The sequence below is a fragment of the Chenopodium album genome, chromosome 22, assembly GCF_948465745.1.
Source record: "Chenopodium album chromosome 22, dcCheAlbu1.1, whole genome shotgun sequence".
Lineage (NCBI taxonomy): Eukaryota > Viridiplantae > Streptophyta > Magnoliopsida > Caryophyllales > Amaranthaceae > Chenopodium > Chenopodium album.
In genome coordinates, this window is record NC_137855.1 from 20,191,334 (window position 1) to 20,263,422 (window position 72,089).

A 72,089-nucleotide genomic window follows, 5' to 3' on the forward strand; every position below is an offset into this window, starting at 1 on the left:
AAGGAAAAGAAAAAGAAAACAAATCCCCCACCCAAAACCAAATCATCAGACCCCAAATAATTCCTTTTTTCTTTGATGTATTGGCTGCTTGATCTCCATTGAAGCGCATCACCATCATCACCGTCCATCAATCATCATCAACTTCAATCATCACCGCTCATCCTCATCATCTATCATTGGGCATTAATCAAGGCCGTTGGTCTTCATTAAAATCACGTGAGGAACTTGTGATACGGTTCAAATTAAACCCATAAAGCCGCGCCCGCGGTGGTCTAAGCCGCGCCTTCTCCATAGCCACAGCGTCCGCGGGAAGACCTCGGGACAACCGCGGCTACTTACTGCCTGATTTGTGACATCGAGCCCGCGTCCGCTCCTCTCACACCCGCGTCCTCGGGGAAGTCCAATTGAATTGGGGCTGATTTAGTGCGGTGAAAAAGGGTGGTTTTGCGACTGTGGTTGCTGCGGGATTTAGGTGGTTGTTTGCGGGTGTTTTACGGCTGGTGGCGTGTAATTGGAGGTGATTGGGTGCGGCTGGAGCAGGGGCAATTGGTGGTTGTTGCGGGAGCAGGGGAGCTGCGTGAGGATGGTTATTGCGAGATGATTGGTGGCGGATTTGGTGTTTGCTGGTGGTGGAGTGTGCGGTGGTTGCGGAGGTGAGGGAGGCGCATTTGGTGGTGACTGGTGTTGCTGCAATTGTTGTTGTGAGGTGGTTTGCGGGATTTGTTGTTGTGTGTTGCGTGTGTGGTGGCTGGCAGGTAGGGGAAAATGTGTGGGTGGCTGTGGTGTTTTGTTGGTTGCTGTGGTGGTTGAGTGGAGCAAAGGGAGAGCAGGGGAGATAAATGGTGTGGTGTAGGATAGGATATGGTGGGGTGTAGGATAAGATGGCAGCAAGGGGATAAGACATGTTGGCTTGTGATCATTGCAACACTTAATTGACTTTGAACATAAGACCTCGAAACATCAAGCTTGAATATCGGAATTCCGAATATGACAATGTAACTCGTGTCTTGTCCTGAGCAATCACCTACACAAACAACTGAACATGAGGGAGAAATAGAAGACAAATAAAATAAATAAAATGAAAATAAATAAAAGAAATACAACTAAAACTACGAATTAAGGGCTAAAATAAAGAAAAACACATAAAAACTAGACAAAACTCAAAATGAGTTATTAAAATGGAAAACCAAATAAAACTAAGAAAAATATAGGAAAATAATGAAAGAAAATAGAGAAAAAGAACCTAAATCTTATTCTTTTTAGCGCCATAAATGACGCTGATCAAATTCCCCCAAGCTAAACTTTTGCTCGTCCTCGAGCAAAATAAAATCCAACCCAAGGAAAAATTATGAAATTATTCAAACACGGAAAGAAACAAGAAAAACTAGAGAAGATGGGAATATACACTAACTCACTTTCGTAGGAATCACGGTCAATTTTAGCAACTAAAGACAAGCCATTTAAACCCCTAGATCGCCCTAGAGGACGAGTGATGCTCTCGTAAGGGTATCCTAAGAGTTTACCCATAACTCTCATAATAATACAAACAAGGCAAAGCATGAAAAAGAAAACAAAATACAAGAAAAGCAAACAAATGTTCATGAGAGGACTTTTGCAAATGTACAAGCACAAGTGGATGCAAATCTTTCTAAACAAGTAAGGGAGTGCGCGTTCCAAGATACCCAAGGTTGATTGAAACATAAATATGCTAAGCATAGGAACTAGCTTTCACAATCCACTTTCATCCCAAACGATCTTACCGCGTCCTTCCTAATAGCTTCAAATCGACCTCTAATGAGCACCCCAATGATTCCACGAAGGAACCGGAAAAAGAGAATTTTTAGGCTACTCGACATCTTGACTTTTGCATTCCCTCTCCCTATTTCTAAAACTCACATTCCTCTCCACCAATGAATGACTCAACCATTTAGGTCAAAAGGTCTTTCCCCAAGGTTGTAACGTAAGGCAATAAGGGTGAAGGTAGGCTAAAAATTTAAAATTTGGTGGTTTTCCTAAAAGTGAAGCAAAGAACGACCAATTCTTAGAATCACAATCAAGTAGACACCAATCCAAACAAAAATACTCACACCCCCAAGCTTATTCAAAGCTATAAATCACAAACATATACACAAAAAGCGTGAGAACGCTTCCCCCCAAGCTTAAATGGAGCATTGTCCTCAATGCTCAAAAAGGGAGAAAACTCACATCAAAATATTTTTTTGAATTTTTTCATTTTTCACTTTTTTTTTTCTCTCTTTTTTTAGTGCTTTGTCCTCGCCTCTTTCTACTTTGGACGGCTTTTTCAATTTTGCAGTTATTTGTCCATGCCTTTTATAATGTAGGACGGCTTTTACTCATACTCATTTGCCATTATTCACAAAGAAGATATAACACAATTTTGCTTTCATAAGAACCAAACATTTCAACTTCTCCACCACAAACTTCATCAAATATGATCAATTGCTTCACAAAAACCAAGAAAAGAAAGAAAATGAAACAAAAGGCCAAAGATCTAAAGATGTGGCTTGAAAAGAAGGGATAAGGCTCAAATGGTTGCAAGAAGGCAAATGTAAACCCAAAAATAAAGAATGAAACAAACTATCCTAAAAATAGAAAAATACCACCCCGAAAAAGGTGCCTTTGTCCTCCCTAAATGGTTCGGTCTCGGATTCAAGATCTATGAGTCAAGTTTCAAGATTAGATTTGCAAGAAGTCAAGGATCCATGCCACTCATACAAGTATAGGTAGAAGGCTTGAAAAACAAAGAACTCACACGGATGTAGCAAAAACTCACTATTGGCGTCAAATCGACTATAGGAAGCAACTACCAAACATGCCACAATCAAGTAGAATCCGGATTCATGTTCCCACTAGTTCTAACCAACTACCTTAGCATGCTTTATCCTAGAATCAACCAAGCGTACTCTCAAACCGTGCACACCATTACCATTTAGGAAGAACAACATTCAATTATACAAGTCCAAATGTTATTATGTCCAAAGCAAGAACAAAACAAAACACATTGCAAATTTGCCTTGATAAAAACAAAAATCTTTTTGGAGTTTTTCAAAATATAAGAAACATGGAAACGCATATACAAAGGTGCGTAACATATATGAATCAACATCCCAGCAAACATGATAGAATACCCTCCCCCAAGCTTGAATGAGACATTACACTCAAACATAAATCAAACAATCCAAGGGAGGGGAAAACAAGGAGATCAATCCAATCAAACCAACATATGTCGGACAAGTCATCATCCACTAGAGAAAGAGCAAGGAAGGATATTACCGGATATTAGGTGGGTGTAAATACCCGCAAATGACCCAATTTTACCCTTTCAAGGCTAACAACCTCTTGTATCAAATTTGCTTTCCTTATGCTAGCAAAAATAGGAGTCAACCTTACTTGAGTCTTGATCCATATTGAAGCACCAAAGTATATCAAGTCATGTACCTAGCAAAAGGCACACAAACATTTTCATGAGATAAAATCTATTCTAAAAAGAAAATAAAATGAAAGCAATAAAACACAGGTTACTTCCCGAGAAAGGCTTGCTTAAGGTCCAAGCTTGACCGCTCTAGAAAATAATAATTCAACGCACGCAAGAGCTTGTCAAATGCACTACTACACATTTCATATGATAAAAGGTAGGCAAATGACGGGATAAGAACGTGCAACAAGATCGTTGCACGCAAGTGAGAAGGGAGATGCCAAAAGAAAGAAGAAGAGGGATCAAAAGGAAAAACAAGAAAATAAGAAGAAGAAGGGGGAATAAAAGAATGGAAAGAAAAAGAAAAAGGCAAATCCTCCTCACTAGAATATTTTTGGGTGACAATATCACCCCTTTCCTCAATCGGGGACAAATAAATCACATAAAAACCGTCATAGACAAGAGGGTCCCCAATAGGCTCATTAACAAAGGAAGGGAGGGACATAGGAGTGTATGGGATATGGTTGAAATTCCTCGAAAAAGGGACATGTGAGGAGGGAATAGGAGCTATGGTCTCGCAAATGAACTCTTCCTCACCACCATGCCTCAAATCACCAATTAAAGCATGAAAATCAATCATAGAATCCTCAAAAGAAGAACACTCATGATCAACATCTCCCTCAAACATCCAACTTCCAAGAGGAACTACATAATCCCCTCCATCACAACCATGAACAACAACTCCCTCAACTTCCTTAAAGCCTAAAGTCCCAAAGCCATGCATGAATGGATGTAAATTCATTTCCAACTCATCTCTCTCACATGAAGCATTCTTAATAAACTCACTCAAAAGGCTATGGGTTTTCAGTTGACACTCAAAAAACATATTAGACATAACCTCAAGTGAATCCAAATACTCATGGATAGAAGAATCATAATCATGCACTAGAGACTCGTCAAGATGGGAAAGAGGGGTAGGATTTTCAAAATCAACACTCTCTTCATTCTCAACTCCTTCACCATCACTCAAATACTCACAAATGGGATCCTCACACTCTCTTGGTTGCTCAAAATCATCATCATCATCCTCAATACACACATTAAATTGGGATTTTTCACAAATAAGCATCAAGGATGACAATTGGCCTTCTAACTCTTCTTTTCTTCTCTTTCCCTCCTCAAGACGCTCCTCACTCTTTTTCATTATCTCTAATTGACCTCTCATAGAATTAAGAATCATCTCCTTACTAGGCCCAAACTCATTATCAAGCTCAATGTGCCTAATTTGAGATTCAAATATATCAACAAGAGATTCAAAAGATGTAGAAGGTTGAGGCTCAACAAGAGGAGAAGAAATACAATCAAGATTGGAAGAATCAACATTAAGATCATGAGCATATACATCACATTGGGGAGTGGGGGCACAATCAAACACATGAGATTCATCATCAAGGGAACGAAGCACATCACGAGAAGGCATGGTAAATAATGAAGAATATTGAAACACACCATTAGCATCAACTTGAGCATGCATTTCATCATTATGAACAAAAGAGGAAATAGAGTTGAAATCATGTGTTCTAGGTTCACTAATGGGATCATGTGACAAATCATGGGAAATCATGCTAATATTAGAATAATCAACACATTGCATATCAATATTAGGATCATGATTACCCCTATTATAAACATCCCTAGCAAACCAAACATAGAAATCCCAAGCATCATCAATTGACAATGCTCTAAATTCACCATTATACATGCATTCAACTTCTTCCCTAGTTTGCTCATTCAAACCAAAATAACAAATCTCACAAGCTTCCCAAAGACTACAAAAATTACAGTCAAGAAATCCCTCTAGTCTATTAAAATATTCACAAAAGGGCTCATTGTCAAATTGAGGAAATGAGAGACATGCCATTTTTAAAAAGCAAACAAAAAGAAATAAAAAAAAAAAGTATACACAAAGACCTAGACTCAAGCAATTAAAAACACTCAAACATAGACACCGTTCCCCGGCAACGGCGCCATTTTGACGTGGGGAAAACTATGTCGTTGAATTAATCCTCCCTACGGTCAAACAAATTTATAATCACTCAACTACCTAAATACAAGTATAGAGGTAAGTCAAGGGTCGAACCACTAGGAACGGTTATGTTCAAGTGTTTGTAATTAACGCCTAAGCTAGGTCGAAGTCCAAGGTGAAAGTTAACGCTATTCTAATTTCTAAATCAAGAACCAAACAAATGAAACACTAGGGAATGGGGATCAACATGCATTCATGATAACCAAGGTAATTAGGGAGTCAAGCAATCCAAGCTATGCAAAGATAAATAGTAGGAGCAATTAGGGGCATTCAACTAATCATCCTCACACTCTCTAACATAGATTTCTCTAGTGCTAAACAATATGAAGAAACATAATCAAATACTCAACTAATTATGATCAAATTGATATCAAGTGGTCATGTCAATCAATTCAATCATGCAATCAATGCTAGCAATCATGGTTAGCTACTCCAATCAAACTTATGCAACATGCAAACCTCTATGAATCAATTTAATCACAACACAAGAACTACTCAAATTCCCAAATCAATCTCAATCCATCAATCACACATGTTTACCCAAACCCTAGCAAGTAAACTACTCAAGAAACATCATCATCAAATCTACTTTCAACTATAGAGAACAAGAATCAACAAAATATCAAGGACAATTACTCTAATCAAACATCAAATATCAAAATCAAACCAAACAAACATCAAATTAAACAAAGCAATTAAATGAGATAAAGTTTAGAAATGCTCATTGATAATAGAGAAAATCTCAAACACAATTGTCACACTTGCATCTTCAATCTCAAAATCACCATTGAAATCTCTCACTTTCTCTCTCTAAAACTACTCCTAAAATAGCCTAATCTAGAGAGAGAAGCTCTCAACCTAAGAGAGAGAAAACTAAGCTAAGCTAAACCAAAATAGAATCATAGTTAGTTCTAATAATCCCCAAAAATGGGTATTTAAACTAAGCTAAGAAAAATAATAAAAGAAGGAAAATAAATAAATAAACTAAGAAAAGGAAAAATAGAAATAAGAAAAGAAAAATAAGAAAAGAAAAGAAATAACAAAAAGAGAAATAAAATAAAATGAAAGGAAATAAATAAATAAATAAATAAATAAAAGGAAAAGAAAAAGAAAACAAATCCCCCACCCAAAACCAAATCATCAGACCCCAAATAATTCCTTTTTTCTTTGATGTATTGGCTGCTTGATCTCCATTGAAGCGCATCACCATCATCACCGTCCATCAATCATCATCAACTTCAATCATCACCGCTCATCCTCATCATCTATCATTGGGCATTAATCAAGGCCGTTGGTCTTCATTAAAATCACGTGAGGAACTTGTGATACGGTTCAAATTGAACCCATACAGCCGCGCCCGCGGTGGTCTAAGCCGCGCCTTCTCCATAGCCACAGCGTCCGCGGGAAGACCTCGGGACAACCGCGGCTACTTACTGCCTGATTTGTGACATCGAGCCCGCGTCCGCTCCTCTCACACCCGCGTCCTCGGGGAAGTCCAATTGAATTGGGGCTGATTTAGTGCGGTGAAAAAGGGTGGTTTTGCGACTGTGGTTGCTGCGGGATATAGGTGGTTGTTTGCGGGTGTTTTACGGCTGGTGGCGTGTAATTGGAGGTGATTGGGTGCGGCTGGAGCAGGGGCAATTGGTGGTTGTTGCGGGAGCAGGGGAGCTGCGTGAGGATGGTTATTGCGAGATGATTGGTGGCGGATTTGGTGTTTGCTGGTGGTGGAGTGTGCGGTGGTTGCGGAGGTGAGGGAGGCGCATTTGGTGGTGACTGGTGTTGCTGCAATTGTTGTTGTGAGGTGGTTTGCGGGATTTGTTGTTGTGTGTTGCGTGTGTGGTGGCTGGCAGGTAGGGGAAAATGCGTGGGTGGCTGTGGTGTTTTGTTGGTTGCTGTGGTGGTTGAGTGGAGCAAAGGGAGAGCAGGGGAGATAAATGGTGTGGTGTAGGATAGGATATGGTGGGGTGTAGGATAAGATGGCAGCAAGGGGATAAGACATGTTGGCTTGTGATCGTTGCAACACTTAATTGACTTTGAACTTAAGACCTCGAAACATCAAGCTTGAATATCGGAATTCCGAATATGACAATGTAACTCGTGTCTTGTCCCGAGCAATCACCTACACAAACAACTGAACATGAGGGAGAAATAGAAGACAAATAAAATAAATAAAATGAAAATAAATAAAAGAAATAAAACTAAAACTACGAATTAAGGGCTAAAATAAAGAAAAACACATAAAAACTAGACAAAACTCAAAATGAGTTATTAAAATGGAAAACCAAATAAAACTAAGAAAAATATAGGAAAATAATGAAAGAAAATAGAGAAAAAGAACCTAAATCTTATTCTTTTGAGCGCCATAAATGACATGGGCACATAACAGGTAATTAAGAGACTAGTAATTGCAAATGAAGACGCGGTAGGACAAGTGAGGAGGGTAGTTGAGGTTGTTACCTTTGCAGCTTTGGACTTACTGTGATTGTAGCCTAATTCAGCTAGGGTCTTGTGTCTAGATCCCTTAGGACGCCCCCTAGGCCTTTTTGCAGTTACGGGATCATGTATTACACAAGCAGAATTGTCAGTTCCGGTGTCTGGCATAACTAATTGCTGCGGTGACTCGGTCACATGCCTAGTGATTGGTGTGCTGCCTAATTCAACCAGGGTCTTATTTTTTGAGCCCTTGGGCCGCCCGCGACGCCTTTCTTGGCCCACACGATCCTGAATTACAAATGCACAGTTCTCGTTTCCTTCACCATGGGTGTGGCTTTGATGAGTTCCGGTGCCTGGGTTTGGTGGTTGATCTGGCTGGTCAACAGGCGTGGGCGTGCTCCATAATTCAGCTGGGATCTTATTTTTAGAGCCCTTCGGACGGCCACGACGACGTTTTGGACATAAAGGATCATTAATCACAGATGCTGCTGATGTGTGTCATAAATGGCACACATTTGACGAGCATTTAGGTCCTTTCTATTCTCTTTTCATAGCTTTCATGCTTAATAAGTGCTTAGTTTTATGCTTTGTTGCTTAGTTTTACCTTTCTTCTCTTATTTTGTAGCTTTTGTGCATTTCGTTGGTTTTCTATCCTTTTCTTCTTTATTTTCTCTATTTTCGTGGTTGTAGGTATTGGACGAGGTTCGGGTCTTGATTTTGGTGATCCACTATGGTGGAAGAAGCTTTTGGATCAAGTTCATGGAATTTAGGAAGCTCAAGATGCAAAGAAGTGGAAGTTCCAAGTCTTAGCTCTTCTCTTGTGCTCCCTTCAAAGGAAGTGTGTGCCCTCAATATTAAGCCTTAGCTACTGCCACTCCTAGTGTCCATCACCATCATAAATCATGTGTGCACCCCTTGAGCTTGAAGAGTTGAAGATTCGAAGAAACCCAATTGAGTGCGGCCGCACGCGCAGAAGGTGCGGCCGCACACCATGGTGGTGCGGGCGCACATCATGGTGGTGTGGGCGCACATCCCCTGTTGTGTGGCCGCACCAATGTGGGTCTTTTCCGATCGGATTTCAACGATTTTCTCTCTCTTCTTATACCTATTTGAACCCAATTTTTGTAAGAAGTTTTCATAAGAGAATTAGATAATATTCTTAGCTTAGTTGAGAGCTTCTCTCTCTAGATTTAGGGGTTAGTTTTAGGAGTAGATTTTAGAGAGAGAAAGTGAAGAATTTCAAAGGTGATTGAGAGATTGAAGATCCAATGGTGACAATTGTATTGGAGATCTACTATATTATCAATGAGCATTTCTAAACTCTATCTCATTTATTGTTTTGATTAGTATTCATGTTTAGATTGTTGATTTTGATTGTGTTTTGATGATTTGATGATTAATGTTTGATTAGAGTAATTGTTCTTCTTTGATTGTTGATTACTTTAGTTGTTTGTTGAATTGATGATGTTGCTAGAGTAGTTGTTTGGTTAGGGATTTGGTGAAGCTTATATTATGTAATGGATTGATGTAGATTGGGGATTTTGATGGAGTTGATGATGTGATTAAATTGGTTAATTGATTATGTGCATGTGTGTGTTTGATTTAGGCTTGATCACCCTTGTTATTCACACTAGATTGCATTGTAAGTTCACATTGATACGGACCATTGATTTATGGCTTGCATTTACACGATTGAGGTGTCTTGTGATGTTTCCTAGCTAGAGTTTATCGTAGTTGACGCTAGTTAGACCTCTAGGAGAATAACTTGATATGCTCTTTTGGTTGCATAATTGATCTTCCCTCGCATTGCTTGACTTAGTCAACTTTCTATACCAATTTGCATTGTTCATTGCTATTATAAGTGAATCCTAATCCCTAGCATTTTATTTGTTTGATTTCTTTGTCTTAGTAGTTGTTAGTGTCCTCTTTTACCTTTCACCTTCGACCTAGCTTAGGCACATAATTGGAAGCACTTAGACATTACCGTTCCTTTGGGTTCGACCCTTGACTTACCTCTATACTTGTATTTAGGTTTGTTGAGTGTTTATAAATTTTGTTTGGCTTAGGAGGATTAGTCCAACGACCTAATTTTCCCACGTCAGCTGCAGGTTTGTGAGTAGTCCCACTTTCAGGTATCGCTCCCTTGGACACTGACTTTGGTGTACTGCTTGGCCCTAGCTGGGGATTAGAGGATCCAATTTCAGAACAAGGGAATGCTGAACACTCAGTTGGAGCATTGGCTGCCAAGTGTTTAGCACGGCGTACCCTTATTTCCGATCGTATCTTTGACACTGCTGTGCGAACTGCCTCAACCGTATCATCATCCACCGCTGATGCCTCGTCACACAAAGCCTCAAGATCGTGAATCAGGCTGTTCCAGCGCTTACATTCTTTGGTTTCACTAGGGTCGTGATAAGCCACCTTAACTCTTGTGTGCCTCCTGGGAATGTCCTTACGCCAACGATCGAGTACATACTTTGAGGGAATATCTTTGACCTTGTTATCATCCCAAACTCTAATGATGTGCTTACAAAGAATGCCATCCTTCTCAAACTTGCGACAGTCACAGGTAGTGTCTTTCGTAATAGGATTGAAAACAAGAGAGTAAAATCTCCGTCGTTCAGTAATGATTTCTTCACTTGCTCCTTCAAGAACGATCCAAACTCTGTCTTCTTGAATATAGTGTATTTTTGTTTCGCTAACAACCCTCTCACCCTTAGGAACAACATAGAGCATCCTTGAACATTCCTTTTGCACTTCTTGAAACTTGGAATCTGTGTAGATTTTTTGAAAAAACTTCTCTGCTCTGAATCCACTGACAAGCCTCCTTATGTACTTAGAATCCCTTGCGTCAGCATCTATCTCGTCCGTGGTTCTCTTCTTCATGGCTTTGCAGTACTTTTCAGGAAACTCACAAAGCTTAGTTTTGCGCGTAACAAATCCGTCAAAAAACCTGTTAATACTCTCTACTCTCTGTGTTGTCTTCATACCGGCCCAAAAGTACTCTTTCATGTAAGCCGGTATCCACATGTGCCTCTCAATGAACAACTCTTGTAGCCATTCATTATCCTCAAGCTTCTACAGCTTCATTGCAGCACACCAACGAGTGACAAATTCTTCAACAGTGAAGCTTTCATATATTACTTCCTTCAAAGGGTTCTTGAACTTCTTATACCTATGATACAAAACAAATATAAAAATTAGGTGTATGGAATAGCAGGTTTTAAATGGGTATAAAACGAAGCATACGGTAGGCTACTTACAAGGCACAGCTTCCAAGTCTCTCAGGGAATTTCCTAAGTATATGCCATATACACCAACGATGACGTGTATTGGGCATAATTTCAGCTAAAGGCTTCCTCATTGCAACTGCATGGTCAGTTAGAATAGCACCGGGCGCTCTGTTCCCCATGCAGGCTAACCACTGATGGAATATCCAACGAAAGGTGTCAGAGTCTTCATGTGAAATTAGAGCACAACCTAGTGAAATGGACTGGCCATGGTGATTTACTCCCACAAAATTGGCAAATGGTAGCTCGTATTTGTTTGTTAGATAGGTGGAATCAAAACACACCACGTCTCCAAACTCCTCATAAGCCACCCGACTCCTTGCATCAACCCACAAGACATCCTTCAGACGACCCTTCTTATCCAACCTATAGACATGGTAAAAGTTTTGATTATCAGCCTGCATATAATCAAAGTAATCCATCATTGCCTGTGCATCTCCACCGGCCATCTTCAAGCGCCTATGCTTGTAAACCTCGTGCTGCATATCCTCGGCAAATTCTTGTTCTCCGTCCCTAAACACCCACGAATCTGCGAAACACTAACACCCTCCCCATAAAAATTAACTAACCTCTTTCGTGCAGTTGGGGTCAGTTTCTTCATACGATACTCTTTCACCAAATTAGCCATGCTTGGAGACAGAATATGAGTATGTTCTAGGTGGACGATTTTCAAAACCCATAGGCCATCACTCGAAAGACTGGCGTATATCCTAGCTAAGCAGATTCATTTCTTGGATTTCCTTTTACCACGTGCAAGCTCATATATATATATAATATACATATACATATATATATATATATATATATATATATATATATATATATATATATATATATATATATATATATATATAAATAATTTTCATATTTATGTGATTACATTTGTTATTTTATTAGTTGTACGTAACATATCATTTTCTCCGTATTTATATAAAAATATTAGATTAAATTCCTAATCTCAAAAGATAATATTTCGTATTTAATTGATGTAACCATTAAAATCTCATTGGTCAATTATGCTTATGTGGCACTTAAATTATTTATTGGATAAACTATAATTTATAATCCTACATGGTGCGTTAACTAATTTTATATTAGGTGGCATAATCCTATTGTAGCATTTTAAAAATATTAATCCTATGTGGCGCTCTAATAATTTTTTAAAAATAAAAACTCCGCTTTATATATAATCCTACGTGGCGCTCTAAAATCTCGAGAAAAAACTCCCCTTTATATATATATTAGATTGACTTTAAAAAAAAAAAAAACTTCTTTATATTTGATAAAAAAGTATGATGCTATTGCCGTTTAAAATAAAAATAAAAATAAAGTATAATCTAATATATTGATGTGTGTCATAAATGGCACACATTTGATGAGCATTTAGGTCCTTTTTGTCCTCTTTTAATTGCTTTCTTGCTCAATAAATGCTCGGTTTTATGCTTTCTCTCTCTTTTCTACCTTTCTATGGTTTTCTAGTATTTTCTCCTTTATTTCTTTTATTTTCGTTATTTTAGTTGTTTTCTCTTTATTTTAGATTTTATAAATTTAGTTTTATTTTATTTTATTTTATTTTATTTTATTTTCATTTCTTTTTCTTTACTTTATTTTATTTCCATTTTATTTTATTTCCTTTCTTCTATTATTTTCATTTTCATTTTATTTCTTTTACTTTTATTTGTCGGTTTTCATTTTATTTCACTTTGTTTTATTCCTCGGTTTTATGTGTATTTGTAGGTGTTGGTTCCAAGTCCGATTTGGTTCTAGCTACTGCATTGTTGAACCTTCATCACCATCATGGTGATGATGGTGATGGTGTTGAAGGCTGCCAGGAACTCTTCCTAGCTTCCCCTGTTCCCGCACTATTCCCGCACTATTCCCGCACTCCCTGCTTTCCCCTGCTCCTCACTTCAAGCAATTGCAGCAGCTCCGCAGCTACCTCTCGCAACAACAACAACCACCAGCAGCGCGGCCTTGCTTCTCCCAGACCACCGCCTCCAATTACTCACCACTACTCAACCACCAACAACCGCAACACAAACACCAGCCACACACGCAAATTCCACCAGCTGCTGCTCCTTTATTTCCGCCATCAAGTCAGCCAGCATCCACCACGCAAACACCAACAACAACCCCAATAATCACTCTAATTCCACCACCAATCGCAGCCACCAATCAATTCCCGCAAACCACCTCACAACAACAATCGCAGCAACACTAGTCAGCCACCAATTGGCCCCGCAACGCTCGCAGCCTCCCACGTAGTGCGCAACCAAGGCAGCAGTTCCCCTATTCCGGCCACCGCAGCTCCACCTTCACTCGTACCTCAGTAGGTGCGGGCGCACGTTCATTAAATGCGGCCGCACCCAGCTGGGTTCGAAGTGAAGCGTTGATGATGAAGTGTGATGATGATGTGCGGCTTTGATTGTTTGTGCTTTGGGTGATAGCCGTGAGAATCATGGGATTATTTCCCATTTGGAGGAGCAGCAACTTTCGTGCTCTCCGTTTTCTTTTTCATTTCTTTTTATTTTATTTTCTTTTTAATTTTAGTTTTCTTTTATTTTTCCTTTTCTTTCTTTTGTTTTATTTTATTTTTCTTTTCTTTTCTTTTCTTTTCCTTTTATTTTCTTTTCCATTTTATTTTCTTTTATATTTTATTTTCTTTTATCCTTGTATTTTATAAATACCCATTTTTGGGTAGAGAGAGAAAAAGCTTAGATTTTTAGATCATTTTTCCTAGCTTAGTTGAGAGATTCTCTCTCTAGTTTAGGGTTAATTTTAGGAGTAGATTTTACAGAGAGAAAGTGAGGAATTTCAATGGTGATTGAGAGATTGAAGATTCAAATGTGACAATTGTATTGGAGATCTACTCTATCATCAAAGAGCATTTCTAAACTCTATCTCATTTATTGCTTTGTTTAATATTCATTGTTTTGATTGATTGATTTGATTGGAATTTTATGATTTGATGATTGATTTTGGATATTCATGTTTGTATTGGTAGAATTGATGATAATGTTTGAGTAGTTGTTTGGTTAGGGATTTGGTGAAGCTTATGATGTAATGAATTGATGTAAATTGGGGATAATTGATGGAGTTGATGATGTGATTAAACTTGGTTGATTGATCATGTGCATGTGTGTGATTAATTAGAGAGTAGCTAACTTTGATTATTGCACTGGATTGCATTGTAAGTTCACATTGATACGGACCATTGATTTGTGGCTTGCATTTACACGATTGAGGTGTCTTGTGATATTTCCTAACTAGAGTTTATCGTAGTTGACGCTAGTTAGACTTCTAGGAGAATAGCTTGACATGCTCTTTTGGTTGCATGATTGATTTTCCCACACATTGCTTGACTTAGTCGACTTTCCATTCCAATTTGCTATGTTCATTGCTATTATTTGCGGATCCCAATCCCTAGCTCTTATATTTGTTTGGTTTCCTCGTTTTAGTAGTTGTTAGAGTCACCTTTTATCTCTTGTCTTCGACCTAGCTTAGGCATATAATTGGAAGCACTTAGACATTACCGTTCCTTTGGGTTCGACCCTTGACTTACCTCTATACTTGTATTTAGGTTTGTTGAGTGTTTATAAATTTTGTTTGGCTTAGGGAAGATTAGCCCAACGACCTAGTTTTCCCCACGTCATATATATAAATAAAGTAGGCATTTTTGGAGAGCGTTGGGAGCGCCACATAAGAAAAGGTATATTTTCGACCAATTAAAAATTAGAAATCTATTTTATTTTAGAATTAAAAAAAATCACTTGCCACCTAAACAAAAGTGATGAATGAAATTTTAAATTTTTGCCACGTAGGTAAAAACGACAAATAGTAATTTATTAGGATTTTAATTATTTAAGAACACTAAATTTTATCATTTTTATTTGTTACAAAACTAAAAATTATCTTTAGATATTAGGATTTATATTATTTAAAAAACTAAAAATTATATTTTGATATTTAAAAAATTGAAATTATCATTTGATGTTAATGGTTTTATGTAAATATCTGATGATATGATATTTTCGTACAAAATTTTTAAAACTTATAATGCAAGAAAACAATTAAGATATCACCAAAAAAATATTTATATACAAAATGTATATGAAAATTCGTGCATTGCATGCCACATAAGCAAAAGTAATATTTAGACCAATGAAAAATTAGATTTATATATTAATTTAGAATTTATATTTTCAGCCGCCATTTAAGGAAAAATTAACAAATGAAATTTGAGAAATGAAAACAAAAAATAGTAATTTAAGATTTAAATAATGAAAAAAAAAAACAATAATTATCTATTATATTATCTTTTACATTAGGATTTATATTATTTTAACAAATATTTAGAAATTAAAAAATATATTTTGATTTAATGATTTTATCTAACTATCCGATGAATGAAATAATATTTATTTCAATTTATAAATTCGAGTTCTATATACGTGAAAAATGAATAAGAATACTTTAAAACTTAACAAAATATTTTATCTTAAATTAATGTTAAAATAATAGAATAGCAAAAAAAAAAAAACAAAAAATATTAAGAAATTACAAAAAAAAAAAAAAAATATTTAAAAATGAAATATTTAAAAACCGTGCATCGCACGGGCTTACATCTAGTGCTATTGAAAATAGATATTTTCAATGTGTGATCATTAGACAAGTAAAAAAAATCAAATTATAAATAGTCCATTATATCTAATTGAACCTTGATAAAGTTAGAAGTAAAATACTTAATTGGAGATGTTATCTGTTTTTGTGATTTTAAACATATGTAGAGATTATTTGAAATAAAAAAAAAAAAAAAAAGGGTTACTAACAGTAGTTCTGGTGCAGGTAACGAACAGGGCAACAAGCGCCCAAGTAACGGTGAGAATAGTTGATCAATGCAGCAATGGAGGGTTAGACCTTGATGTTAATGTCTTTAAACAAATTGACACCAACGGTCAAGGCATTGCTCAAGGCCACCTTCAAGTCAATTACCAATTTGTTGGTTGCTAATTCCACTACCTAATGACTTATGTAGTCATCTAGCCTATGTATCTTTGAATTGCCTCTGTTATGTTTTATGTATCTTTGAATAAAGGACATCTCATTATATACATTGACTAATCTTCTCGTGACAAAATGGTATCTCAAATTCCCCTTAAAATATTAAGCATATTTCAGTTAAGATTTACTTAAATAAAGTAATATGGATTACGCGGCTATGGTAACAGGATATATATAATTCGTATAATGTAATTGCAAAGGAAAACGATGTTGGAAGTTAAAAAAGCTACAAGTATATGAAATTGTCTTATTTATTTTTAAGAAAGGGAATTGTGTGAAATCATCCCTTTTATATATTTTAAAAGAATAGGGGGATAGATGTACATATATTGAATATTAAAATAATTTGGATGTCCGTGTAGAAAGTTGGTAGAAGGACATTTTTATTATTACTTCGTATTATTTTGTATATCATTAAATATTGTTAACATTAATTTTTCTTTGTGTATTTTTGTTTTTTTGGTGTATTTTTGTATTTTTACGTTGTTCCTTGACTCATGATTTAATTGTGATAGCGACTTTAACAATTTTCAAAGATATATATCCTTGAGATATACTTGTTGTATTAGCTTTTGTGCATAAAATTTGTTTGTAGCAGGGACAGATACAACCTCTAGCACATTAGAATGGGCAATGTCAGAATTATTGCGCAATCCATAAAGCCTCAAAAGGCTCAAATTGAGATATAAAAAGTACATTGTAAAGATGAACCTATAAAAGAATTAGATATTCCAAAATTACCATATATTCAAGCAATTTTGAAAGAAACGTTTAGGTTGCATGCATCAATTTGCTCCATTTTTGGTCCTTCACAAGGCTCAGAAAAGATATACAATTAAGCAACTTTATGGTGCCTAGAAACTCAACTATTTGTATTGGCGGTATTCTAGTTATACTAGGATACACTAGTAGAAAAAAGCAAAAAAGCACCGCTCAATGGCCACCGTTTTTGAAAACCGGTGGCAAAAAGTAGGGGGAAAATGGGCGGGGTTTTAAGGGATTAGTATTGCCACCGGTTCAAACCAAACCGGTGGGGAAAATATTAATCCCACCGGTTCAAACCGGTGGCTTTTTAAAAAAAAAAAAAAAAAACGCCCCCCCTCTTTATAAACCCCTAACCCTAATGATGGGAAGGAGAACGGTAGGTCGTTGGACTACCACCCAACCCTATCAAACAATATTTGTAACTTAACAAACCCCTTTTTAGTGTAGCGGTAAGTCAAGGTCGAACCCAAGGGAATGGAGATTAAATGCACGATGCCAAAATTAAGCTATTCCGAAATCTAGAAGGGGTATATGGTAGAAACTAAGGCTAAGCTAGACGATGCAAAAGACTTGTACTAAATGAATGCTAAGGCACTAGGGGAATGGATCCACATGCATCAACGATGTAGTTCAATAAACTTGGGGAATTTACCAATCAAGTCAAGCAATGTGAGGGAAAACCGAAATTGCAACCAAGAGAGTACATCAAGCTATTCTCCTAGAGGTCTAATTAGCGTCAACTACATCAAACACTAGCTAGGAAACATCGCAAGATATCTCAATCGAGTAAATGTAAGCCACAAATCAATGGTCCGTATCAATGTGAACTCACAATGCAATCTAGTGTGAATAACAAGGGTGATCAAGCCTAATCAAGCACACACATGCACAAAATCAATCAACCAATTTAATCACATTATCAACTCAATCAATTTCCCCCAAATTAATCTCAATTCATCATCAATACATGCTTCACCACTACCCTAGCAAATAAACTACTCACAATCCATAAAGAACATCAAAATCAAAGCTAAACTAATCATCATTCCCAAATTCATCAATTGAAATCAAATTGAAACCAACAAATTCAATCAAATCAATCAAACTATCAATTAACCAAATCAAACAACAATACTAATGAAATCAAACATTGAATTGCATTAAAGAGTAAAGAATCCTTACAAACTTGATAGAAATCAAATCAAATGAAGCAATCTTCAATCATCAATCATCAAACCCACACTTTCTCTCTCTAAAAATGCTAAGAACTAATGTTTTCTCTCTCTAAAATCTAATCTAATCTAATTCTTCCTCCTGAAGATCTAATCTTCTCTCTATATAAGGAAAGAAATAACTAACAATCCCAAGAGGAAGTTGGGAAAGACGTCCAAAAATAGACCCACGTCGGTGCGGGCGCTCGAAGGAGAGAGAATGGTGCGCACGGGAGCACACCCAGGCATGTGCGCCCGCACACACCTGATGTGCGGCCGCACACGACAGATGTGCGGCCGCACACTCCTCTGTGCGCCCGCACAGCCCTAGGTCTTTCCCCCTTCTTCTCTTCGTCCTAGCTCAAGCAGTGCACACATCCTAGGTGATGATGATGGAGGACAAAGTAGGCAGAAACTTTCTTGAATTTCTTAAAAGGTATAAGCCATGAGGAAGGCATATACAAAGCCTTGAAGCTTGCCCCTTGGATCCACCTTTGACTTGAAGCTTCTTGCACCATCTCTAGGTATGAAAACAATGAAAGCTCATAGAGAGGAAACTCGGGAATTCTTGGACAATCAATTACCACCTACAAACAAAAGATAAAAAGCAAGTAAAAGGGAAAAATAGCAAGTAAACTAGAAAAAGCATGAAAAAGAGAAACTAACTACAAAAAGCACAAAATGAAGAAAACAAGAATAAAACTAAGGAAAACTAAAGAAAAGAGAGATAAAATGAAATAAAAATCATCCAAAAAGGAACCAAATGAGTGCCAAAAATGTCACTCATCACCTAACAGCTCCTTCTCTCTCCCCTCTCCTCCTTCTCTCTCCTGTCTCTTTCTCTCTCCTCTCTGCGATTTTCCTCCTCCTCTCCTCTCCTCGTTCTCTATCTCTCTTCCCACTCTATTTCTCTATCTCTCCTCTCTGCGATCCTCCTCTTCTCTCTCCTGTCTTGTTCTCTTTCTCTCTCCTCTCTGCGAATTGAACACCACTGCCACTGAACACCGCAGCCACCACCGCCACTGAACACGCAGCCACCGCAGCCACCAAGCCGATCATCAACAACAAGTCTTACTGGTCATATTCTCGCACTTTATCTCTCCTTTATCTCTCCTCGTGATGAAACCATAGGTTTTCCGGTCAAATTCGACCATGAAAACTCTAGATCTAGAGTTTTTATGGTCGAATTTGGCCTCGTAAACCTTATTCAAGGTATAGAGAGTCGTCAAATGAAGATTTGTGTGTTTTTTTCAATTTTTTTTTTCATTTTTTATGTTTTTGGGTGGTGGGTGATTTGATGGTTTATTGTGGGTGGTTTTTGGTGGGTGATTGGGTGGTTTTCGTGGGTGTTTGGTGGGGCGTTGGGTAGAGTTTTGGTTAGGTTATGGGTTCGGTCAGGGTTTGGGTGGGTTTGGGTGATGAATTTACGGTGGGTGGATCTGGGTTCTGGTGGCGTGAGGTGAGGGCTGGGGTTGGAGATGGTGGTGTGGGGTGACGGTTGGTGGTGGTAGGAGGTGGTGGGTCGTGTGGGGTGACGGTTGGTGGTGGTAGGAGGTGGTGGGTCGTGTCGGCTGACGGTTGGTGGTTGTAGGAGGTGGTGGGTCGTGTAGGGTGACGGTTGGTGGTGGTAGGAGGTGGTGGGTTGGAGATTTTTGTATACTTATGTAATTTTGTAGATTTATAATTTTATATATATATTTTTTTTTTGAAGCAGATTTATAATTTTATATAGATTTATGTAATTTAAGTATGTAATTTTGTAGATTTATGTATGTAATTTTCCAAATTTATGTATGTAATTTTTGCAGATTTGGTTTTTGTATGTAATTTTGCAGATTTGATTTATGTATATTACGTAATTTATGTTTATTATTATTAAATTTTAATGTATCCTGATTTCAAAGTTAAAAAAAAAAGGGAGCAATAATATTTAATATCCAAATAAAAAAAACCGGGAAATAATATTGCCACCGGTTAACCGGTGGCAAATACTTGTTTTTGCCACCGGTTTTGAACCGGTGGCCTTTCTTGTGGGGTATTGCCACCCCCCAAATGACCACCGGTTCAAAACCGGTGGCATAGGGGGTTTTGAACTGGTGGTCAACTTGTTTTTTCGCCTAGTGATATTGATATATTTTAGGAAACATATCTTGTGTAAAGATATGATAGAATATTGTGGAATACTAGGGGTGTTACCCTAGTGATAAATGTATATATACTCTTGTATTGAGCCGTGGAGTTGAATAGGAATTGAGGTAAATATTTCATAAATTGTCTCTAATTTAATTATTTGGGTTAATGTATGGTCAATTGGCCGCAATTCAAAAGTATGGCCAAATACTGAATTGTTTTCTCTTGAATGATTTTTGGATACAGATATTGATTGTAAAGGACGAGAGTTTGAGCTCATACCCTTTGGTACAGGAAGATGAATATGCCCCGGAATGCCACATGCTTATAGAATGACACATCTAATGTTGGCTACCCTTCTTCATCCCTTCAATTGGAAGTATTGTCATGGAACAAATCCATACGATGTGGACTTGGAATGAAGAAAAGTTTTGAATTACTTTGCAAAAAGTTGTGCCACTTGAGGCCATTCCACTCTCAAGATGACTGATCTCTTTTTTTTTTTTTTTTTTTGGTGGAATAAGAACTGCATTAAAAGGTTAAAACATTAACAAGTTTACAGTTTTCTGGCCATTGTATTGGCCTCATTACAACTAACACCGCCATAATTCAAGGTGGGTTCAAAAGTGGTGTAATAGCACCCAAATAGAAGTCTAAGTTGTGATTAGTTAAAAGCTTACTGCCAAAAGAGACACTACTGCTATTACATAAATCCACTCCAACAGCAGGAGGGTTAATAATTACACAGATCCTTAGCAGAGTGCTGAAGCTCCATTCCTGCCTACTTGAAGTTATTAGACTGAGCATAGCTTGCCTGGCCACCACATCTGCTTCCCTGACTTGATCCCTAGGGCCCTTGAACAGCTTTCCCCTTGACATCCTGTTTATTAGGTCCCTACAAAATGAATAATGATTCCCCATTCATCAAATGCAATGTCAGATTTATTGGTTCCATTGACTGCTCTATGAGAATCAGAAATGATGGTTACATCTGTAGGAGATTATAGGTACTAAATGCGGAAATAACATGAATCATATTCACATAGCACCGAACCAAGGATCTCATGTATAACACATAAAGAAGTAAGAATTATACCTTTGAAGCGTGATTCCACGATGATCGAGCAAGAACAATGGGGAGATAAAGAACCTCAAACGTGATTCCTCTACTTGGTCCACGGGCACAGATTAAGACCTCCACTAATGCTAGTTAGTCGTGAAAGATCCCTTCTATCGACCTTCTACGGAGATGAACGAATGATCAACTAGTCAAGAACCACCGCGCAACACCACGCGGGCCACTAGGGGTGGCCGGCCGTGGGTGAGAGGGGAGAGTGAGAGAGGCGTGCGTGAGAGAGGGGGTTGAGGGCTTTTGGATGGTGGTTGCTTAGATTCACAATTCATTGTATGTTAATTGTGACTTGACTAATCAACCCTAGGCATGACTATTATTTATAGATCATATCTCTAATTAATAGTCCAAGTCCAAATCCAAGCCCAATTCCTAATCCCACTCAAACTACACTTAGCCTAATCATACTTATGACTAATTAATTGCTCATGAGGCCCATCACTACTACAAAACCCGCATATTTTAGACGCTTTTTCTTCGACGCTTTGGATGCGAGTCAGCGTACAATTTTTGGTTCCGCTTTTTCTCGACGCTTTTTAGTGTCGATGGTTTTTTTCGACACAGAAAGGCGTCGAAAAAATCACGAGTCTTACACGTGACTTTCTCACACCCTAGCTACTGCCTGCAATTTTAAAATTTAGTAAAAAAAAAAAGCGGGCTTCAAGACTCACCCCTAATTATTTACTAAAAAAAAAGAGAAAAAGAAAAAAAAGAAATACTCTCAAACCCATCCAATTAAACCAACCAGTAAATACATCGACTGAGCAATTTTTCGCCAAAAAACAAATACTGAGCAATTTCACCAAAGCTACTGTTGTCTCTGCTCATAATCAAAGATACAAAATTCATCATTTTTTGTGTTAAATTCTTGGTTTTCTTGCTAATTTTCAACGAATTTAGGAGATTTCAGGTAATTGATTCACAATTTGCTTCACAATTTTTGAAACCTAATTGTTCATAATTCGGTAAATTTTGTTAATTTGGGAATTATTCTTTGCATGTGTTCGATTTACAATTGGAGTAGAACAAGAATCGATCTCTTATTGCAAGGTAATTTTTTTGCCCTTAATTTGATAATGTAAATTCTTTTTTTGTTTTTTTTTTTCGTGAATTTTGTTTTCAAATTTCAGATTTGCTTGTTCTTGTTGTCGTATTTTTTTTTAAAAAAAGTTTTTTTTATGCGTTTTCTAAGGTTTTAGTTTGGGATTTTTCGAATATTTTTTGATATAATCACTTTCTTATTTTAAAGATTGAGTTGAATTGTTTGGAAAATTTGAAAGTGTGCTGGCTTGAAGAGGGTTCGTATGGGGGTGGTTTTTTGTAATTTCTCTTTCAATTCTGTATAAGTTGAAGGTGTCACTGATATAGGTGGTGTGGTAGTAATTGCACTGGTGATGCTATATGAACCTAAGTAGGCAAATCATATATAGGCAAGCCTAGCAGTAGTATATATGAACCTGTTAGTTGAATTATACTAAACTGTTAGTATAACTAAACCTGTATATAAGATGATCTATTCAAAATCTAAGTTATGTAACCGACCCAAATTTATGTTATTATATATTATTTTGTACAAGTTGCTTCTGCTTAGGAATACCACTTAGGTTATGTAGTCTATACGTTACATTTTACTTTGCATACTCTTCAAGATTACCTTCAAAATAAATAAATAAATAAAACATAAACAATGCGAGTTTATAAGTGCTTCTTTGGACTATAATGCATTTACACTTGCTTCTTTACATCCTTCAAAATGTAAAATCTTACCAACACTACCTTTTCTTTTTTTTACAGCTTTGTTCAACATTTAGATTCGCACGCTCTTATTGTACTTTTGCGGCAAGAGAAGGTACACTCTACCTTACACATTAGCTCAAAGTAGAATACATTTTTAAAGATGTTGGCTTGATTAGTGTATGTCATATACTTATTTCAATTTTGTAGGCTTATTGATTAGATTTGCCTTATTGGATGTTTCATGTACACTATCTTCTAATTGCTTGAAAAACTTGTATAACTTTTTTTTTTTTGTTGCATGTTTCTTTCTAATTTTCTTCATTCACCCCTCAACAAATTTTTAGGCTTGAATTACTTACATTATTTATTAGTGGATAAACTTGTTGGTATTATAAGTTTTGATGGATGTCTATTTACTCGGTGAAAGTGATGTCCTTATTATATATTGGTTTTAGGATACTCTTATTTTTGTATTGTTTTCAATTAGCAATTAATTATATACTTCTTTGTAGACATGGATACTAGTTGGATTGATTTACCAAGAGGTGATCCTAGTTATTTTAAAGGTTGCATGAAATTCTTGGAACTTGCTAAAGAGACTCTTTTACCAAATACATGGGAAACTAAATGCCCATGTAATAAGTGCAAGTTAAATAAAACAAATTCTGTAGAAGAAGTTGGAGGGCATATTTTATTTTATGGTTTTTATAAAAACTATAGAAATTGGATATTTCATCGTAAAGATGAAGGGAGTAAGACCTATGATCTAAGTGATGATCAAGTAAATGCAGTAGGTCGAGATGATATGGACGGGTTACTAAGAGCAGCTTTTAGATTTAATACACAACAAACCGACAAAACTCAAGATCCATCATTTAATGAACAAAGTATTGAGGATGACAATTCATATGACATGGATGAGGTAGATGATGAGTATCAATCAACTTTCTCAAATGAAGAACAAGCAACTTTCTCAAATGAAGAACAAGCAAAGTATAAAAATCTCATGAAAGCTTCTCAAAAAGGCCTATACGAGGGGTGTACTACTTTTTCAAAACTTTCATTTCTATTGCATTTGTTTCACCTAAAGTGTATGTTCCATTGGTCTGCAGAGTCATTTAATAAATTACTTGAACTTCTAATTGACGCATTTCCCATTATTAAGGAGTTTCCATCGTCCTATTATGAAGGCATGAAGATAATAAATGATTTAGGGTTAGGATATGAGAAAATCCATGCATGTCCAAATGATTGCATGTTATATTGGGGCGAATTCGCAAATAAAAGTGAGTGTCATATATGCAAGACATCAAGGTGGAAAAATGTGAAAGGAAAGGAGGGTGATGTAAATGAAAAAGGAAAAGAAGCATTTAAGAAAGGCGAGGCAGCTAAAGTTATGCGGTACTTTCCCCTTATCCCTAGATTAAAGAGGCTTTACATGTCATCTAAAACTGCAGAGGATATGAGATGGCACTTTAATCGTAAGGATGATAAGATTCTACGACACCCTGCTGATGGCGAGGCCTGGAAAAAATTTGATGAAAAATATACAGAGTTTGCCGCTGATCCTCGCAGTGTTAGATTAGGCCTAGCGAGTGATGGTTTTAATCCATAACGTCTTATGAACACAAATTATAGTACATGGCAGGTGGTCCTCATTCCTTATAATTTACCACCATGGCTTTGTATGAAACCATCATCCTTTATTCTTTCTATAATTATTCCTGGTAAATTTGGTCCCGGTATGGATATTGATGTGTACTTGCAACCACTAATCCATGAATTAAAATTATTATGGGAAGGTGTTGGTGCTTTTGATTCTTATAATGGAAGCAACTTCAAACTGCGAGCAGCCCTACACTCTACTATTAATGACTTTCCGGCTTATGCTATGCTGTCAGGTTGGAGTACGAAAGGCTACAAAGCTTGTCCTTCTTGCACTCATTCTACTCATTCTGATAGATTTGGTGGCAAAATTATCTACACTGGGTATCGAAAATGGTTGCCTATTGATCACCCATATCGCTCACAAGCTAATTTGTTTGATGGGAAAGAAGAATATGGTATTGCTCCGATTCGTACTAGCGGGACCGAAGTTTTGAAGCAACAAGAAGGGGTAAAGTATGTATATGGGAAGACAAAAAAAGTTCCTAAAAAAAGAGGGAAAAAAGCTGCCAATGAACTTGATGATGATTGCGATCCCGATGGTGATCATATTTTTTGGAAAAAGAAAAGTACATTTTTTGAATTAGAGTATTGGGAGCATAATCCTCTTAGACATAATTTAGATGTTATGCACATTGAAAAGAATGTGTCCGATATTTTATTAGGAACTCTTTTAGATATGGATAATAGTAGGGATGATCAGAGTGGCAGAGAAGCCCTAAAGAATTTGAATATAAAACCTCATCTATGGATCGACCCTCAAGGTTACATCCCGCCGGCTGCATACACCATGTCTAACGAGGAGAAAGAACGATTTTTGAAAGTCTTGAAAAAGATGAAAGTTCCTGATGGATATGGATCTAATTTGCAAAGATGTGTGAATCTAAAGCAACGGAAACTTATTAATATGAAAAGTCACGATCATCACATTCTCATGCAAGACATCCTCCCGGTTGCTTTAAGGGCGTCGAATGCCACAAGAGTTATTGACTTGCTTGAAGAGTTGTCTGACTTTTTTAAAAAGATATGTTCAACTGCTATAGATACAAGAGAATTAGATACCATTCAATCAAAGCTCGTGTTGACTCTTTGCAAGTTTGAAAAGGAATTTTTACCAACATTTTTTACAATCATGGTTCATCTACTAATTCATTTAGTAGAAGAGGTTAGACTAGGCGGACCGGTTCATTATAGATGGATGTATCCTGTTGAAAGGTACTTATTATTATTATTATTATTATTATTATTATTATTATTATTATTATTATTATTATTTTTATTTGTATTATTTATTTTTATATAATAATTTTTCCTATTCTTTCACATTCACATGCAAAATCGTTACTATAATTCAAGGTACTTGGCCTTTTTGAAATCTCATGTAAGCAATAAAGCGCAACCGGAAGGATCTATAGCTGAAGGTTACCTTATGTGGGAGACAATTATATTTTGTTCGAGATATCTAGAAAGTGTTGAGACTGTTCAATAGACCTAGAAGGAATGAGAATGGTGTATCAAACATTGACAACTATTTGTATAACTCTGGTAGTCGTGTTGTTGGAAAAAAAGAAAATGTCCGTTTGGATGATAGAAGTTTAAAGCAAGCTCATCGCTATGTTTTACTTCATTCTGATGAACTAACCCCGGCGCTCAAGTAAGTAGCATAATGTGTTTAGTTAAAGCGTCCAATATATACTTGTTACTAACATAAAATTTACAATCTCGGTAGTGAGTTCCTAAAACTAAAGAGGCAAGAGAATGACGTTGGAGGAAGTCAAGCTGATGAATCTATTGAAAATCAGTGGATAATTGATGAATTTGCAGATTGGTTGCAAAGCCAGGTCATATGCTTTTACATTTAGGGTCTTTTTATTTACATATTATACAACTTTCTAATTCTAACTTTATTATTCTCGAATTATAGGTCCATAATTTAGATGATAGCACGGTAGATGGAAAGTTAAGAAAAGCCTTAGCCGGTGGCTTGAGTAACCGCGGGAAAAGGATGAAAAGTGTTATTATCAATGGTTACAAATTTGATATTGTGGATCGTGAGCGATTTCGAGTAACTCAGAATTCAGGAATCATGGTGGAAGCAGAGGGTCATGAATATTATGGAAAACTCAAAGAAATTTTGGAATTAGATTATAATGGATCATATAAGGTTGTATTGTTTCGTTGTGATTGGGTCGATATCCGTAGGGGTATCAAAACAAATCCGAATGGAAGTGTTCGTATCAATTTCTCAAAGTTGACGCACACTGGTCGATTTTTGCGTGATGATCCATTTGTTTTCTCATCTCAAGCAAAACAAGTTTTTTATATTGAGGATGAGATACAAAAAGCGGGGTGTCATGTTGTGAAAACTAAGCCTAGGGACTTGTTTGATATACCTGAATAATTTGTTTACAACTTTTATAATTTATTATAGATTTGAGTTCATAAATTTGGATGGGTGTGTATTTTTATATTTCAGTTAGTTATTATAATTCATCAAAGTTTGTACTTTGTCAACTGATTTTCAATTTCTTTTAACTAAATTCTAGAACTGAAACAGAACTGAAATTCAAATCTCATTTCAGTTCTGGAATTCAGTTTTGATTTCAGCTCTGAACAACATAAATGAATTCTAGAACTGAAATCAGAACTGAAAATCAAATCTAATCTCAGTTCTGGATTTTAGTTTTGATTTATGCTTTGAACATCAGAACTGCATTACAGCTTGTACTTTATGGATTCCTAAGATTAAATGTTGTTGTTCTTGTTTCTTAATTAAAGAGGCTTTTATGCATTTAACTCACTTTTGGCCTTCTTAACTAATGCTTACTATATTCATTACTTGGCTTCTTATTGTCACGCTTATGATAATTTTTTATTTCTGTTCTTTTTAATAACTTATTTTGCGAATTTATCAGGTAAAGTATGCTTTACCGAAGCAAGAGAGCAAGGGACATACTTGCTGCCACAGCCAAGTCACATGATCTAGTATCATCACATTCACCAACTATCTCTAATGCACATACTTCTTCTGCTGCTGAAGCTTCACAACCCACCAAAAAACAAGCTAGAAAGTCACCACAAACTGAGGTTCTTAGGGATGACAAATGGGGACCTTTTTCTCCACCCATTTCCACTACAAATTCTGACCACCCACCACCTAATAATTTAGGATCCATTTGGAAAAACCCTCCTGGTTCAACATTAAATTCAGTTAAGGAAGCAGTTACGCAAGGTCAGCAAAAAAAATACCCACCAGAAGTTTCATCTTTAGTCCCACCTAATATCCCACCTAATGTTCCACATTCAATTGCACCAAACTCATTGAACTCCCCTTCTACTTCTCAGAAACCTCCTGAGCGCCCAAAACCTGCTACATGAGGAATCCGGAACCGTGAAACAGGTGCTGTGAAAACCACAGCTACAGCTCCACAGGATAGTCATAAAAGACAAAAAAGTGGAAATGAATCAGAAGAGATCCCGAAACAATCTAAGTCCTTGCGACCAAAAGCACTCCCGGATTGGCGAGATGACATTGATTTTGACGACAAGGAGGAGGTTCTAACCATAGGTAAATGTTTTCCACCTAAAGTTGTCTGCTGATGCTTGATGTTGTTGTGGTGTGATCCTGCCCTAATGCTGCTGCTTGTTATTGTGGGGGGAGGGGGAGGGGGGCTAGCTTGTGTTATACGTGTTATATATGCATATGTATTTTAAATATCATTGTCAAACTTGTTCTAAATTTGGATATATGGAATTGTTTATATCTTGAAATTTGTATTGAGCTGCATAATTAATTGTGTTATACGTGTTATGTGCTAATGTCATGTTTGTTTGGTTTTTATTTTTATTTTTATTTTATTTTTCCTTACTTCATCATGAGATCAGATTTTGAGACACACATATGATATGTGTAGCATGCTTTCTTTTTTGATTCAGTACATGTTAATTGTGTTATACGTGATTCAGTACATTTGATTTCAGTTCTGGATTTCAGTTTTGATTTCATCTCGAACATCAGAAATGAATTCTAGAACAGAAATTAGAATTGAAAATCAAATCTGATTTCAGTTCTGGAGTTCAGTTTTGATTTCAGCTCTAAACATCAGAAATGAATTCTAGAACTGAAATCAGAACTGAAATTCAAATGTGAATTCAGTTTTAAATTTAGCTCTGAACATCAGAATTGAATGACATAACTGAAATCAGACTTGAAATTCAAATCTGAATTCAGTTTTGGAATTCAGTTTTAAATTTAGCTCTAAACATCAGAACTGAATGACAGAACTGAAATTCAAATCTGAATTTAGTTTTGGAATTCAGTTTTAAATTCAGCTCTGAACATCAGAACTGCATTACAGCTTGTGTGTGTGTATTTGCAAAATACATTGACTACGGTAAGTGGTATTTCTTTATTCAATTTTAACTTAATTTTGTTATTTTATTTAGATGCCAAGGGTAATACTACCTTAGTAAGTGGTATTATTCTGCCAATTGACGTATGGAGTAATAACTGCGTCCAGTACTTTGTCGAATTCAATGATTTATGCCAGCCAATTAGGAAGGGTGGACATATTTTGGTTAAATTCATTAGTATGCTTGCGAAGATGGAGTCACATTGTCCAGTTGGGGAAAAAGATTGGAAAGCAATCGACAAGCATTTTAAAGGGAAAATAATTAAAGACATAAGAGTAAGTATATTCATCCCTAAGACACATACTTAGACGGTCTCTTACTTCTAATAGATTACTTACTGATTTATATTTTTAACTAATTATTTTTATTGAAGGACCGTTTTGTGATTCCTCCTGGTGTGGAATATGACAACCAAGCTTTGAAGCGTGCCAATAAATGTTGGAGGCAGTTCAAATATTCTCTGAAACTGATTCATTACAAGCCACTGGAGAAGACATTGGATGATATTTGTAATAATGTGCCACATGGAATTACCAGTAGTAACTGGGTTAAGTTGGTAAAATATTGGGATTCAGATTACGGGAAAGTAAGGACAATATTTACCTTATTGTTTACTCTATTAAACGCTATTTAATCTCTAACTAAAAAATCTGAAAATGTGATTGCAGACTATGTCAGCATGCGGTAAAAAGGCACGAGCTTGTCAAAATCAGATTCATACATCTGGCTCTAAACGTTTTGCAAACCAACAAGCTGATTATGTATGGAATATATATTTCATTTTATATTTACTTAGGATATTAGTAAGAGAAAAGCCAAGTTATATGCGTTATATACTATTTATTTATAGGAAGATGAACATGGATAAAAAATGAGCTTGTTAGCGCTGTGGATCAAAACCCATGCGAGTAAAGACGGAAAATTTCTTCCTCACACAGTCACTCAAGATTTTGTGGTATGGTTTTGTAACAGATTTCTGGAATCATTTTGTGTAGATTTTGTGGTGTGATTTTTTGTTATTTGTGGTCTTACATTACTTGTAAATGTTGGTATAGGATGATGTTAAAGCTAAGGTTGAAGAGTTGAGGATGGTGCACCCTAAGATGTCTGAACAAGAGCTCGAAGATGAAGCATTTCAGCAAACTATGTATGGCGATGAGATTCCCGATCGTCCGGTGGGTTACGGACTAGGGGTTAAAAAGGGGGACATTTTCGGAGTACGTGGTGTGTTAAGGAAGGAAGGCTATGGAAAAGTTCAAAAGAGGACTATTGTGATGGATAGTGTTAAAGAAGAAGTGAATGCTTTGCACAAGAAAAATGATACACTATCTCAAGAAAATGAAAAGCTGAAAGACGAGGTCGAACACAACAATCTTCTTCTTAAAGCGCTTGTTGGACAATTTTCTCAGATTGTAGGTGCAGTTAGTCAAGGGAAAGCATCTCCAGGTCTTCTAGACAAAGCATCTGAATTCTTAGGAAAGACACAACATCAGGTAACAAAGTCACATTTCCCTTCATGACTGATATCAGGTCTTCAATCCTAAAATGCTTGTGTGTGTGTGTGTGTGTGAAATTCAAAGCTTGTGTGTGTGTGTGTGTGTGCCCTGCTCCCCTGCTACTGCTTGTCATGATCCCTGCTGCTTTTATACTGCTTGTCTGCCCTGCTCCCCTGCTACTTGCTGTAAAGCTCTCCTGCTGCTTGTTGTCCTGCTGCTTCACTAGTGGAAAAATCCTCATCCGTAACGGGCAAAAAAGGGCCATCCGTAACGGGCAGCGTCCGTTACGTATGCGGCCGTTACGGATGGCCATTGTTATTCGTAACGGGCACTTTCCGTTACGAATAATGGGTTATTCGTAACGGGCATCTGAAATGTCCGTTACGAATAACCCATTATTCGTAACTGACATTTAGATGTCCGTTACGAATAACCCATTATTCGTAACTGACATTTCAGATGTCCGTTACGAATAACCCATTATTCGTAACTGACATTTCAGATGTCCGTTACGAATAACCCATTATTCGTAACTGACATTTTAAATGTCCGTTACGAATAGAGTTTTATTGTATATAATTTAACACTTATTTGTAACGGGCAACAAAAGTGCCCGTTACGAATAACTGGTTATTTGTAACTGACAATTTTGCTGCCCGTTACAAATAATTATTAAATTAAATTTTCATTTTATTTAATTTCAACAGCATGTATTTATATATAATTAATATATATTAATTAAAACCTGTTATAATATACCTGTTCCTGTAAAAAGCAATTATACCGAACAATCTTTCATAAAAATTAATACGACGTAATATAAAAACTGAAGTAGTAACACATTACAAATAAAAACTTGTATAAATTTATCCAACATATACAACAACACTAAAAATATTACGTTGTTCTACCTAAGCTAATAGTTAAGCATTCAATAAATATTTACTTCTAAAGTATTGCGCCCATTGTTCTCGAACCAAATTCAACTCGCCAACATCATACGGGGCGGTCCTTGGACTAAAATCCTATTGAAAAAAAAAACCATATGAAAGTGGTTACAAAATAAAAACAATCCATAATAAAAACAATCATTAGAATAAATGTGATGAACCAAATTATAGAAATAAAACTCATAATATAGAAACAAAACACATAACATCCTTAATTGACTTATATTTTGATTTCTATGAGTTGAAATCAATAAAAAGTTAACATTTACTCACTTTTGGGAGCGTATAGAGCCAAAAAGGCTTCAAAATTGTGCTAAAGGACTTCTATCTTTCCCATCTTTCAAATATTGGTTCAAATTAACACAATGTAACACATAACATCCTTAATTATATTTTTTTTTGGTTTCTATGAATTGAAATCAATGATAATTGACCACTATCTCACTCTTGGGAGCGTATAGAGCCCAAAACACTTCAAAATTACCTAAGGGCCTTCTACCTTTCCCATCTTGAAATGAGGACGAAGCTTCTTTAATGGAGTTGAGGGAGCTAAGGATCGAGCTGTGCTATCTTATGGAAGCTGTACTATCTCAGTAGGAAAGGGCAGGAATGCACAAAGTGCTATATAAGACATAACAGTTAGTCGGCAAGAAGCAAACACAGATATTTCAGCAACTTAACACCATTTTAATTTGAGGATAAAACACGAGGGAAAAATTGGTAGTGAAATTATTATATCTTGGGAAGTGGGAATTGGAATTAGGGAAGGGATGAAAGAATATTATATCTTGCCATTGAAAAGGAAAAGAGTATTAGTAAAGGGTATGCAGTAATTTATTCCCAATATGTTCCCATCCAAGCCAAATAAGATAATGATACAGTGATAATTTAAAGAATGATGAAAAGAATGTCAGAGTACTTTCACTCACCACATAATATAGAGCAAAGTTGTCCTTGTCCTCAATATATGTTGACCTCAAGTTAAATCGAATCATATAGATGACCCACAATGTGAAAACCAAGGTAGCTGAATCAAGCAGTGTGTGGATATCATATTCCATGACAAAACTGCAATACAACCTAACTGCTAAAAATATAGCTGTAAGCTCCTGTGACTTAAGTGAGAGTCCTGCAAATCATCCAAAGTGGAAAAAAATTTATTCAAACATCAGAAAAGATAACTTCACCGCACAAGATTGTAGCTACAGCTATAGAATACAAAGACAGCAGTGTCATTTGGTATTTTAAAATAAGGGAATTCTATTAGTTGGAGAAGTTATACATAGTTCAAATTGAAATAAATAATTCAATAAGCAGATATTTAGCTTCAGCCATGACTCCTCAAAGAGAACTTTTAGGAAACGAATGTTGGCCTATTGCCAAGATCAATCAAGCCTACTTTGACAATAAAGAGATAGACAGAGGTACTAAAGTAATACTACGGACATCATAAATGTAATAAATATAATCTAAAATAATGGCACAAGTGCACAACACATTGTACAAACACGCCAATATGGTATGGTCTTAATTCAAGCAAAATTTAAAAGTTTCAGCTAATTTGTGAGTTTTCAGTACTATGCAACCAAAATCCAATCTCACTCCTCTTCTTACTGGTTCTATCATGTTGGCCCAAAATCCACACACTATTTATATAGTTGAAGAAAAAGTGTTGCCATCTATTACCTTCATCATCCACCATCTTCATTTTTGAGAAAATTTAACTCCAGATCTAAAATACATAATTAAGCAAACTAAATGAAATACAAAGTTCTACATACTATATCATCAGATATCATCTTAAAGACTTAAAGGGACAATTGAGAATAATTAATTCTTTCATCATCAACCACCTCCATTCTCATGAAAATTCACTCCCAATCATACACAAAGTCAAGCACCCTAATTGCAATTAGCAACACAACTACTCCACACAGATAATTACATTTCTTTTCGTTATAGCCACAGACAACAAGAAAGACACATTGCCTTCATCATAAATCACCTTCATTCTCTTGAAATAATTAGTTCAAACACATAAGTTCCTTCTTGTAAAAACACACACATACTCATAAGCACTACAAAGGCTGGCATTATTCCCCAATATTTTTTATATATCTAATAATCCACACATCCTCATTACAGTTACAGAGAAATATGATCTAATAAGCACACCATTGAAGGAAATATCTTTTATTATTATTTATTTTTTTTCAAAACTTCCTTTTCACTTGTGCACCTCAATAATTGTTGAATCAATATAGTAGGCATCCTCATCCTTGACTTGGTTGCAATTTCCACTATATAATTTTTCATATAAACTGAATTTATCATAGAAAATGTAGCATTACAACATATATTCTCAGATAGCAGGTAACTTTCTCCAAAAAAAGTCAGACAAAAACATAATTCATATTAGCTCAAAATTCAAAGGCTTTTAAACTAAAACATAATAAAACCCAAAACAAATGGAAAATAGTAAAATCAATCAATTAATTTGGGGAAAAAAAAAACCTATAATTCAGTAATTGCAATTAAGCAAACTGAAATAAGGGTTACGAAATTGGGGGAGGACAGAGAAAGAGTACGCTTTAATGGAGAACTATGAGCGCTTCAATGGAGAACTCAGACAGCGCTTCAATGGAGAACTCATACAGCGCTTCAATGGAGAACTCGGAGTGCGCTTCGTTAATGGAGAACTCGGAGTGCGCTTCATTCAATGGAGAACTCGGAGTGCGCTTCATTCAATGGAGAACTCGGACTGCGCTTCAATGGAGAACTCAGAGTGCGCTTCAATGGAGAACTCGGAGTGCCCTTCAATAATGGAGAACTCGGAGTGCGCTTCAATGGAGAACTCGGAGTGCGCTTCAATAATGGAGAACTCGGAGTGCGCTTCAATAATGGAGAACTCGGAGTGCGCTTCAATGGAGGAGAAGAGTGAGAATGAGAGGAGCTGGAGAGAGAAAGAGGAATTTTTTTGACAGAGGGAGTGAGAAAGGGGAAAGTGAAAATTTAGGGCTTACTTTATTCGTAACGGACACCCTATGTTAGTTACAAATAACAAGGTCAAAATTCTGTTGACTTTTCTATTTGTAACGGGCAATATTTGTTGGTTACGATTAGTTACTTAATCGTAACGGGCAGAATAATGCCTGTTACAAATAACAACTTATTCGTAACGGGCACCAATATGTCCGTTACGAATAACAACTTTTTCGTAACGGGCACCAATTTGTCCGTTACGAATAACCCTTTTCCTGCCCATTTCATAACTTTTTTGTAACGGACATTGAATTTGCCCGTTACGAATGACTTAATTGTAACGGAAAATCATATGTCCGTTACGAATAGCTTGTTACAAATAAGATTTTTTCCACTAGTGCTTGCTGTCCTACTCCCCTGCCCTAGAACACAAGTCTGATGTTCAGGCATAGTCTCATTAACCACACAACCTTCCAATGCAATGTATTATTTGAAAACTCTCAAATCTGCCCCAGGAGAATGCAAACCCTGGCTTTTCCAATTTCCTTTTTTATTTTAATAAATCGTTTCAGATCTAAGGTATATATGATTTAAACTTCACAGCTAATGATTTTAGATAACTTTAATAAGTTCATAGCTAATGAGTTTAAACAACTATAATTCAAGATTTATTGTTTCCTTGAAAGGTATAAACAAAAAAGTTCAGTCTAGGGCTAACAAGTTTAGGTATGTTCAAATAAGTTTTGTAAGTTCAGTTGAAATAGTTTAAAAAAATTCACACATTAATTGATTTCTTTCAAAGTCAAAATCTTCTAAATGTTCTGATCTGCAGATTGATTTCATTTCACACAGATGCTAATAGCTAAAACGTACATTACAGTGCTTCAATGCATCGGTTTTACTTTATTTTATTTTATGTTAATTTTATTTATTTATTTATTTTTCCGTCAAGTGTAAATTTTGGTTTAGTAGCTCAACTTATTAAGAGAAAATTCAACAAAGCAGGGGGGAAAAGTCCACCATGGATCTAGGCAATATGAAATAAAAACTCGAATTTCAATATACAATTTCTCCCATAAAATAAGCCAGCATACACCAAGACACCAACATAATGGCAAAAAAAGCAACCTGCCACAAATGTTTATGCCCCTTTCTCTTAATGAACTTCATAGATTATATCAGTAAAGATGACCTCGAAGAGTAAAAGGGGCAGTCTTTGAGCTTGCAGATCATCACAAGTTTTGAGAATTCCATGTCTCCTAATTAGCAAGATATAACATACACACAAGAGGGGATAAATCGCTTCTGTCGTCTCTGAGCTTGCAGATCATCACAAGTTTTGAGAATTCCCAGACAAGCAAGCCCACATGTCCTGCTCCCCTGTTTCAGAGCTTGTATTCTGGTATTGCTGTTATGAATTGCAGCTCTGAACATCAGAACTTGTGTGTGTGTGTGACTGAATTGCAGCAAGCTTGTGTGTGTGCGTGTTAATAGCATTTTGTCTTTTTGATAGGAATCTGTTGTTATGGCTAATTATTCAGTGATTTAAAGGGGGAAGGGTGTTTCATAATGGGAGTGTTATTAGTTGATTAATGCTTCAATTTTTGTATAATGAAATCTGTTGATGAAGCTCTTGACAAGCTGAATGACCCTGACACTGAGGTCAGTACTTGAATTTGTTATTGTATTTTCTACTGTTGAACGGTTTGCTAAAAGAAAGTTCTGAATCTCCCAAACCTTCCCCTTCCGCTTCCCCTCCCAGGTTTGACAAAGATATATGTTTTTTATTGTTTTCAAATAGGAGCTTGAAGTTCTTGCTATAAAGTCACTTTTTATGGAAAAAACAAATAAATAAATATAAAAAAGAAAATGTAGAACGACTAATCTAAGAAGATACCTTGGCTTTTACAGTTTCATCCTCCCTCGATCCCAGCTCAAGGTTAATATTGGTATGGGGCACAGAAATTAAAGTGAAGGAAACAATAAAAAAATTACAATTGTACTTGAAAACAATTTTATAAAAAATCAGAGAGTATAAACATTTTGGGGTGTTTAGAGGGGGAGAAGGGTAAGGGGTTGGGGACATTGCTCACTTGCTCAGAGATTGGTTCCGATGATATATGGTAAATGCAATGTGCTCTACCGTATGAGTATAACCTATACATTTCTGGTTTCGTACGTCATTTTTTTTGTTGTGATATCTTATGTGTTCTGTTCTGGTTATTGTGATCTGTTTTTGGCCATTGTACATATATCTATATGAAGTATGAACTGATTGTGATCAATTTATTCATATGTGTAATGGTTGTTGCTCTGGTAAATAATGATTTAGACTAATTTATACTTTGCATTTTTTTTTTTTTGAAGATTGGAAAAGGCAATGTAGGTGCAACAAAAGAATAGGCCGGGACACTTGAGCATCAACAAGCGACTATATCGATCAATGTGGCCATCATCTATCTATTTTGGTTTTTAGTCTTATATTAGTGATGTATTTATTTAGGGACAAGCTACATACTATAAAAAGCAACCATTTTTTTTTATTGATTGTACTGTGTTGATGTTTTCTTTTCTAAATTTGGTAATTAACTACGTACTCTTTTTATTGTTCGTTGATTAATTATGATTTTTTTTTTAATCTAGTGTTATATAGAATTTTTGTTTATTTTTATTTTAATGTTATTAATTAATTTATGATAAATTTAAAAAATTATAATGTATTTATGATGATAAATTGATAAAAGAAAAAAAAAAGCTTAAAAAATAAATCTAGACGCTTTTTAATGTCTACATAATTGTACATTTTCAAATTTCAAATACTTTCCCGCCATACCTTAGGCTGACACGAATAAACGCAAGACAACAAAAAGCGTCGCTAAATTTGATTATGTGGACAGTAAAAAGCGTCGCTAAAATACTACATACATTTGGGATAATGCGCGAAATACGTAATTTTCGACGCTTTGTATATTATTTTGGACAATAAAAAGCGTCAAGAATCCCGACGCTTTTTTGTGTCCCTGAAAAATTTTCGACTCATGGATTTTCGACGCTTTTATGCAGCGTCGAGAATTTATTTTTCGACGTTTTTTAGCGTCGAAAAATGGGCTAAAAAGCGTCCAGAAAACGCGCGTTTTGTAGTAGTGCATTAATGGGCCTCTAACTTGATTAACCCATTACCCTTGTGTGTGACCAATATAGGATCCATTCTAAAGGGCTTTGGGCTATTTGACTAGCCCAAAGATCATCTCTCATAGTCTAGCAACAGAGGATGACGCCCCAATAGAATGAACTTATTATCTCCATAATAGTGATCCTTGATATATCTAGTAATTGCACTTATCGAAGACACAATTCCTTCAACATCTTCCCAGCCTTCTCTCAAGATCCATTGAGTAGCAGTAGTAATGGCCATAGTTTCAGCCATGAGGGCAGAGGAAGCCCATGTATTAGCTGCAATACCTTTCCCCCAATTCTGATGCTGGTCTCTACAAATGCAAGCAAAGCTTGCAGAATTTCCCTGCCTTTTAAAAGAAGCATTCACTGTTATACAAAGGCTAGTGTCCTCCAGGGTATAAGATGGGGGGCTATTATTGGCAACCTGGGTCTGGTTGGAAGAATTAGGTCCTAGCCAGGCTACCTCAAGAGCCCAAGATTTAGCAGCATGGATATGATTGGAGACATGGATTGATTTTTTGTTGAAAATCTAGTCATTTCTCCTAAGCCAAAGTCTCCAAGTTATCAAGGCAAAAGTTTAGTTCCAAGGGAGCTGAAACAGGTCATGGGGGGTGGTGATGTCCAAATTGTTACAAAGCCACTCATAACCATTAGTGTGCTGGTTTGTGTCGGGGGGGGGGGGGGGGGGGGAGATAGCATTCCACATTTCTTGAGCTCTATTGCAATCTCTGAGGACATGAATAAGGGTCTCAGGGGTACCAGGGCAGAATATGCAAGATCCTGAGGTTTTGATGTGCCTAGTATGGAGGTGGTCTGTAGTGGGTAACCTATTCCATAAGCCTAACCAGAGGAAGAATTTAACAGGAGGGGGGATGGCCAATTGCCATATCTTAGAAAAATAGGCCTTATCAAGATGGGGATGAGTATTCTGCTGAAGCCATAGGTGGAGGTAAGCAGTTTTTGCATCAAAGAAAACCCCCTTACCCAAGGTTGAGAAGATCTGGTCCTCGCCAAAACAGGGAAGAACCATACTATGGATGTGAGAAATGATATAAGGAGGGAGGAAATGCAACAAGGGGGAAGGATTGAACACTCCCTCAGATAAGACAGAATCTACAGTGAGAGTGTCATCATTCTCCCTTAGGGGCCTTGAACTAAATCCCTGAGTTTCCTAAGGCCAGTCCAATTGTCATTCCAGAGAAAGCATGTATTGCCTTTACCTATAGCCCATTGAGAGAAGGAGGTTAGAAGATCCCAACCCTTTCCTATGTCTTGCCAAATGTGAGAGTGATTTCTAAATTTGGCTGGGTTAAGCCTATGAAAGTACTTCTCTTTGATTAGAGTGGCAGCTAGGTTACTAGAGTTCTAAATCTTCCAGCAAAACTTGGCCATGAGCACAATATTTTGAATGGGGGTCAACCTAAATCTAAACCCTCCCAAGTCCTTAGGGTAACAGATTTTTGACCATGCTAGAAGAGGGGTTTTCCTCTTTTCAGAGGTAGTGCCCCATAAGAATCTATTGCAGATTTGATCAATGGTAGAAGCAATTTTCTTTGGTAGCATGATGGCCTACATACTGTAAGTAGGGATTGCAACCAAGGAAGACTTGATTAGAACAGCTCTACCTACTTTGGAGAGATTCTTAGCTTTCCAAGCATTGAGTTTGGAATTCAACTTCTTAGTGATATGACTAAGCTGGGAAGAGGTTGGCCTTTATTTATCACTGAGGGGAAAGCCTAGGTATATACCAAGGTCATCACTTTCAGGAATGGAAAGAGTGGAGGTGAACAGATCTTTGATGAAGGGGGAGGCATTTTTTGAGAAGTACAGTTTACTCTTTGCATTATTCATGCACTGGCCAGACACATCCCAAAAGTTTGAAAGAGTGGTTTGCATGCTAGCAAGGGTACCAAAGGATGCCTCACCAAAAAGCAAAAGATCATCAGCAAACATGAGATAAGAGACAGGGGTATTGCTCTTTCTGAATCTAAAGGGATTCCAGGTTCCCTCATGGCAAGATGACTCAATAAGGAAGGATAGATAATTCATGCAGATTATGAAATGTAGAGGGGAAGAGGGTCCCCCTGCCTAATACCTCTAGAAGCAGAGAAATTAGAGGAGTTCACTCCATTAACCTTAACTTGGAAGACAGGATTTGAAATGCAATGCATGATCAGTTGAATAAGGAAGGATTGATCTCTACATATGATGAATCACTCTTTGTTTTGTTTTATTAAAAATGAACACTTGAATGTATCATGTTTTTATACTCCGTATATCACTATATTTTTTGTCATGTCCCTGTAATTTGTTTTATATGATTACATAGTGAAAAACAAAAGTTAGAGATTTCCTAATTTTTTGGTCGATGTGATAATACACTAACCAAATATTTGAGAATATCTTTCATATAAATTTCATGGCTTTTAGATTGTAACTTTTGAAGGAGTGCAATTTATCGAACACAACACAATGTTTTCATGGATTACTTGAGTCCAATTGTCCAAATACTGATTTCTAATCAAGACTAGAGGGGTCAAACCCGAACCGACCCGAAAAAAATTATCCGTTTTGAACTTTAACCGATCCGATTTGATCCGAGAAATTCAAGACCAAACCCGATCTGTAACCGAACTGAACTCAATCCGAATCCGAACTTGACCCGATCTGAACTTAACCCGGCACCGATTTTATCCGACCTGAACTCAACCCGAATCCGATTTGACCCGACCTAAACTCAAACCGAACCAATTTGACCCGACCTGAGCTCAACCTGATCCGAAATTGACCTGAAAAATAACCGATCATATCCGATCTGTTTTGACCCAAACTGATATTAACCCGACCTAATTTTAACTCGATTTGATTTTTACCCGATTCGAATTTAACCCGACCATAATTGATTATTGACCTTTTTATTCAAGTTCTTATGCTATATATTTGCTAATTATTAATAAGTTTACTTTTTTACTACTCCCTCCGTGTTTTTTTAAGTGATACACATTGACCGGCACATAGTTTTAGGCAATTTAATTGACTTAAATAAAATAAGAGGTAAGTCGGGTAGTGGAGTATTAAAAAATTGTTAAAGAAAGATAGTGGGGTTAATAGTTTATTGAAAAGTAATGAATGTGAGAGGAAAGATATAATAAAAAAGTAGTAGTGGGTTTGGGTGGGGACCATGAGAGGAGAGAGATATAATATTTTAATGTATTTTTTTGACAAAAAAGGAAGTGCATCACTAAATAAAATATGGCCGGAATGGAAAGTGTATCACTTAAAATAACATGGAGGGAGTACAAAGAAATAGTCTGGTGTCTTAAGTTTACTAAAAACCCATCACGTGAGACAATCTGACCAAAAAGTAGGTGGCATAAAAAGCTCTCTCTTTCTATTGCTCTCCTTTTTTCTCCCTTTACCATGTGTTTTTAGAATATTTTAATTATTGTTATGTATTTACAAATACATAACATTCCTTCATTACAACTTCTACAACTGTGCATTATCCTAGAATTATAGGCGTTATACATCGTATGGTTATATACACACTACATACATATGCAATAATTTATGCTCAAATAAAAAGAATGTACATAGTAACAATTAACTATTAATATGTATAGTCAAGTTTTTAATATAAAAATTGAATTAGTAATAAAGTAATTCTAACAACTCTAACTAATATCTTATACAAATTGAATTAGTAATAAACTAAACTAATTATAGTACAGATCTCATAACCTTGTAAGATTGTACAATTTGTTTGGGGTATTTTTACCCACGACAAGTGGACCAATGAGGAGGTGCCACGTATCAGAGGCTGGCAGGTCATCCTTGACCAATCCCCAGCTGACACGTGGCCTCTCCAGATACTCCCTTAGAATTGCGGCCTTCAAGGGCCCAATTTCCCAAAAATTCGCTATTTGGCGGCGCAGCCCATCAGTCCTAGGTTAAAATAACCTAGGAAGGGGCACTTTTCCCAATGACCCTATAAATAGGGAGATATTCCCCCAAAATGGGGGACATTCAGAAATTTACTATCATTTATTACATCCTACTTTCTCTCTCATCAGAGAACATCTGAGCTTGGAATCCAAGCAGATCCCCACCTAAATTTTTGCACTTTTTATTCTCCTTCAAGTTACTAACCTGAGCGTTGGAGGCGGAGCACCATCCACCCGGTGTCTCCGTTGTTTTTGCAGGTATAGAGTCAGCAGGACCAGTCTTCGAGTTGTAACTCTCCCAAGGGACAAAAGCACCCAAAACATTTGGCGCCGTTTGTGGGGAGAGTACCTCAACATGGTTCAAAATTCTTACCAATTATCAATTCTACCTCTCTACGTCCGGGTACTCAGACGGGTAACCCGGAGGACTTGCAACCGGTTATTCAGCCGGAAGGGTTTGAAATCCCTCAGCCTCCACCTAAGCCTCAGCTAGAGGTATTCACTGAGGAGGAGGAAGAAGAAGAAGACAATGATGTGGAGATCTACATAACCAAAGACGGTTCTCTCATCTCTAAATCCATTCGTTCCAGAGATCAGCTGAAGCGAAATCTAGATCAGGCGGGCCCAAGCAGCCGGCCCACAGGGAGGTCAGACGGGGAAACCCGGAAGACCAGAGGAGAAGCTCCAGTCACCCGGAATGAGCTCATGAAATTCATTAACTCCTTCAAGGGTGAAATCAAGGAGATGGTCAATAACAAGGCAGGCTCTTCCAAGAGTCAGCCGGCTAAAAAGATCCCCAATGATGGGAAGAAGAAGAAGCCGGTCAAGGACAGGCAGCCATTTCCTCATCCCAAGGAGAAGGCAGCCGCAAAACTTGACTGGTCAAAAATTCTGATGCCCCGGCGACCCCAGCCGGAGGCCAAAAAAGACGTCTACCTTCGATGCTAGAGAAGTCATCAATCGAAGGAGGCAGCAGCAGTCTGAGTCAGCTTCTACCTCAAGCTTTCCAGACAGCTTCAAGGAAGCTTCTGCAAGGAACTCTATGTCCTTGCATGAGAGCCGGACAGGCGGTAAATCCGTTAACACCGAACCTCAGCTGATGATAGGGTCTATGCCATACGCACCCCAGGCGCAGTATGGACAATATGGCCTCCAATTCATGCAGCCACCCCCATTCGGAGGTCAGGCGGCATATTCTAATGTCCAGCCACTGGACTGGCAGCTCCGGCTGTTGAGGCTAGGCGAACAGCCGTCTGCCTTTGCAGCCAATATAACAGAGGCGGCTCAGTCGGCCAAGGTTAAGAACATTCTGGTTGGTGCTTATGATGGCACCACCAACCCAGAAGACCACTTGATGGCATACACCAACCTGATGTGCTTACAAGGTTGGGACGATGCCACCTGGTGCCGTTGTTTTCCGGCTACATTGAAGGGCATTGCCCTGCAATGGTTTGGCAACTTGCCAGCCGGATCTGTTGACTGCTTCAAGAAGCTAGCCTTCTTGTTTACCACTAACTTCTCAATGAACATCCCTGCTAAGAAGACAAGTTTAGATTTAAGCACCATTAAGCAGGGAGAGAGAGAAGGGCTACGCTCATATGTCAGACGGTTCAACCTGGTCACAATTCAGATCCAAGGGCTGTCTGACGAGGTAGCATTTACAGACTTCTTCAAGGGTCTGAGAGACGGGTCGACTTTTAAGTTCGACCTTGTCAAAAAAGGGGCATTTGCGCTACAGGCGGCCCTGAGGGAGGCGGAAAGCTATATACAAGCAACTGACCTCTGTACGCCTGGTAGCCAGTCAGACTTCAAGAAGTATGACAAGCAAAAAGAGAACTGGTCTGCTCAGCCGGCAAAGAAAAAAGAAGATAGCAAGAAAAGAAAAGAAGTCTAGGCGGTCAGTGATTCTGAGCAGCCGTCCCAGAAGAAGAAGAAAGAGTTTAAACCGTACGTTCCCCGGTACGAGTTTAACAAAGACAGTAACTCCATCCTCATGGAGGTAAAGGACCGACTGTCCATTGAGAAGCTGAATCCAATGAAGAGTTCCGTCCAGTCTCGAAACAAAAATAAATATTGCCAGTTCGATGAGGAGGTTGGCCATGACACCAACGACTGCTTTAGTTTACAGCAGACGTTGGACCGTCTGGCTGACAAAGGGCTTTTGAAGTCCTATGTTTCTAAGTCCCCAGCCGGGGCAAAGAAGAAAAACAAGGGTCAGTCCTTTAAGGCTACCCCCAGCCTGCTAGTAGTTCGGAAACCGACAGGGATCCGGTCTACACCATAGCAGGCGGATTCTCTTGTGGTGGCCCTACCATCCGGGGCACCAAAAGCCATCTTCGAAAGATGGATAAGGATGATGAGGAGCAGGCGTCTGCCAGCTCCACTTTTCCGGATGTCCTCATTACTGAGAAGGACAGGGGCAGCGTCCGCGGCCCGCATGACGACCAGTTTTAGGCGCATCCTTATTGACACCGGTAGCTCGTCAGACATCATCAGCCTCCGGTGCTTGCAGAAGCTGAAATACAACTCCAGCAGCATGCATCCGGTCACCCACCCCTTGGTTGGTTTTGGGGGCGGGATGGTCTATCCAGCCGGAAGAATTGACTTACCCATCCGGCTGGGTGAGAAAGGCCGGGGACGACATATTGTCGTCAGATTCTTGTTCGTTAAAGAGTTAACTGCCTACAACATCATTCTTGGGAGGCCAACCCTCAACAAAGCCAAGGCGGTAATCATCCCTTCTCTTATGCTCATCAAGTATGAGAGGGATGATGGTTCTGTTGGTTCCCTGAACAGGGATCAGAAGACGGCCAGGGAGTGCTACCTCTCAGCCGTCAAGGATACTGTGGCCGCAGACGGCCAAGGGAAGGAACCAAATAGACCTTGACAATGTCAAGGATGCTCCTTCACCTCCGCCAGCAGCCGGAAAAAAGAGAAAAGCTGCAGAGCTGGTGGTGGTGAAGAAAGAAAAGAAATAGCAATCACTGACCAGTGAACGGTCAGAGGAGCTCCGTTCCCAACCGGCTGGTGAAAGTATTGATCTTGTTCTGGACGATAGCCGTCCAGAGCAAACTGTTAAGGTTGGGACGGTTGCTAATGCTATTCTGGGTGCAGACTTGCACCTTCTGTTGAAAAAATTCAAAGATTTGTTTGCCTTTGAAGTGGAAGAGATGCTAGGCATCAGCCCGGATCTCGCTGTCCACAAACTTGCCGTGGATCCAAAAATGAAGCCCATCCGGCAAAAGAAGAGAAACCACGGTGAGGAAAGAAGTCAGGCGGCAACTGCCGAAGTAAAAAAGCTGTTGGATGCCAGGTTCATTTGGCCTTGTAATTTCCCCGACTGGGTGGCAAACGTTGTACTTGTAAAGAAGCCGAATGGTACCTGGCGGATGTGTGTAGACTACACAGATCTCAACAAGGCATGCCCAAAGGATAGTTATCCACTTCCAAAAATTGACAGCTTGGTCGATTCAACAGCCGGTCATGCCTTGATGAGTTTTATGGATGCCTATTCCGGCTTCCACCAGATACCTCTGTGGAAAAAAGATCAAGAAAAGACGGCCTTCATCACTGATCAGGGGTTATTCTGTTATATTGTGATGCCGTTTGGCTTGAAGAATGCGCCGGCTACGTTCCAACGGATGATTAATACAGTCTTCATTAATCAAATTGGGAGGAATGTAGAGGCGTACATTGATGACATGATAGTCAAATCCAAGCAGCAGGCGACCTTGCTGATCTCCAAGAAACCTTCACCACACTCTGGCGGCATAAGGTTATGTTAAATCCTAAGAAATGCGTCTTTGATGTTGAGTCTGGAAAGTTTCTCGGATTCCTGATTGATCAAAGGGGGATAGAGGCTAACCCTGAGAATTGACATGAAGTCACCCCGCACTGTCAAGGAAGTTCAGAGACTCACCGGTTGCCTGGCCGCCTTGGGGAGGTTCCTCAGCCGGTCAGGTGACAAATGCCTTTACTTCCTCCAAGCAATCAGGAAGAAGACTAGATTTGAGTGGGGGGATGATGCTGAGGCGGCATTCCAAAAATTGAAAGAACACTTGCACTCTTTGCCAAGGCTTGTTAGTCCTTTGCCTAGAGAGAAGTTGTACATGTACCTAGCCGTCTCAGACCATGCTCTCAGTGCCGTTCTCCTTGCTGAACGAGACGGTACGCAGCTCCCGGTATATTTCATTAGCCATGTGTTAAAAAACGCTGAACTTCGGTACCCCATGGTGGAAAAATTTGGTCTTGCTCTATATATGGCCTTCAAAAAGTTGAAGCCATACTTTCTGGCACATCCGGTGGTAATCTACACCGACCAGCCCCTCAATCGGCTAATGTCCACTTTGGAATGTTGAAATGGGCTATTGAAATGCAAAGTCTTGAAATCTCCTACGAACCAAGGAAAGCAGTGAAAGGTCAGGCGTTTGCCGACTTCATTGTTGAAATGACCCGTCCGGTTCTCCCGGATAATGTTTATCAGGTTTGGAAGGTGTATGTAGATGGGAGCTCTACAAAGAACGGCTGTGGTGCAGTCATTGTTTGTGAATCTCCAGAAGGAGATAGATATGATTATGCACTACGGTTCAAGTTTCAGGCCTCAAATAACGAGGCGGAGTATGAAGCCCTGCTAGCCGGAATCCGCATGTTTAAGGCAGCAGGGGCAACAAAGATTGACGCCCATTCTGATTCTCAGTTGGTTGTTAGCCAGTATGAGGGCACTTATGAAGCGACCCATCCGGCAATGATCAAATATCTTCAGGCTGTCAAAGATGAGGCTGGGACACTTGAGGAATTTAGATTGAATCAAGTGCCCCGGTCAGATAACCACCCAGCGGATGCACTGTCAAAATTAGCATCATCCGCCTGCCATGATACGCCTCGGTCAGTCTTTTGGGAAGTTCTTGAAAAAAGAAGTATTTATGAAAAAGAGAGCAGCAAACTTCGAGTTGAGGAACGGAGAACTCTTCCAGGCTGGTTTTCTCAAGCCCTTGTTGAAATGTGTTACCCCAGAAAATGGGAAAGAGTTATTCGAAGAGCTGCATGCGGGATTTTGTGCCTCTCACATAGGCGGCAAGTCCCTAGCCGTCAGAGCCAGGCGGCATTATTTTTGGCCTACCCTTGAGGTAGACGCCAAGGAATTTGTGAAGAAATGTGATAAATGGCAAAGGTTTGGCAAGCTAATACATCGCCCGGCTACTGATCTGACGGCAATCCACAGCCCTGTCCCGTTTGCTAAGTGGGGCATGGATATTTTGGGTCCTTATACGCCTGCTCCAGGCGGAAAGCGCTATATCTTGGTGGCTGTGGATTATTTCACCAAATGGGTGGAGGTGGAGGCAGTTAAGAATATCAAGACAAAGGATTTCATCTCTTTCATATGGAAGATTATTATCACCCGATTTGGGGTACCTATGTCTATGGTATTTGACAACGGCCCTCAGTTTGTGACGCCTCAGCTCAACACTTGGATAGGAGATCAGGGTATCTCAAGTTACTTTGCCTCAGTCGGCCGTCCTCAAGCAAATGGTCAGGTTGAGGCATTCAACAAACTCATCTCAGACGGCATTAAAAAGAGAATTGAAAGAGCCGGTGGTCTATGGGCTGAAGAGTTAATTCATGTCCTTTGGGCCATCCGGACAACTGCCAAGGGGTCAACCGGAGAAACCCCGTTTCTCATGGTATACGGGGCTGAAGCCGTTTTACCCATTGAACACTATGAGCCTACGCTCAGAGTGATGCTCTATGATGAAGAGGCAAATTGGGAGGCCATGCGGCTGGCATTGGACTCCCTCCCGGAACGCAGGGGCAATGCTTCCCTGCGACATGAGATATATCGTCTGAGAATGACGCGAGCCTACAACAAAAGAGTGCACAAACGTCCTTTGAAAGTGAACGATTTTCTGTTACGGAAAATGGAGGCAACCGGTAGGGCCAATGAGCTTGGAAAGCTAACTCCTAATTGGGAAGGCCCCTACCGGATCTATGAAGAAGTTAGGGATGGCACATACCGCCTGGAAACCCCAAACGGTAGACGCCTACCTAGAACTTGGAAAGTAGACAACTTAAAAAAGTACTACTTCTGAGTGTTGTAAAGTTTTTTGTAACAAGAAAGTATCAATGAGAAATGCTTTTGTTTCATTTATTGTCTTTTTTATTTCCGTCTGGGTTTACCCATACTAATGATGAAAAGTTTAGTAGCAAATTTAATATGTGAATAATTTGAGGCCAATGGCCAGATGAAATCTAAGTTTGATACTTAGTATATGAAATCAAAAGTCCATAGTGACTAGAGGCTAACAGCCGGATTCTTAAGCTAAGCACAAAACCGTTTAGTGGCTATCAGCCGGTCTACAACTAAACCTGAGGCCAAGGGTCAGATGGTTGTCCATTTTCACAAATTCGTCTATTCCAATACGGATATAGGTGTCCGGCGACACCCCTCCGAGTGCAATCGTCGCAGAGAACAGCCACCTTGCTTGTTCTATATGCCCATACAGGCGGCAAAGATTGAGTGGTTAAAACAGCCAACTCATAGCTGTCTGACCATGTTATTTCTCCTAAGTAATTTTTTGTTGTGAATTCTCCGGCTGCCTACAAGTATCAGCCGGAGTACCATCATAAGTTTTTACTTAGTAAAATTTTCTTGAAGTTACGGACTCTTGGGGAAAACCCTTTTTTGCGTAATGGCTATAAAGAATACCCAGGCGGTTTGATACCGACTGGGGCAGAGGTTTTAGGTCTGTCATTTTTCCGGCTGTGTACTTGGTTTGGGGCAATCACTATTACGTTACAAACATCCCATACTCTTTAAAGTATGAGAAGTTTCCAAGGCAATCAATCCTTTTTCTGATTAAAACAACCACACAGCCGCCCAGGGGCAAGGACAGCCGGATTTGTACCTGCCTCATGCTTCTCATAAGATAGGCAAATTCACAAGTATATATATTGAGTATATATGCAAAAGTGAAAAAACTGAAAAAAAAAATTGAAAAATTGCGCAAGTATAAGAAAACTGACTGAGTCGGTGTACTTCAATAAATAAACTGGCTCAAGGCCAGAAATAATTGTTAGCCGGATCCACATCCGGCATACAAAGACAAAGGAAAAAGAAAGTTACATAATTACTCGCTCACAGGCCGGAAAAGCAAAAGGTTGGCATACAACCGCTGAAAGAAGAAGGGTGGTTGGCATACCGCCGCAGAAAGGAGGGGAGCTACGCTTGTGGTTGTTCCGGCTGGGCTGGAGTGCTGGAAGGAACCTCATCCGGAACCACAGCCTCTTCAGGCTGGCTGTCCTTGTTGTCCAGTTCCTTGATAATCTCGTCCAGGTCCGGCTCCTCTGTGTCCGAAACCTCAGCACCATTTTCCAGGGCCCATTCCTTGAAGCGAGGCGGAGCAGGATCCTGGAGAACTTTGGCGTCATACACCTCTGTAGCGTAATTGTACCTCGGTTTGTAGACTTCAAAGTCTACTTCAGGATAGAGAAGCCCCCAAGCGTATCGGAGGCAGATCTTATTGTCCCGCTCATTCTCTTTGATGAGCCGGGCCTGCTCAGCTTTGAGCTCCTCAGCATGCTTCCCCTTCAGAGTGGCAAGTTCAGCAGTCAGCCGGGACTTGTCTGCCTGTAAGGCAGTATTCTCTGGATCAGCCCCCTCCAAGGCCTTGAGGTTGGATCCGGCAGTTTTCAGCTGAAGCTCCAAGTCGCTGATCCGGTTGTTGGCTTCATCATTAGCAGCCATCAAAGTCCTGACCAGCTCCTCCTGTTTCAACTCGAGGGCTTTAATCTCAACATCAAAGATAATATAGGCATATTCAGCAGAGTTGAGATTGGCTTGAGCCCTTCTCTTGGCATCAGTTACCTCTTCCTGCTTCTTCCGGAAAGGCAACCGGAGCCCATCCACCCGGACCATAACCTGAGCAAGGTCTTCCGGGAAACTAAACACTTAGCAAAATTGAAAGATGAAATGAAAAGAAATGAAAAGAAAAAAGTTAAGGGGCAAGTTTCACTTACCTACTCCAGCTGCCCCAGAATCTGGTCGAAGTCGACCTCGTGGCGGTTGGGAATGGAGTTCTTCTCGGACTGGGTGAGAGTTCTCACCATCCGTTTGCCAAACCCCTCCAGGTCCGGGGCAGAGGCAGCATCTGCAGCATAAGAAGGACTTGGTGAGAGACTAGCAGCATATTTGGCATTCATTCTTTGCCGGCTACTCACAGAACCCCCGGAAGGGTCAGTCATAGTCTTGACGCGCATAAAGTCAAGCGGCCAAGGAATTTCAATCTTACCTTTGGATTCGACCCTCACCAGCTCCTCCCCTACAGCTGCAGCACCACCTGCAGCCTTTGATGGCTCGCCATCCTTCGATGCTTCATGAGCATCCGACTTTTTCTTTGACTTCTATGAGTTTTCACTCAGAGTTGCCATGGCTTCGGGGCCCTTTCCCCCGGTTGTAGGGAAACCTTTGGCGTTAACACCAAAGGCCGTTGAGGTTGCCTTCCTCCCGGTTTTAGCAGCCGGTTTCTGAAGGTTCTCATCCCCAGGTCTTTACAAGACCTTTTTCATAGAGCGGGGGAGGATGCCAGTTGAAGCCTGCAAAAACACAAAGAAACCATAAGTCATCCGGAATCAAAAGAACTTGGAAAATTTCAAGGAAAGTTGAAGTTATCTTACCCTTCCTTTTTTGGCCTCCTTGGCCTCAATGGTAGCCTTCTTGGCCAAGATGGTTTCTTTGCGGAGCTGAGCCGCAGATTTTTGGGGGGTCTTAGCCGGATCGACCATTTTCCTTGCTTCCTCTGCAGAAAAACATAAAAGAGTTAGAACAAGAAAAAGTTCAATGCAATGAAAGTTAAATTGCAGGCGGAAGACTGCTGGGTGGGTGAGTGTATCTACCCTTTGTAAACATAAGGCTCAACCCGCGAGCGGACAAGAATCTCTCATCCGTAAAGAAATCCGGGTGGGGGATCCAGTTTCTTGGAACAACTATATGAGTCCCATCCCCCAAGGGCTCAGTTGTTGTCTTGAAAAACTCTGGCTCTATTATTTGCTCCCGGGCTTTGACAGTAAGGGCTGGGCGTATGCACTTTTGACCCACCAAAGCCGGCTCCCTGTTGTAGCGCCGGAGGATTCTGTTTATTCTTACCTGTGGGGAGGAAACCAAATACCACTTGTGTTTCCAGCCTCCCCACTTGGACACCTTGTCCAAGGTCATCAGGTACTCCGGGAGCGTGGAAATAGTGTACCACGCTCCATATCCGCCTGGGGCACTTTTGAGATAGTGCATGTGGGTGAAGACAGTGAAGCTGGGCTCAATGTCCTAGAGCTCGCAGGCGGCGATGTAGCTCAAGATATTGACCCAAGAGTTAGGCATTAATTGACATACTCCCAAGTCATATCCCTTCAGGATCTTCCGGATGCCTTCTGTGAAGGAGGAAACGGAGGCAGGCTTCTATTACCGCCTCATAGCAGACAAATTAATTGTCTGCATTGTCAATGTCATCCCCCCAGGCTAAAACAGCATCAGCCGGAGGGACGATGATGTCCCAGTCTTTCCCAAAGGGGTGTTGTTGTTTGAAAGCCTCAAAGCCGCTTTCAAAAAGGTCCCTGTCTCCAGGCTTCATCCAGGTCTTAGCAGGATCCGGGTTTGCGTCTTTCTTTGCTGTTTGGCGATAAGCCTCAACAAGGTTCTCTCCATCAGCCCTGGATCCTTCCGGCTCCCCAGCCGCCTCTTCAGCTGAGTTATTTTGGTCTGGGGAGGAGGCGGTCTCCTCACTATCTCCCCTTGAGTCACTATTGCTGGAAGTAGACGGGGTGTCCTCAGCTGAGTTACTTTGCTCAGCCGCCTCGTAGTCTTCCTCCCTCACCACTTCACTTGCGGGCACTTCCCTAGTGCGCCGCCTGCTGGGCTTGGTAGACGTTTGCTTAGTTCTAGCCATTATGTCCTGCACAGACACAGAGAGGGAAGAAGCCGGAGATGAGCAAAGCACTCCAGAAAATCCAGACAAGGCACCCCCGATTCTAGACTCAGCCGTCCTTGGTGACCGGCTGAGCGTCCTAGGCAGTGCCGTGTGTGCAAATAGAGAGTTCATTTTATTTTTGAAAAATTAATGTATTGATGAGTGACACTTTTGGCACTCATTTGGTTCCTTTTTGGATGATTTTTATTCCATTTTATCTCTCCTTTCTTTAGTTTTCCTTAGTTTTATTCTTGTTTTCTTCATTTTATGCTTTTTGTAGTTAGTTTCTCTATTTTGTGCTTTTTCTAGTTTATTTGTTATTTTTCCCTTTTATTTGCTTTTTCTCCTTTGTTTGTAGGTTGTGATTGATTGTCCAAGGATTCCCGAGCTTCCTCTCCATGATCTTTCATTGTTTTCATGCCTAAAGCTTGTGCAAGAAGTTTCAATTCAAAAGAGGGATCAAAGGGGCATGCTTCAAGGCCTTGTGTATGCCTTCCTCATGGCTTATACTTTTCAAGAAATTCAAGAAAGTTTCTGCCTACTTTGTCCTCCATCATCACCTAGGATGTGTGCACTGCTTGAGATAGGACGAAGAGAAGAAGGGGGAAAGACCCAGGGTTGTGCGGGCGCACAGAGGAGTATGCGGCCGCACATCTGTCGTGTGCGGCCGCACATCAGGTGTGTGCGGGCGCACATGCCTGGGTGTGCTCCCGTGCGCACCATTCTCTCTCCTTCGAGCGCCCGCACCTGCGTGGGTCTATTCTTGGGCGTCAAAACCGACCTTCTCCTTTGTATATATAGTTATTTCCTTCTATTTTTGTAGTAACAAGTGATAATAGAATTAGATCATATTCTTAGCTTAGTTGAGAGGTTCTCTCTCTAGATTTAGGGGTTAGTTTTAGGAGTAGATTTTAGAGAGAGAAAGTGAAGAATTTCAATGGTGATTGAGAGATTGAAGATCCAATGGTGACAATTGTATTGGAGATCTACTCTATTATCAATGAGCATTTCTAAACTCTATCTTATTTATTGTTTTGTTTAGTATTCATGTTTAGATTGTTGATTTTATTGTGTTTTGATGATTTGATGTTTGATGTTTGATTAGAGTAATTGTTCTTCTTTAATTGTAGATTCTTTGATTGTTGATTGTTGATTTCTTTAGTTGTTGGTTGAATTGATGATGTTGCTAGAGTAGTTGTTTGGTTAGGGATTTGGTGAAGCTTGTATTATGTAATGGATTGATGTAGATTGGGGATTTTGATGGAGTTGATGATGTGATTAAATTGGTTAATTGATTATGTGCATGTGTGTGTTTGATTTAGGCTTGATCACCCTAGTTATTCACACTAGATTGCATTGTAAGTTCACATTGATACGGACCATTGATTTGTGGCTTGCATTTACACGATTGAGGTGTCTTGTGATGTTTCCTAGCTAGAGTTTATCGTAGTTGACGCTAGTTAGACCTCTAGGAGAATAGCTTGATATGCTCTTTTGGTTGCATAATTGATCTTCCCTCACATTGCTTGACTTAGTCAACTTCCTAAACCAATTTGCTTTGTTCATTGCTAATATAAGTGAATCCTAATCCCTAGCATTTTATTTGTTTGTTTCCCTTGTCTTAGTAGTTGTTAGTATACTCTTTTATCTCTTGTTTTCGACCTAGCTTAGGCATACAATTGAAAGCATTTAGACATTACCGTTCCTTTGGGTTCGACCCTTAACTTACCTCTATACTTGTATTTAGGTTTGTTGAGTGTTTATAAATTTTGTTTGACTTAGGAGGATTAGTCCAACGACCTAGTTTTCCCAACGTCAAAATGGCGCCGTTGACATTTGGAGATTTTAAGAAGCCAAATGGAATTGTTGAAAAATTTGGAAGAGAGCAATGAGGTTGTTTCTAGAAGGAATGAGGAGATGGAGAATCAATTATCATCAATATTGAATGTAAATGAAGTTTCTACTACTTTGGTAGATGTGGAAGAAAATGATGATGATTGTTTTGAGAGGCCTAAGGTGTGTGAGGAGGACATTAGAGAGCCTATGAGTGAGGAAAAGGGTGTAGAGATGGATGTTCCAAAAGAGAGTTTGCATTTTGAACCTCCTTCCCAACTTGAGTTTTGTTCCATTGACCCTTTACATGGAGTTGAAGAGAAGCTAAAATGGTTGACTTCTCCTAATTTTGAGGAAACATTAATTCAAGTTAAGAAGGATGGGACATTGCAATTTTTGAAGCGTGGAGAAGTTGTGAGGAGAGAGAGTGAGGATGAGAAGGATGAAGTAGTCTCCATGGGAGATTGGATGTTTGAGGGTGATGAGAACCAAGAGGTTTTGAGTGTTGAAAAACCAATTGAAGAGTCCATTTTCCCACCCACCTCCCTTGATTGCAATTTCATCCCCCCATTCCTCAATTTTGAAGACCAACCTTCTTCCACCTCATCTCCTTTGCATGATGACCATGGTTTCTTTGAGGGTGAGGCCTTGAGCTTAGATGATTTTGATGAAAAAGAGGTTCCATGTGATAAGGTTGAGGAGGTAGAACCTACTTTAGATGATTATGAAGATGAGAGGGAAGTGTTTGGTGAGATTGAATCTCCAACTCCTATCTCAAATTTTCAACCATTGCCCACCTCTTTCGCCTTTGATGACCCTTTCTCTTCTACAATTTCCACCATTGAGATGGATGAGGCCTTTTTAGAGGGAGATTGTACTTCTCATGATTATTTTGAGCTACCTCCCAAGTTTGACCCTCAATCCTTTGATGAGCTTCCTTTGAACCTTGATCGTGATTTGAAGCTTTTGAGAGCTCTCTTAGGATGTGAAGTTTGTGAGGAGGATGTGATTGAGAATGAGCTTGATTTGAATGATGATGAATTGGAGGAGAGCCCTTTGGATGTGAGTTCATTGGATGAGAGAGCTTGTGTTTCAATGGATAGTGGTGTAAGTGAGCAACCAATTCCTATTCCTTCACCTTACACCTCATTTTCAAGAAAGCTTGATCTTGTTCCCTCTTACCCCATGTCATTACCTTCTTTTCTCATATCCCCTCCTCTTGAAAAGCCTTTAGTCCCCCAAGTGCCTCATTTGATGACTTTTGAGGATGATGGTGGGATTTCCAACCAAAAATATTTTGTTGGGAAGAGTATGCCTTCTTCTTTTTCTTTAATTTCCCTTCCTTTTTCTTATATTCTTGTTTTTCCCTTCTCTCCTTCTTCTTCTTGGCATACTTCTTCTCAACTCCATAGGTGTGCACTATGCTTGTTGCATGCCTTATTTTTGTCATATGCATACTTGCTCTCATATGAAATGTGTAGTAGTGCATTTGACAAGCTCTTGAGATCGTTGCAATATTATTTTACTAGAGCGGTCAAGCTTGGACCTTAAGCAAGCCTTTCTCGGGAAGTAACCCGGGTTTTAGATTAGATTTTCCTTTTCTTTTTAGAATAGATTTTCTCTCATGGAAATTTTTGTGTGCCTTTTGCTAGGTACATGACTTGATATACTTTGGTGCTTCGATTTGGATCAAGAATCAAGGAAGGTTGACTCCTATCTTTGCGAGCATATGGAAACAAGGTTCAATTCTTGAGAAATTAGCTTTGAAAGGTTTAAATTGGGTCATTTGCGGGTATTTACACCCACCTCAAATCCGGTAATATCTTTCCTTTCTCTTTCTCTAGTGGATGATGACTTGTTGGACATATGTTGGTTTGTTGGATTGATCTCCTTGTTTTCCCCTCCCATGGATTATATGATTTATGTTTGAGTGTATTTTCTCATTCAACCTTGGGGGAGGGTATTTTATCATGTTTGGTAGAATGTTGATTCTTATTTGCTATGCACCTTTGTATATGCTTTTCCATGTTTCTTATATTTTGAATAACTCCAAAAAGATTTTTGTTTCTATCAAGGCAAATTTGCGATGTGTTTTGTTTTGTTCTTGTTTTGGACATAATAACATTTGGACTTGTATAATTGAATGCTTTTCTTCCTAAATGGTAACGGTGTGCACGGTTTGAGAGTACGCTTGGTTGATTCTAGGATAAAGCATGCTAAGGTAGTTGGTTAGAATTAGTGGGAACATGAAGCCGGATTCTACTTGTTTGTGGCATGTTTGGTAGTTGCTTCCTATAGTCGATTTGACGCCAATAGTGAGTTTTTGCTACATCCGTGTGAGTTCTTTGTTTTTCAAGCCTTCTACCTATACTTGTATGAGCGGCATGGATCCTTGACGTTTCGCAAACCTAATCTTGAAACTTGACTCATAGAACTTGAATCCGAGACCGAACCATTTAGGGAGGACAAAGGCACCTTTTTCGGGGTGGTATTTTTCTTTTTTTAGGATAGTTTTATTCATTTTTGTTATTTTTGGGTTTACATTTGCCTTCTTGCAACCATTTGAGCCTTATCCCTTCTTTTCAAGCCACATCTTTAGTTCTTTGGCCTTTTGTTTCATTTTTCTTTCATTTCTTGGTTTTTGTGAAGCAATTGTTCATACTTGATGGAGTTTGTGGTGGAGAAGTTGATATGTTTGGTTCTTATGAAAGCATGATTGTGTTATGAATTCTTTGTGAATAATGGCAAATGAGTATGAGTAAAAGTCGTCCTATATTATAAAAGGCATGGACAAATAAGCGCAACATCAAAAAAAAGCCGTCCAAAGTTACATAAGGCGAGGACAAAGCACTTTCACAATAAAAAAAAGAAAAAAAGTGAAAAATGAAAAATCCAAAAATATTTTGATGTGAGTATTCTCCCTTTTTGAGCATTGAGGACAATGCTCCATTTAAGCTTGGGGGGAAGCGTTCTCACGCTTTTTCTTTAATGTGTGTGGTTTATAGCTTTGAATAAGCTTGGGGGTGTGAGTATTTTTGTTTGGATTGGTGATTACTTGATTGTGTTTCTAAAGAAAGGCGCCCTCTTTGCTTCACTTTTAGGGAAACCACCAAATTTCAAATTTTAGCTTACCTTCACCCTTATTGCCTTACGTTACAACCTTTGGGAAAGACCTTTTGACCTAGATAGTTGAGTCACTATTCGAGGGAGGGCATCATGGGTCATTGCCTAAGGAAAGGGGATGCATAGTCAAGATGTCGAGTAGCCTTAAAATATTTCTTTTCAGGTTCCTTCGAGGAATCATTGGGACACTCACTAAGGGGAGATTTGAGACTAGTGGGAAGAACGCGGTAAGATTGTTTGGGATGAAAGTGAATTGTGATAACTAGTTCCTATGCCTAGCATACCCTATGTTTCAATCAACCTTGGATATCTTGGAACGTGCATACCTTAACTACTTGAGAAAGATTGTCATTCATTTGCATTGTAGTCTTTGTGTTGGTTCATTTCGTAAAGGTTTGTTTTAATTTCATTTTCTTTCTTTTATTTTTATGGTTTGCCTCATTGATGTTTGGTGGAGAGTTATGGGTCAAACTCTTAAGATACCCTTACGAGACCTCACTCGTCCTCATAGGCGACTTTGGGGTTTAAAGGGCTTGTTGTAGCTAAAAACAACCGTGATTCCTACGACAATGAGTTTTAGTGTACATTCTTATCTTAAGTCTTTCTTTTTCGTTTACAATAAAATTTTCATCCTCTCTTTTTCTTGCTTTGTTTTGCTCGAGGACGAGCAAAAGTTTAGCTTGGGGGAATTTGATGAGTGACATTTTTGGCACTCATTTGGTTCCTTTTTGGATGATTTTTATTCCATTTTATCTCTCCTTTCTTTAGTTTTCCTTAGTTTTATTCTTGTTTTCTTCATTTTATGCTTTTTGTAGTTAGTTTCTCTATTTTGTGCTTTTTCTAGTTTATTTGTTATTTTTCCCTTTTATTTGCTTTTTCTCCTTTGTTTGTAGGTTGTGATTGATTGTCCAAGGATTCCCGAGCTTCCTCTCCATGATCTTTCATTGTTTTCATGCCTAAAGCTTGTGCAAGAAGTTTCAATTCAAAAGAGGGATTAAAGGGGCATGCTTCAAGGCCTTGTGTATGCCTTCCTCATGGCTTATACTTTTCAAGAAATTCAAGAAAGTTTCTGCCTACTTTGTCCTCCATCATCACCTAGGATGTGTGCACTGCTTGAGCTAGGACGAAGAGAAGAAGTTGGAAAGACCCAGGGTTGTGCGGGCGCACAGAGGAGTGTGCGGCCGCACATCTGTCGTGTGCGGCCGCACATCAGGTGTGTGCGGGCGCACATGCCTGGGTGTGCTCCCGTGCGCACCATTCTCTCTCCTTCGAGCGCCCGCACCTGCGTGGGTCTATTCTTGGGCGTCAAAACCGACCTTCTCCTTTGTATATATAGTTATTTCCTTCTATTTTTGTAGTAACAAGTGATAATAGAATTAGATCATATTCTTAGCTTAGTTGAGAGCTTCTCTCTCTAGATTTAGGGGTTAGTTTTAGGAGTTGATTTTAGAGAGAGAAAGTGAAGAATTTCAATGGTGATTGAGAGATTGAAGATCCAATGGTGACAATTGTATTGGAGATTGATGTGTGACATTTTTGGCACTCATTTGGTTCCTTTTTGGATGATTTTTATTTCATTTTATCTCTCTTTTCTTCAGTTTTCCTTAGTTTTGTTCTTGTTTTCTTCATTTTATGCTTTTTGTAGTTAGTTTCTCTTTTTCATGTCTTTTTCTAGTTTACTTGTTATTTTTCTCTTTTACTTGCTTTTTATCTTTTGCTTGTAGGTGGTAATTGATTGTCCAAGAATTCCCGGGCTTCCTTTCTATAGTTTTCCATTGATTTTCATGCCTAAAGCTTGTGCAAGAAGTGTCAAGTCAATGAGAGGTTCAAGGAGCATGTTTCAAAGTCTTGTTTATGCCTTCCTCATGGCTCATTTCCTTCAAGAAATTCAAGGAAGTTGCTGCCTACCTTGTCCTCCATCATCATCATCTAGGATGCGTGCACCTCGTGAGCAAGGGCAAGGAAGAAAGGAGGAAGCTGCAGCTATGTGCGAGCGCACTCAAGGAGTGTGCGGCCGCACATCTGTCGTGTGCGGCCGCACATCAGGTTTGTGCGGGCGCACATTCCTGGGTACACTCCTTCGAGTGCCCGCACTTACGAGGGTCTATTTTTGGGCGTCATTGCCGACCTCTCCTTTGTATATATAGTTATTTCTACCTATTTTTGGGGGAGGGAGTTTTAGTTTTAGATGGAATTTGATAGTTAGTTTTTGGGGAGAATTTTAGAGAGAGAAACTCAAGAACTAGAGAGAGAAGCTCATGATTTTTGGTGATTGCTCAAGGATTCCTCATTGTATTTGATCTTTGGATTAAAGTTTTGTAAGGATCTTCTTCTTGATTTCAATACAAGTTTGATTTTAGTTGATTTCATTAGTTTTTCATATTGTTGATGATTGATTTGGATTTTGATTGAATTTTGATTGATTTTGATTGATTATTGGTTTAATCTTTGAATTCAAGTATGTTGATGATGGAATTGATGATTGTTGTAGTTTTTATCTCCATTTCTATGGCTAGTGAGTAGTTTCCTAGCTAGGGAGATGGTGAAGCATGTATGAGTGATGGAATAGTGTAATTTGGGGATAATTGATGGAGTTGATGATATGATTAAACTTGGTTGATTTATCATGTGCATGTGTGTGATTAATTGAGGTTTGGCCATCTTTGATTAATACACTAGATTGCATTGTAAGCTTGCTATGATACGGACCATTGATTAGTAGACTTGCAATTTCACGATTGAGGTGCTTTGTGACGTTCCCTAGGTAGTGTTTAACGTAGTTGACGCTAGTTAGACCTCTAGGTGAACCACCTTAGTATGCTCTTTTGGATACATGATGATTTTCCTTCATATCGCTTGACTTAGTCGGTTTGACCTCCCAAATTACCGTTTCCATTATGATTGCATGTGGATCCATTGCCCTAGTGTCTTAGATTGATTTAATACAAGTTTGCATACCTAGTTAGCCTTAGTTCTACCTCAAACCCCTTCTTGATTCCGAAATAGCTTGATCTAGACTTCGTGCACTTGATATCCATTCCCTTGGGTTCGACCTTGACTTGCCACTACGCTAAATAGGGGTTAGTTAAGCTACAAATTTTGTTTGATAGGGTGGGGTGGTAGACCAACGACCTACCGTTCTCCATCCCATCAAAATGGCGCCGTTGCCGGGGAATGGTGCTTGAGTGTATGTTGTTTTTGAGTCTATTTCATTTTGATAAAATACAAAAAGATTTTGTTTCTCTAGGCTACACTTGTAGCCGTGCTACTAACATTTTTGTGTGAGTTTTGCATGCATAGAACCCGTGATCGTCCCCTTGTTCCCCTTGATCCGGAAATTGAGAGGACTCTTTCAAGAAGAAGAGTGGATAATAGATCCTTGGCTTATAGCTCTTCAAGTGAAGAAGAAATTCAAGAAGAACAAGGAATGGGTGAAAATCCTAGAATAGCCTTGAAGGAGCTTGGAGTGCCCGGGGCATATAGGTTTGAGAGTGGAATAGCTCCACCTACTACCCCGGCAAATGACTTTGAAATCCGGCCGGCAATGATCACCTTGATTGAGAGAAGGCAATATAGTGGGGCTAAGAATGAGAGCCCATTGAACCATTTGAAAGAATTTGAAAAATATTGCAACACTATCAAAGTCAATGGGGTCTCTCAAGAATTCATCCGTCTCAAGTTGTTCCCTTTCTCTCTATTAGGAAGATCTTTGGAGTGGCTAGACAAGGAAGTGAAGCCCAACTCCTTGAGAACTTGGGATGATGTTACAAAGGCTTTCTTGTCCCGTTTCTATCCCCAAAAGAAGACGGCGGAGGCAAGAGCCTTGATTCAAGGGTTCAAGCAAAGGCCGAGTGAAAGCCTTTATGAAGCATGGGAGAGATTCAAAGAGTATCAAAGGGAGTGCCCTCACCACGGAATCCCCACATACCAAGTGATCCAAATCTTCTATGGCGGTTTAAGTCCCCAAGGCAAGTCATGCCTTGATGGAGGGGCCGGGGGCCCTATCATGAACAAAACCGAAGAAGAAGTTGTGGACATCATTGAGGACGTGGTGACATATTATAGGGATTGGCAAGATGGGGAGAGAGACTCTTCAAGCAAGAAATCTTCATTGTATTCGGTGGACCATCTCAATGCAATCAACAACCTTTCCTCCCAAATGACAAACTTAGGAAAGGAGGTCACCGCAATCAAAGCTAAGTTAGAGAGCACTTCTACCTCTTCTCAAGCTTCTAATCTTCCCTCCCAATTTAAGGGGAGAGGTACTCCTTCTAACTCTCAACCCCCTCCCTCTTCACATAATATGCCTTTGGGTTGCTTGTTTTGTGATGCATGTGGATCGTATGATCATGACTCTAGTGTTTGTCCTAATGAATGTGTTGATGAATTTGACAACAATGAGTGTGAACATGTTAATTTTATGTCAAACAACAATGTTCAAAGGTTTGATAATCAAAAAAACCAATGGAATAGGAATTACCAAAACCAAGGCAATTTTAACAACTATAATCATAATGGTGGTTATAGGAACCAAGGGAATCAAGGTTCTCGTGGTAACCATAACCAAGGTTATAGTAGCCAAAATCAAAGCCAAAACTATGGTAATCAAAATCATAATTATGGTAATCAAAACCAAGGTTATGTAAATCATAACCAAGGTAATGGAAACCATAATCATGGTGGTGGTAACCATAATCAAGGTTATGGTTCAAATCAAAATAGGAGTAATTGGAACAACCAAGGAAGGGGAAATTTTCAAAACAATGCTCAAAGAGGTCCCCCACCCGGTTTTATTCCAAAGACTCAAAATGAAAATTCCTATTCACAACCTTCTTCTCCTAAGGCAACCTTGGAAGAGTTGATTGATAATCAAACCAAGATCATTAACACCTATATGGCGGTTAGTGATAAGAAATTCAATGAGATGATGACCCACAATAAGATGCTTGAGACTCAAATTACTCAATTAGCAAGCACTATTAAGGATTTTGCTAGTCCTTCATCTTTGCCTTCCCAAGGTGTTGAACCAAAGAAACCCGTGTACTCTATTGCCACAAGTGGTGGAAATGATTTTGATGAGGGAGTTTCTTGTTCAAAAGAGGGAAGAGAAGAGAGTGGTGCTAAGGAGAATGAAGTGGAAAGGGTTGAGTCTAAGGAAATCTATTGTGAGGTTGACAAAAGAGAAGAGTGTGTTGGTGAAAAGATGAGTGAGATAGAGAGATTTCCCGATCTACCATATCCCCAAAAATATTTGAGATTCAAAATGGATGAGCAATTTGGGAAGTTCCTTGAAGCTTTTAAGGATGTTCATGATTCTACATCCTCTACCGAACCAATTCCCGACATGCCTAAGTACTCCAAGTTTGTTAAGGAGATCTTAAAATAGAGAGAGGATTTTGATGAGGGTAGTTCGGTGGAAGGAGGGAAGTGCTTAGGTGCTCTTGTCCATGGTGAACTCCCAAGGAAGATGGAGGATCCGGGGAATTTTTCAATCCCTTGTCAAATTAAGGAAATGGTTTTTGAAAATGCTTTGTGTGACCTTGGTGCTAGTGTTAGCATTATTCCTTTCTCGGTTTTCAAGCGGCTTGATCTTGGTGAGCTTCAACCATCCAAGATAACACTTCAATTGGCCGACCGTTCTATTAAGTTTCCTAAGGGAAGAATTGATGATGTCCCCTTAAGGATTGGAGAGTTTGTTTTTCCGGTGGATTTTGTTGTTCTAGAGATTGAGGAGGATGAACATATTCCAATCATCTTAGGGAGACCTTTCTTAGCTACCTCGGGAGCTTTAATAGATGTCAAAGGAGGTCAAATTACTTTGAGGTGTGGGAAATTAGAAGAGAGTTTTAAGTTAAAACCAATGCATGAGTCTTTATCTTGTGTCCAAGATATTGCATGTGCTAGTCTTTCTCGTTCCATTGATGGTATGTGCATGATTGATTCTTCTACTAACAATGTTTTTGAGATTGTTGATGATGTTTGTGCAAGTATTGATGATGTTAGTGAAGAAGAATTTGTGATTCAAAAGCCAAAGGATGAGAAAGACATTGGTTTTCCAAATTGGTTCAAGCTTAATTCTCATGAGGAAGAGAAAGCTTCCATGTTTAAGGATGTTGAAGTCAAGCCGAAGAAAAAGGCCCGTGACTCAAAGAAGGCAAGAAAAAGGAAGAAGTTGAGAAGTGAATAAGAAGAATTTGAAAAGAACTTTGTGAGAGTTTCATCAAGCAACAATGAGAAGTTGCCAAAGGTTGAAGAAGAATTTGCTCTATCAACCACCTTGAAGAAGGTGGTGTTCTTTGATCCTCCATGATTAGGAGGAAGGGTCGAGCTTAGGACCTTAAGCAAGCGCTTCCCGGGAGGCAACCCGGAGTTTCTAACCTTTCTCTTTGATTTTTGAATTTTCTCATTTTTGTTTCTTTTATTACTTTGTCTTTTCTTTTACTTTTCTCCTTATTTGGATTTTTAGGATGTCCGTTTGCGGGATTGGAATTCAACAAATATGCATGATGGATGGAAGGTGTTCATGGCACAAATCATATTTTGTTCGATTCTAATCGAAATTTGAGGTAAAAGGGTAAGAATTTTAGAGAGGTTAGATAGGAATTTCATATTTTGAAAGTTGGAGGAAATTGATACTTAGTGAATTTTTGTGGTGTGTACATGAATTTTCAACTTTGAGGACTTTGAAAATGATTTTAGCTACTGCCTATGTTGTTCCTCATCACCATCATAATTCATGTGCGCACCCAAATAGGCAGTAAGTATCAAAATTTTTGAGAAAAAAAGAAGGAAGGAGCACGCACAGGGATGTGCGGCCGCACACGAGGCATGTGCGGGCGCACAGCCTGCGTGTGCGGGCGCACATCAGCGCTGTGCGGCCGCACAGATGCTGAACGTGCTATTATCTTCTTCTTCCTCCTTCTTTCCCTTCATTTCCTTCATTCCTCATCTCAAACCTCACGAACACCTCCTTCAAACCCTCCTCCTTGTGCGCATCTCCAACCCTCTCATTCATCATCTAAAATCACTCAAATCCTCACCAAAATCACTCCATTCTCACTCAAAATCACTCACAAATCTTTCTACACTACAAATTCCTCACAATTTGACCCAAATTTCACTCACTCTCTCTCCTACTCTTGGTGACCGAAAATTGGGGGTTTTGTGTGGAGTTCAAATTGCTTGCTCAAAATTGGTTTATCTTGCTTCTTTTATGGTATAATCCCTAACCCTTGCTTTAATTTTGCCAATTATATCATAAATTTGCATGAATTACAAATTTGTATGAGCATGAATAGTGTAGTATTGATTTTGTGATTTTTAATGCTTGTACTTGATTTTGGTTGTGATTTGGTGATATTTGATGATTGATTTTGCATGACATTGTGTTGTTTGTTGATTTTGTAGCAATTTTCATCAATTTTGGTTGAATTCTTGTGAGTTGAAATTTTGGAAAGTTGGTAGTAAGTGGTGATTTCGGTATTGGCTTTGTGTTTGCTCTTGGATTGATTGAAAAGGAATTTTTCTTGGTTCATTGATATTGTTGATTGGTTTGGAATTGGTTTGATTGAAGGGAATTGTGAAATTGGAGTTTGGTGATTTTGGTAGTAAGTGGTGAATTTGGGTGTGGTGCTCTTGGTTCTTTGGTTTGCTACTTGATTGTTTGTTGGTGATCTTCTATACTTCTCACAATGTCTAAATACCTCAAGAAACTCACCAAAAAGCGAAAAACCGATGTTAGCATCGAGGAACCTCCCCGCCCAAGTACCTCCACTAGGCCTAGTACATCTTCTAGGCCTAGTACTTCCAACCCATCTTCCACTCAAACACGACCTCCTACCTCTCTTCCAAAGAAGAAAAATTTCACCGATAAACAAAAAGCCTTTTATCAAAATCTGAAAGATGAAAGAACCCTCAAACAAACCCGCCATTACTTTCAATCCGATATGCTGAAGTTGGGGATTGATAATGATGTGCGGTCATTGCTTTTGAATTTGAGATTGGGAACTTTCATCGCCGACGCCTACCGCACCTACAAGGAGCCTACCTTGGAGTTCTTGGCTACCTTGGAGCTTGTACCCATTGGAGGGGTACATAGGGTGCGGTTCCAATTGTTCAACAACATATTTGACCAATCTTTAGAAGAGTTCAACGCCGCTTTGGATTTTGATCCCCATGGGGATATTATTAACGTTGAACACTTCATCTTCCCGGACTATGATCAAGATTCTTGGTGGGAAGACATCTCCGGTGGTAGTGAGTTCATCGCCAACAAGGCCAAGATCTCGGACGTGTACCAACCTTGTCTTAGGGTTGTACACCGTCTATTGGGCTATGTCTTGTTCCCCAAGCAAGAGATGGGGAAATTGAGTAAATTGGAGCTCAAAGTCCTTTGGCTATCTACTCGCCCGGAGTTTGTGGGCCGGTTGAACTTGAGCTACATCTTTGCCCAATATTGCTTGGACCTTCGCAAAAGGAGGACGGGAAAGATCCCCTGTGGGGGTATGGTAACTAGGCTTCTGACTCACCTTCGCCTCGATGATTATCTCCCATTTTGTAAGGAGATCGGGGATGCAGATTCCCATCTACCTCGATATGCAACAATTGGGTCAAATCCAATTTATCTCCAAGGGTTTTAGTGAAGGGAGATATGAGTGGCTAAGGGGCAACGAGCATTGGTGCTTCTTGCCTAACCCTAGCTTGACTTCTTTGGCTAGGATTGCCAACAATGTATGGCATGTTCCCAGGTCCTTCCGGCATCCCAACTTTGATTCCGAGGAGGATGAAGAAGAAGAAGATGAGGAAGAACAACAAAATCAACAACAGCAACAACATCAACAACAACAACATTTTTCTCCACACCAACAAGCTCCTCATGAGCAAGAACAAGAGCAAGGGCAACATGCTTTTGCCAATGAAGATTTGAAGGCTCTTAGTGAGCAAATGAGTGGATTGAAAGTCCACGTAGATGGCATGTACGATCAAGACTTTGGGGCCCTCTATGACCAAATAAGAGGTATTCAAGAGATGCAACAAGGTATGTTTATACAACAACAACTTTATGATGCGGAAGTTAACCGTGGGAACATTACTCCCCCGGTTAACTATCCGTATTTCCCGCCTCAACAAGGTCCTCTACCTTCGTTTGGGCATCCTTATTGGTCGGGGCCTTCTAACCCCGACACCGAGCGTCACTATTACCCGGACGAGCATGGTAACTATGATTACAAGGCTCCGGGTGGTAGTGACTATAGGGGGGATCCTAACTACCCCCATGTCCATCCCAACCACCCTTTTGAGCTCACTTTGCCCGATACCTACACCCCTCTTGCTCCTTGGCAACACGATCTTTTCAAGGGGCATTATGGGTGGCCCGAGGGGTACACCGGAGGATGGGAGCCTTACCCTCATCCCTTCGATGACCCCGAGCGCAACAGAGACTCCGATGGGGCCGGGCCAAGTGGGAGTGGTGGTGGTGATGGTAGTAGTTATTAGTTCCCTTTTAGCTTCTCATGCTTTTTACCTCCATCCCTCATATTTTTGATACTTGCTTTGTTTTGATCGGGATGTTGAGATGTATTTTCTATCTAGCTTGGGGGAACTAGTAACTTGCTCGGTGACCTTGTTGTTGTTGTGTACATATCTTAGTTGCTTGCATGTTTATTTTCATTCCTCTTTTTGGTTTCCTCATTTTCTTGATCTCTAGGCTACTTTCCTTGTAGCTAGCTTGTTTGCCCTATTTGCTTGGATGTTTGTTGTTTGTGGAGTTGTTTTGCTTGCCATGTTGTTGTTGATGATCCCTTATATCCAAACCCCTCAATCCAAATCTCTTAAATCCAACTCTTGTAGTTTAGAGTAGTTCTTTAGTTAGTCTAGATTTTATTTCCTTTATTCTTTATTTTCTTTGGTAGTTTAGCTTTTCTTTCCTTTAGTTGTATATACTTCTTGCTTTGTTTATTTTCTTTTATTTGTTGTTTTCTTTTATTTATTTTGAAGTTACTAACCATTTTCTTTGTTCATAGTTTCTTTTATTTCTTTTTCTCACTTGGTTCCTTGAAGAGCTTATGGATATGGAATGCTACGAGGTGGTTTCTTATTGCTTCGTTTATTTTTGCTATGCTTGGAATCCCGGTGAGACCTTTCTTATTTTTCTCTTTATTTTCCTTGGTTGCATAGAATAGGATTAGTTTAGGAGAAGTTGAATGGTTCGAGGATGGATGCTTGTTAACACGTAATGTGTTTGGGATCGGTGACTTTGTTGTCTATCGATCACTTGTTTGTCGATTGGGATTTTAATGTGTTTAACATGCTTTCTAGTCCTTTGCATGCTTTTCTCCTATGTTTTCCTTTCCTATGTCTCCATTTCTTTTCTTTTACTCTCTTTTATTTTACCTTTTTTATCTTACTTTCTTTTATTTTTCTTCTTATTTTTGATGTGATTTTGAGGCATTGTTTTTCATTTCTTTTCTTTTGAGATGAACCTTGTACATTGGACTTGTCTTTTGCATGACTTTCTTCCTAGGTTGTAAAGGTATGCACGGTTTGAGATTATGTTCGGTTGACTCTAGGATAGTGTATGCTAGGGTAGTTGGTTTGAACTAGGAGGATCATGAAGCCGGATTCTACTTGTTTGTGGTATGTTGGAAGTTGCTTCTTATAGTTGATTTGACACCATTGGTGAGTTTTTGCCACAACCTTGTGAGGTTACTTGTTTTTCTAGCCTTCAACATTCCTTGTATGAGCGGCGTGGATCCTTGACTATGCAAACCTAATCTAATAAAGCTTGATGTATGATTCTCAAACACGAGACCGAACTATCTAGGAAGGACAAAGGCACATTTTTCGGGGTGGTATCTTTCATTTTTACTATATTTTGTTATTTTCTTTTGTTTTGGGTTTACATTTGCCTTCTTGCAACCATTTGAGCCTTATCCTTTCTTTTCAAGCCACATCTTTAGTTATTTGACCTTTTGTTTCATTTTCTACCTTTCTTGATTTTTGTGAAGCAATATGATCTTTGAGATGAAATTTGTGGTGGTTACGTTGGAATTTTGGTTTTTATGAAAGCAAGATTGTGTTATGATTTCTTTGTGAATAATGGCAAATGAGTATGAGTAAAAGCCGTCCTTTATAATAAAAGGCATGGACAAATAAGTGCAAAAGTTATAAAAGCCGTCCGAATTTGGAAAAAGGCAAGGACTTTGCAATTACAATATAAAACACAAAAAAAAAGTGAAAAGTAAAAAATTCAAAAAATATTTTGATGTATTCTTTTCTCCTTCTAAGCATTGAGGACAATGCTCCATTTTAGCTTGGGGGAGAAGCGTGTACGCTTTTTGTATATATTTTTGTGAGTATAGCTTCAAGTAAGCTTGGGGGTGTTGTTTTTGTTTGGTAATTTCTTGATTGTGGTGTTAAGGATTGATCACCCTTTTGCTTCACTTTTTAGGAAAATCACCAAATTTTAAAATTTTTGCCTACCTTCACCCTTTACGCCTTACGTTACAACCTTGGGGAAAGACCTTTCGACCTAGATAGTTGAGTCACTATTCGGGGGAGGGCATCATGGGTCATTGCCTAAGGAAAGGGGATGCATAGTCAAGATTGTCGAGTAGCTTTAAAATATTTCTTTTCCGATTCCTTCGAGGAATCATTGGGACACTCACTAAGGGGAGATTTGAGACTAGTGGGAAGAACGCGGTAAGATTGTTTGGGATGAAAGTGAATTGTGATAACTAGTTCCTATGCCTAGCATACCCTATGTTTCAATCAACCTTGGATATCTTGAAACGTGCAAACCTTAACTACTTGAGAAAGATTGTCATTCACATGCTTTATAGTCTTTATGTTGATTCACTTCGCAAAGATTCGTTTCTATTTCATTTTCTTTCTTTTAATTCTATGGTTTGCCTCATTGATGTTTGGTGGAGAGTTATGGGTCAAACTCTTAGGATACCCTTACGAGACCTCACTCGTCCTCATAGGCGACTTTGGGGTTTAAAGGGCTTGTTGTAGCTAAAAACAACCGTGATTCCTACGACAATGAGTTTTAGTGTATATTCTTATCTTGAGTCTTTCTTTTTCGTTTTTAATAAAATTTTCATCCTCTCTTTTTCTTGCTTTGTTTTGCTCGAGGACGAGCAAAAGTTTAGCTTGGGGGAATTTGATGTGTGACATTTTTGGCACTCATTTGGTTCCTTTTTGGATGATTTTTATTTCATTTTATCTCTCTTTTCTTTAGTTTTCCTTAGTTTTGTTCTTGTTTTCTTCATTTTATGCTTTTTGTAGTTAGTTTCTCTTTTTCATGTCTTTTTCTAGTTTACTTGTTATTTTTCTCTTTTACTTGCTTTTTATCTTTTGCTTGTAGGTGGTAATTGATTGTCCAAGAATTCCCGGGCTTCCTTTCTATAGTTTTCCATTGATTTTCATGCTTAAAGCTTGTGCAAGAAGTTTCAAGTCAATGAGAGGTTCAAGGAGCATGTTTCAAAGTTTTGTTTATGCCTTCCTCATGGCTCATTTCCTCCAAGAAATTAAAGGAAGTTGCTGCCTACCTTGTCCTCCATCATCATCATCTAGGATGCGTGCACCTCGTGAGCAAGGGCAAGGAAGAAAGGAGGAAGCTGCAGCTATGTGCGGGCGCACTCAAGGAGTGTGCGGCCGCACATCTGTCGTGTGCGGCCGCACATCAGGTTTGTGCGGGCGCACATTCCTGGGTACACTCCTTCGAGCGCCCGCACTTACGAGGGTCTATTTTTGGGCGTCATTGCCGACCTCTCCTTTGTATATATAGTTATTTCTACCTATTTTTGGGGGAGGGAGTTTTAGTTTTAGATGGAATTTGATAGTTAGTTTTTGGGGAGAATTTTAGAGAGAGAAACTCAAGAACTAGAGAGAGAAGCTCATGATTTTTGGTGATTGCTCAAGGATTCCTCATTGTATTTGATCTTTGGATTAAAGTTTTGTATGGATCTTCTTCTTGATTTCAATACAAGTTTGATTTTAGTTGATTTCATTAGTTTTTCATATTGTTGATGATTGATTTGGATTTTGATTGAATTTTGATTGATTTTGATTGATTGTTGGTTTAATCTTTGAATTCAAGTATGTTGATGATGGAATTGATGATTGTTGTAGTTTTGATCTCCATTTCTATGGCTAGTGAGTAGTTTCCTAGCTAGGGAGATGGTGAAGCATGTATGAGTGATGGAATAGTGTAATTTGGGGATAATTGATGGAGTTGATGATATGATTAAACTTGGTTGATTTTTCATGTGCATGTGTGTGATTAATTGAGGTTTGGCCATCTTTGATTAATACACTAGATTGCATTGTAAGCTTGCTATGATACGGACCATTGATTAGTAGACTTGCAACTTCACGATTGAGGTGCTTTGTGACGTTCCCTAGGTAGTGTTTAGCGTAGTTGACGCTAGTTAGACCTCTAGGTGAACCACCTTAGTATGCTATTTTGGATACATGATGATTTTCCTTCATATCGCTTGACTTAGTCGGTTTGACCTCCCAAATTACCGTTTCCATTATGATTGCATGTGGATCCATTGCCCTAGTGTCTTAGATTGATTTAATATAAGTTTGCATACCTAGTTAGCCTTAGTTCTACCTCAAACCCCTTCTTGATTCCGAAATAGCTTGATCTAGACTTCGTGCACTTGATATCCATTCCCTTGGGTTCGACCTTGACTTGCCACTACGCTAAATAGGGGTTAGTTAAGCTACAAATTTTGTTTGATAGGGTGGGGTGGTAAACCAACGACCTACCGTTCTCCGTCCCATCAGAGATCTACTCTATTATCAATGAGCATTTCTAAACTCTATCTCATTTATTGTTTTGTTTAGTATTCATGTTTAGATTGTTGATTTTATTGTGTTTTGATGATTTGATGTTTGATGTTTGATTAGAGTAATTGTTCTTCTTTAATTGTAGATTCTTTGATTGTTGATTGTTGATTTCTTTAGTTGTTGGTTGAATTGATGATGTTGCTAGAGTAGTTGTTTGGTTAGGGATTTGGTGAAGCTTGTATTATGTAATGGATTGATGTAGATTGGGGATTTTGATGGAGTTGATGATGTGATTAAATTGGTTAATTGATTATGTGCATGTGTGTGTTTGATTTAGGCTTGATCACCCTAGTTATTCACACTAGATTGCATTGTAAGTTCACATTGATACGGACCATTGATTTGTGGCTTGCATTTACACGATTGAGGTGTCTTGTGATGTTTCCTAGCTAGAGTTTATCGTAGTTGACGCTAGTTAGACCTCTAGGAGAATAGCTTGATATGCTCTTTTGGTTGCATAATTGATCTTCCCTCACATTGCTTGACTTAGTCAACTTCCTAAACCAATTTGCTTTGTTCATTGCTAATATAAGTGAATCCTAGTCCCTAGAATTTTATTTGTTTGTTTCCCTTGTCTTAGTAGTTGTTAGTATACTCTTTTATCTCTTGTTTTCGACCTAGCTTAGGCATACAATTGAAAGCATTTAGACATTACCGTTCCTTTGGGTTCGACCCTTAACTTACCTCTATACTTGTAGTTAGGTTTGTTGAGTGTTTATAAATTTTGTTTGACTTAGGAGGATTAGTCCAACGACCTAGTTTTTCCAACGTCATGTATACAGCCGGAATTCGATGTATACAGGGTCAAGAGAAAGAAAAGAAAAGGAAGAAAACTTAAAGAAGGAAACGGATATTTACCTTGCTTTGAATTCTGAAAATCTGAAAACAGCAAAAGCAACCGGTGACCGGGTGACTTCGAAAGAGCACACGGAAATCTTGAGTTGCCTTAAACGCAACCGAGATCAGAGCACCTCTCTCTAAAAAACTCTTTTTCTCTCTCTAGAAAAGTCAAGATTTGTAAAAGTGAAGAGGAGAGAGGGGGGGTAAATCCCTATTTATAGTGGGTGAAACGGCACGAATCCCCGTCATCACTGTCAAAAAATAGGCGTTTTCACTGTTCACCCTTCGTGGGATGACACGTGTCACAGGCACCACGTGGCCAGCCACGTGTCACCTGTGAGGGGCAAATGTTTGGGGTATTTTTACCCACGACAAGTGGACCAATGAGGAGGTGCCACGTGTCAGAGGCTGGCAGGTCATCCTTGACCAATCCCCAGCTGACAAGTGGCCTCTCCAGAGACCCCCTTAGAATTGCGGCCTTCAAGGGCCCAATTTCCCAAAAATCTGCTATTTGGCGGCGCAGCCCATCAGTTAGGAAGGGGCACTTTTCCCAATGACCCTATAACTAGGGA

The 72,089-nt window shown here is 38.9% G+C and overlaps 1 protein-coding gene, 2 long non-coding RNA genes and 2 pseudogenes across 3 annotated transcripts; 3 read left to right on the forward strand and 2 right to left on the reverse strand.

Annotated features, from left to right (window-relative positions):
- Positions 1 to 11,033: 11,033 nt before the first annotated feature.
- LOC145604073 (protein FAR-RED IMPAIRED RESPONSE 1 pseudogene) lies at positions 11,034 to 11,694 on the reverse strand (annotated as a pseudogene).
- A 10,797-nt stretch (positions 11,695 to 22,491) lies between these two features.
- Positions 22,492 to 28,267, forward strand: LOC145603515 (uncharacterized). The gene is made up of 3 exons (XR_014104868.1): positions 22,492 to 22,594; positions 23,339 to 23,393; positions 27,862 to 28,267. It is a non-coding gene; the product is annotated as an uncharacterized LOC145603515 (long non-coding RNA).
- A 1,213-nt stretch (positions 28,268 to 29,480) lies between these two features.
- Positions 29,481 to 30,081, forward strand: LOC145603724 (uncharacterized). Its single transcript, XR_014104898.1, has 3 exons — positions 29,481 to 29,634; positions 29,733 to 29,945; positions 30,028 to 30,081. It is a non-coding gene; the product is annotated as an uncharacterized LOC145603724 (long non-coding RNA).
- Positions 30,082 to 30,209: 128 nt separating this feature from the next.
- Positions 30,210 to 37,323, forward strand: LOC145606317 (uncharacterized). Its single transcript, XM_081662335.1, has 3 exons — positions 30,210 to 30,314; positions 30,415 to 30,852; positions 37,155 to 37,323. The coding sequence occupies exons 1-3, from the start codon at positions 30,231 to 30,233 to the stop codon at positions 37,188 to 37,190; spliced, it is 558 nt and encodes a 185-aa protein (XP_081518461.1). The 5' UTR covers positions 30,210 to 30,230; the 3' UTR covers positions 37,191 to 37,323.
- Positions 37,324 to 60,636: 23,313 nt separating this feature from the next.
- LOC145606377 (small nucleolar RNA R71) lies at positions 60,637 to 60,735 on the reverse strand (annotated as a pseudogene).
- Positions 60,736 to 72,089: the final 11,354 nt, after the last annotated feature.

Coding starts and splice junctions, on each gene's coding strand:
- LOC145606317 (XM_081662335.1), top strand. CDS start 30,231: ATGAGCTTGTTAGCGCTGTGGATCAAAACCCATGCGAGTAAAGACGGA. Junction 30,315..30,414: donor CAGTCACTCAAGATTTTGTG/GTATGGTTTTGT, acceptor ATGTTGGTATAG/GATGATGTTAAAGCTAAGGT. Junction 30,853..37,154: donor TAGGAAAGACACAACATCAG/GTAACAAAGTCA, acceptor TTTTTTTTGAAG/ATTGGAAAAGGCAATGTAGG.